Genomic DNA, 71,195 nt, shown 5'->3' on the forward strand with positions numbered 1-71,195 from the left:
AGGCTTAATTTCATTTTTTTCTTATGGTGTGTTCACACCAAAAGCGTTACGCTTGTCAAAAACGCATCTGACGCTTCAAGTTCGACGCGTGTGCCCTTTGAATGCAGATGCTTGACATTTTGCTGTACACCTAGCGTTTCGTGCATCGGGCGCATCTGGTTTACATTCAAAGTCTATGTGGAGGTGCGTCAGAAGTGTCAAAATCGCTCTCGCTCTTGTTTTCCATTGCTGGCCTATTTATCGAAGGTGTTGGATGTGCTTGCCTCGTCCAACGCTCCAAACGCTTCAGACTGCTCCATGCTAAACGCACGAAACATGCCACGACAAGCTCTTGACGCGCCTTCACGTAGACGATTGGCGTGAACACGCCATTAGGCTTTATTCCTTTCTTGTGTCCTACTCTTTGATGAACCAGACCTTGACATGCTGGCGGTTGTATCGAATCTCCTCCACTTGTAGACTATGTTCTGTACAGTGGAGTGGCTTACCTGAAGTTCCTTGAGACTTCTTTAAACCCATTATAACGGCACTGACAGCTCTTTCCTTTGGTGCGCAACAGTCAGCACCACACCAAACTAAATGTCTGAATTTGAAACAAGCCTTCCTCAAATGATGAGTGGGAATAAATGTAGGGATGTCCTTAAATTTTTCTCACCAGAAATCACTTTTCAAACTACATCTTCAGCTTTAGGTTTTGGATTACATTACTTAAATTTCTGAGTGTGTTTCATGCTGATCTTATGTCTCCATAAATGTCCAAAAACGCACAAATTGTTTACGCGATTGTCTATGGCACTGAGTAAATCCGTCATTCTGCTCCAGGACGAAGAAACGGAATCCGACAGGTTGATGGCTGAGAAGGAGATGAAGGAGGCGTTGGAGAAGGAGGCGGAAATACAGCGGCTGAAGGAGGAGTGTGAGGAGCTGAAGAAGAGGAAGCAGGAGATGCAGCTTCAGACCCTCAAATACATACCCTACAGGGAGTTCTTGGAGCGCGTGCTCAAACTAACAAAAGTACGGAAGTGACCCGACGTGTGGCGCAGTTTTCTTTTAATTCATTGGTAGAAATGACGAGAAAAAAAGGACACAAGTTCAGTTGAAACAGTCCAAATGAAGTTAAAAAGAAAAAAGACCTGACAAAGACATTACAGCATCCCGTAGGTTTTCACCAACATCTCCAAGATTGTCCCTTCATCTGGCAACTCTGTTGAATCCTCCACATATTCAGTACATCTTCCATATTTTCAAAATGTTAGCCCTAAAAGCTAGGACTGATCAGAAAAAGATAACAAACACATTTTAACCAAAAATGCAGAAGACAGAAACACACGCAAGCAATTTATGCTGAAGTCAGACATCGGGTTTTTGCGGTTCTGATGCTGTTTTCTGCATGTTAAACCTGCTGAGACATTTGAAGATCAAGTGACGGTTCAGTTAACACCACATGTCATCTCTACCATCCTCTAACAAGTATACTGTACGTTACGCAGTGTAAGGATTAGATTAATAAACTCTAACTTAGAAAAACTAATAGTTGAAAAAGTATTTCCTTTGCCTGAATTTCTTATTTTTGATTAATGCATTGGGTGGAAACCATCCTGGCATCACTGCAGGAGCTCTTCGATATCCGGAGATACAGCCAATAGCATGTCAAGCAGCACTTTCACATTTTAAAGATGTACACAAAAATCTGTGAAAAAGTGGGTTTTTTGCAAATAATTTAGAGTTACGTTCAACAGACAAATGTGTGAATAGGTGCATCTGTAGGTAACGAGTGTGGAGAGTCCACTGTAAGGATTTGCATCTTTTAATGTTAGTCTTTAAAATATCACAGTGTGTACATGAGTTTATGTTTGTCTGTCTTATCCCATCATTTTTTGTATTTGAGTAGCTTTGATTTCAAATAGCTTTTTACTTTTACTTGAGTAAAACCTTTGGGTTCTCTGCCCAACTCTGATTAAAACTTGAACTGTGGAAATTTCAAAAATCTAAAACCACGACTCGTTTTTTTACTTTATTTTTGTTTTAACTTTTCCATTTGGACATCTGAGAAAAAAAAACAACAACAACATGATAGTGGATCTATCCCATCTGTCCTTTTCCTACACACATAATGCCCTCCACTATAGTCCACTTCCTGCTTTAGGAGCGCTCTCCGGTCCGACATGCATTCAAACCGCGCCAGAGTTCACTTTAACCGAACTGAGACCAAGGCTTTCAGGCGGGCCGGAGTTTTGCTTTTTGGGTCGATTGCACACTCACACCTTCCGAAACAAACCGGACTTTCTGGGCAAACGAACTGGATTTCAATTAAAGCGGACTAAACAGGGCCGGTGCGAACGCACCCTTAAATTTGTTTTGAACTTCGCATTTATTTTTGCTCCCGTTTGTCACCAGGCGACCCTAACTCTGTGTCTCGCAGTTTACCAACGTGGACGAGCTCACGGGTTACTTAGAGAACCTCCTCTACATCAGGGATCAGCTGTACCAGAGGGAGACTCAGGTGCAGGAGCACATGGAGCAGCAGAAGAAAGCCTGCCAGAGCCTGAAGGACAACCACAACCTGCTGTTGCTGCAAAAGAACAACCACCTGTCACAGCTCCAGACCGAGCTGGAAAAGGCCCGCTCTGAAGCTCTGATATGGGTACGGGAACGCCTAATCACAGCCTCATTGTAGCCTGGAAGCTAAAGATGCTCCGAGAGAAGCTCAGTTGTCGCTTGTGTTTCTGCAGGAAAGGCAGTGGAACCAAATTCAGGAAACGGCTGCAAAGAAGACGCTGGAGCTGGGCCAGATTACGTACGCGACCCTTAACCTGTTCGAAATGGCCGGCGGGGTGACTGGAGTGGGCGGTTTGCACATCCACGACACGGAGAAACAACTGGAGGCGGTAAGTGACCTGGGGGAAGTAGCGTAAGGCAGCCGGGGTAAGAAAAGAAAGAACTGATGTGTGTGTGTGTGTGTGTGTGTGTGTGTGTGTGCGTGTTTCCTTCTCAGATCAAGAACTTCATGATGGACCACACAGACATTGTGAAACATTATCAGACACACATGCATCGAGAAGCCAGAGGAAGCAAATCAGAAAACAAAGGAAATATTAAGTAGCAAATTGTTTAACCTTGTCCCAGTTTTGTGATGTTACAGTGACTATGTCAAACAAAATAAAAGCACAAGTTACTTTTCTTCTCTTTGTTTGTGTTGGGGTTTTTTTTTACCCAAACTTAGAGACTGAACCCTATTTTTCATTCTTTGAACACTATTGGGTAGAAAAGTTGGATGGAAGTTGATCGTTGCAGTTTGTAGGATGTGTGAGTCTGGTGCAACACTTGCGCAAGATGTTTTACATTATATTTAATATTCTAAAAAAATTTTATAAAACCTCACAATATAAATTTAAAAAAAGTACTCCTGCAAAACAATTTGAAAAGTTGGATTTTCTGTGTCCGGCACTTACAGGGTTAAGGTCCGTTTTGATTTCCCAACTTATCTTATCCTTGTTTTATCTGTTCCTGTTGCAAAAACACATAAATCCTGATATAATTCCCCCAGGTTTTATGGTCAGCTCTCGGGATTAGGCTTTCACCCTCCCACCCCTGGACCCGCCTAAAACAGGTAAACGGAAAAACTAAGTACCCCCCATGATCCAGCAGCTGGAATACTCACCTTGTGCAGCGTTTTTTTTTTTTTTCTTCTCTTGGATATTCTGTTGTCTCCCTACGATGAAGAACAATGGCCACGCTAAGACAAAAAAACAAAAACAAAAAATCAATAATATTACGACAAAGTCACAAAATAATTAAAATAAACTCTTAATATTACAAGAATACATTTGTGTGAGAATAAAGTCTGAATATTATAAATATAAAGTCAGTGTTACAACTTGTAATAATATGACTTGATTCTCATATTATTACAACTTTATTCTTGTACAACTTTTTTCTTGGATTATTATGATATTAATCTTGTGTTTTTATTGAATTTGTTTCTTAACCCTTTCATTCTTAGTGGTCACTACAGTGGACAGCTATCTAAAAGCCATTTTCTTGTGCTTCTTGTGGATTTTTATGTTATAAATACACACAGACCACTGAAGTGAACATTAATGCATCATAAAATACACTATCAACTACTGGTCATCAGCTGCAAATGCAAGAAATGATTTTTGTTAAATCCAATATGGCTGACAAACTAAAAAGCACACCAGCCGACCTCCTTCTACTGTAGAAAAAATATTGTGACATCAGAGGTAACCCCTAAGGATACTGATGTATTTTTAAAATAACTTTGTATTTGGAGAAAATTACAATTGATCACCTAAAAAACAAAAATGTATATTTTTTTTTACAAAATTTTTTTCCTACCTTGTTTTTATGCCTTAAGAAAAAAAAGTGGAAAAAATCCTGACACAAAGGATCATAATTCATGCATGAAAGGGTTAACATGGCTCTAATACTCTGTCATAGTCTTTCACATTATTTATTTATCTTTTTTTATTGCTATTATTATTATTCTGCCTAAGTTTGCGTCTGATGCGAAAAGTGAAAGACAAAATGTGAAAACGCGGCGCTGACACCGAGCCCGACCCCGACAACCAGACCCTGGGTCAGGCGACGCGTGGGCAGACGGGCGATCAGCCGCGCCCCTCCCTCTCCCTCCCTCCCTCTCTGTCTGATAGAAGAAGAGTTTAACTGGAAACATGCCTCAGACGTTGAAGTGGATATCGGTCTGGCATGTCATCCTTTTCACCTATTATCCCTTCTAATCCCGGCCTCCTCGCGTCGAGCATCATTCCAGATGAGCTGTCTGGAAGAGTTGGCAGCTTATCTCCGGTGAGACAGGGCGCAGTTTAAGGGTCTTTCATGCCCTTGTCCCCACCTCCCCCTACCTCCATTGCAGTGTCCACTTATCCTCGTTTGCGCCATAATTGAACAATGATTATGCCAAACACACTCCCGAAAAGCAGGATAACTCAATGAGGTGAGAGTGGGACTTTTTAAGTCGACTTCGGAGGCTTTTTTTTTTTTTTTTTTTTTTCCCCAGGTGTGAACGCCTTGGCCCCCCGATAAAGCTAATTTATGGCATTGTTAGCTTCGACGACAGACACCGGACTCATTTTAGATGTATAACACACGATAAGATGGAAAGGCAACAGAAAGGTCACAAGGGGGGATGTAGAGCCGACTGAGAAATGGTCCAGCAGGAGGCGACGACGTCGAGCGAATTACCTGACTTGCTTTCTGAAACGGTTTGCGAAGATCTGCCTTTGCTCAATCCGATAAGGGTCACGAGGAGGAAAGAATGCGCATCATGCCTACAACTGTCCAAATCATATTTCTTAACAGATGATCCCATTTCTTTCTTCTTTTTTTTCCCCAACTGGAAGAAAATTGATACCAGGAAAGGGGAGTCTTTCTCATTCATAGCGGCAATAAAAAACAATTATGTTGCCAAGTTTCTGGTATCATCCTCCAATCTACAGTATTAGGCAACGAATGACCATATATTATATTTGTCTACCCTACAGTGTTTAGCAAGGCGCGTGTTATTTTTGCCTGCTAGCCCAGTTTTAGTCTGTTTATCAAACTCGTCGTGATGTGGGAAGGTACTGGAGTCAGATCTGCTTTTTTTCTATTTTAGGCCTTCGTGAACAAAAGGCAATCCCAGTCTTCATTTTTTGAATGTATGTCGTTGAGAATGAAGTTAGCAAGACCTTTTTATGGATTTGAAAATATCTGTATTGTTTTAGAGGCTTTCGTTGTCTTACTTTGCCATCTGAAATTATTATTATTATACACAAGGATCAAAACTGTTAACTCAAATTAAAGAACTGACCTTTTGATTGATTTTCTTTAACTTTCTAATGCTCAAAGCTTGTGCAATCAAGTTAAAACTAAGGGGTTTTGAAGGGTTTGAGCTGTCACCCGAGAAAGCATCGTGCCAAAAACACCAGAGATCGATTTGGACTGGCTGAAATAATTGATACTAATGAAAACAGGAGAAGGAGAAGGATAAACAAGGCTTGCCAAGTGTCAAGAACTGGCGCAAGAAGAAACATCAAGAAATTCAAAGTGGGCCACACACACACACACACACACACACACACACGTGAACAACCCTGGCAAAGATAGCGAGCAAAATACCACGGAACGAAAACTACCGAGGGACATCTCCACAGATCACTAGAGCTCTGCGCAGGGATGGATTGTAAGGTTACAGACAAAAAAAAAACAAAGCTTCAGCTTCTGTAGAAGAGACACCTTGAAGTCAGACTGAAGTGTGCTACCGACACGCTGGGAAATGATCACTCAAACCAGAACCATGTTGTTTAGTCAGACACCTGCTGAGACACTGCTTATGTTTGGAGAAGGAAATAAGCGACTTGCAACCCAAGAAGCACTGTCCTGGGGTTGAAACATGGCGGTGGCTTCGGCGAGTCTTGACATGGGACTCTTGCCTAGTAACGAAATATAAAGAAAGTTGTGGATTTTCCATCGATTCCTTCATTATCTAACTCGCTTACCTTTGAAAGGATGTGAGGGGTGCTGGTGCCCATCTCTATCAGTCATTGGGCGACAGGCGGGGTACACCCTGCACAGGTCGCCGGGCCGTCACAGAAGCTGTGGATATTTTCAAAGGAAGTCATGGTTTTCTCCTCTCACATTGCAGTAATCCAAACAATAAGTTGTGCTGCTCTTAAAGAACTTTACTGACTGATATACAGAAAACCCTGACTTGAACCCATCGTCACAGTGGTACATAGGGTTATATTACACAGTAGATGTAGGCATAACCCTGTTATGGGATTAGGTGTTTTCATTTTTTAAGTAAAAATGTTCCAATTTAGGTGAAAGTAATAAAAACAAATGCAAAACTGTCCTTCATTTGAGTCCTGACATAAAAATCCAAAGGGTATAAGTCAATAGCAGTGATACTAAGGGCTAACAGTGAGCTTGTTGTGATATTTTCACAGTGTTTAACAATAATTTGCACCTTGTCTGTCACAGTGACCATTCATTTGCTGAATCCCAAAAATGTTCCCGGACGTATTAGAAAACTTGTAGCGTCTTTTAGCATGCTGGTGTTAAACGTTAGCTTGTCCGATGACTTAATAAGCTAACTCTGTCAACAAAAAAGTAGCAACCAGTGAAAACTACTTCCTTTGTCACTTCAAAATAAGAGTTTCTGATCTAGACTCAAGCTTAAAGCGTTCATCTTCATGTTGTGGCCAACAATAACAGCTCAGCTCAACAGACAAAGTAACCTGCTGAAAGCAGTGGAATAACACTACGTGAGACTGATGTATAGGATAAGAAGTGTTGGGGCGTTAACATAACAACTGCAACGTTAACATTTAAAAGGCAATTTGTTTAAACTTAGAACCTTTTCAAAGTGAGAGCAGCAGTTCTTTTTTTAAGGGTCTCTGAAGCAGGGACAGTCCGTCTTTATGCACTCAGCAACTCATCCTGTCACTGCGCTCCCCTCATGAACTCAATACCTGATGTTTGACCTACACTGGTACTCTCACTTTCGTCTATGCTACAGTTTGTAATACCTGGTTATCTTTCTCACTGCCCGCTCTCCATGCTGCTCATCTCGGGAGCCTCCGGATTCCAGTTTGTTTTGGTTGTGTTTACCCAGAATGCCCTGCGCCAAAGTCCATTTACTGCTTCTGGAGAGGTTTCCGGTCCGCTTGGTGTTCACATACGCATTCAAACCGCACCAGAGTTCACTCCAACTGAACCGAGACCTAACTGAGACCTAGCTTTTTAGGTGGAACCAAAGTTCATTTTTTTGTTCCACATCAGAGTTTCAGGTTCATTCACACCAGCCCAAACTAACCGGACCATCCAGGCAAACAAATTAGAGTTTGATTGTAGAGGAAAGAGCAGGGATGGTGTGAATACAGCTTCAAATTTCACCACGTCCTGAATTCTCACCCTGCTTCAAAGCAACCATTTGTTAGACGACGCAAACGACGCAAACTTTAGAGGCCTTTTAAAAGCCTCTAAATATTACCTTTCATCCAGTCACACATCATCTCCTCTTCCAGACCCTGATAAATCTCCACTTTGCACATTCCTTGTAAATGATTGCGGAAAAAAAATCCAGTGTTTTTTTTGTTTTTTGTTTTTTATGGGTTAAAATGATTCCTCAGAAAATGAGATGCTCTCTCCAAATGTCTTGTTTGGGGGGTTTTATTGTTTGTTTGTTTTTCCCAGTTCCTCCTTTAGATCATGTTTGATTGTATTCGCCTATCTCCTGTCCTGTTAAAATATGCTGTCAAGAAAATCTAAAAATAGCCAACTTTCTGCTGTAAGGGATGTAAAATGTCTTACGGTTATCTACATGATGAGACCGAATTCCCCATTTATGCCCTAAAACCGTCTGAGAAGTCTAATTTATGATATCTCTGACGGCTCAGCATCTGCTGTTTCCCAGGCTTTGCACTTTCCCTGTTATTTGGACGTAATCCTTTTGTGAACTATTCCAACCTATATTGACTGTTTTGTTGAAAAGATGTAGCTTATGGCAATTACAAGTCAGAATAATGTTAATAAGTGTCTATGTTAACTAAATCCTAGAACAACAAAGATCCTTTCTCTTGTCAAAACTCCAGTTTGTTGAGTCTCCTAGGTACCGCTCTGTTGACCTCCTGGAAATGTGGTGATGTAAATCTTCACTTTATGAACTGAAGTTTAAACTGAAGACTTTGCTATCGGTGTGTTTGTGTGGGGTTTCAACTGTGTTTCGTGAGACTCAAACATTGTGGTTATTACTCTGCTGTGCAGTATTTATCGATTTCAGACGTGAAAATTGATAAACTGATGTCACTGGCATGAGCTACAAACCTCAACACTACTGAAAAAATACAATATGGACGATAGCAATAAAGGTGGTTCAGGTGTCCTATAAAATTCTTCTTTTTTAACTATCTCCAGTAGATTGTTCCACTACATCTGGTTTTCCTTTACCTGATCAAAAACTCCTGGCTCATTTATTTCTAATTGTGTTTTAATTGATATTTAAAGTATATTTATTGCAAATTTTCGAAGGGTTAGCATACCGATTCTTAACCTCATTCCCACCGCGTAACCTCCATCTTTTTCTGTAACTGGTAATTCTGTGAATGGATTAAATCAATATGTGAGGCATTTACATTTCACAAGCTGTAGGAGCAGCTGATGGGGGCGTGAGGCAGAAGAATGTGGAAGAAAAAAGTATCGCACTTAAATGCCTCTTGCGTTCTGAAACCCTCTCAGCCAATGGGATTTGCTGACATCCTGTGCCTTTTGGATTGCGGGGAGGAGAAGAGAAGTGTTGCGCAGTCACTAAAAATCTCACCTTCGCATCCAGCTGCCTCACTTCAGAAACGTATTCTGCTGTTGACCTTTCGTTCCGTTGCTCTTATAAATTCGTAATCACCACATGAAATTGCTCTAATAAACATTTCCTTTATAGGTAAGTAGTAATGACTCTCTGCCAAACTGATGATTACACGTTTTGTTCCAATAAAACGTTTATTGTACTCCTTCCAACTGAGCAAATGTGCCAACACTTTTTTTTTTTTCTTTACTTTTTCAAACAAAAACTGATGCAGGTTTTGGCCCGACTGCAGCACTTCTCTGCTGGGAACCTCAGATTCTTGCATTCCAGATGGATTTGCTTTTAGAAATTTCTTTCGTGCCAGTGTTGAGCCACCATATGCTACTCTGCATTTGGAGCAGCAAGTATGAATCCTTAAGCTGCCATAACTCAGCCACTTTCTACAGATTTTAATACTTCCACGTTGCAGTAATGGACCCTTTATTACAGAATCCCTATGATCTTGAACTATGCTGGAAATCAGCTATTACTGTGAGGTCTCTTGACGTATAGTGCACAGGAAGAAAGCTTTCTTTTCAGTGATAAGTCATCATCGGCTCAAACGGAGACCACATAGCGTTGTAGGATCCAAGCAGCAATCAGCGCAGGGAACACTTGATTATCTGACATGGGACATCTGTAGGTTGGAAATTTAACTTGTGGCTTAAACAAGAAAAACAATTATGTGGAAGGCAACATTTACAACTTCTAAAATGAAAAAGTTCAACAGTCTTAGCTTGATCCGAGAAGAAGCGATGAAAAACATGAGGGAAATTAAAAAGAGGTCATTGAAATAGCTTGCAATTTTCAGTATTTTGAATTTAATTTATTGTTGTTTGACACTGTACACATGTACAATGAGCTTAAGATTAGATCTCATTGCCCAGGTGATAAAGTTAATCAAATTTTGTCATGAGGGACAAAATTTCATTTTGTCCCTCATGACAAAATCATGAGGGACACACCTCTATCTCGTAGAGGTGTGTGATATTTAGTTTGGTATTATTTCAATACCAAATGATATATCATCAAACTTCTGACCTGAGGGCATTTTTGTGATTTTTTTCCTTTGAATTATTTTGTTAAAATCTTGGACAGAATTATTTAGCTAAAGTTTATAGATGTCTGCAAAATACTTTAATAACATATTTATATGACATACAGAAACAATAGAACAATCAAACACATTTGATTGTGTGCATTATTTTCTAAATAAAGTGCAAAATACTTATTATTTGCGAGTATATTAGTCGCAACAATCAATTAATCATCACATAAAATTCACTCCATCATTTCCAGCTGATTTTTTTTTTCTGAAAGATAATTTTCCATAAGGAGACTTTATAATCCATTTTATTTTGGGTTTTGGATATTTTTTATTTTGGATATTACTTATTTCAGTTCCAGTGTTAAATGTCCTTTACAAAATTAAAGTTTACTGGTCTTTCAGAGATATTCCTTGAAAATTGTCTCGCAAGGACAATATTATCATTTATTGTGATATTTACTGGGACAATTTATCGCCCAGTAATATTTATTACAGTGACAGGCCAAAGAGCAAAACAAAGCAACGTTTTATTTTTACAGTAGAATTGAGAAACTACGATACAATTTAAAGAGGGAATCTGAAACTAAAGTGTTCATCTGATACTGATAACGACTTGGGATCGATATTATCGATGGTTTAGATTGTCTACTATCTACTCTGAAAGTTTTCTCTGGAGTAATTATCCTGCTGCAGGTTAATGTCTATATTACTTGGACTAAAGATGAGGGTTTGTGGTGAGCTATCGTTTGTGCTAAAAATCTCCTCAGCAATGAAGTAATGTTCTTTTTACTCTGCCCCTCTGTGATTTTGGTCTAATTTTTTACCGAGCTGCGATCATTATTAGTGGTAAAAGCGGCATTGGATAAACACTGAGTGTACCCCCTAACATTTTTGGGGGAACATTTTCCCAGAAACAAGCTTTTTTTCAGTCAAATCCAAGGAAGGTAGAAACAGCGGTGAAGGGAATGAGCTGAACTAAAGAAAAATCAGAGAAAGGCAGGGTGTCCGTCTTATTAATCCGCACTTATTTTTGAGTGAAATGAAAGAGTTATATAATTAAGCCAGAAACGGCCTCCAAGTCAAACACACTATTACCTCGGTGAGTCTGAGAAAGCTGTTCCAGGGCCGGCTGCCAAACTAGCTCTGCTGCTAAGGAGGAAAAAGCATGTGGTTTGGTAATTTGGTAAACTCATTAAAAGAAATTCTTAAGCCTCTCCTCCCCCCCACCCAAAAAAAAAAATACAACCTTAAACAACAGAGCAGATCTTATTTTTATCCCATTACAAAATTAACCTCATGACAGTCTAAAGGAGAAGTCAAATGGCTGAGATAAATTTCTTCTTCTGCCCTGCCACTTCGCATCTTCACCCTTCAGTGACATGAAACGCCACACTTTTTCCAGAACAGTGGCCTCATCTGTGAGGCATAATCCTGAGCTGTTTGCTTTTCTCCGGGCTTCGCAACTGAACCTCCTAGAGATTAGACCGCTGCTCTGAAAGATAATTACATTGAAGTCATGAAACATAATGCGCGGAGGGAGGGAAGGAGAAAAAAAATAAAAGAGAGACATCATACGTGCGAGGCCTTTGTGAAGACAGACCAGCAGTGAAACGCGTGAGAGGAAATATCTGATGGGAATGCAGCTTGTCATGAACTCTGAATGTTTTTCTCTTGTTTCTTTCTTTTTTTTTATTCTTTTTTTTCCTTTACATTTTTTTATGAAATCAGACACTAATGCGTTTCATTAATGGCGGCCCATTGAGCGCATACTCTGTTGAATCGTGCGCTCGAGCTCTTTTTGTACGGCTCGCGCTCTCTTCGACCACGCGGTGTAAAAGCCTTTAACAAGTTGACTCTCAGTCGTCTAACGATCCGTAGCGGCTTGTTTTTCAGGGGCGAGAAGGAGGAGCCACCTTCTGTGTGGCTTTCAGCTGAAGTAAAGGGGGGAACAGACACGGCTGAGCAAGTGGAGAAAGGTGCGGGTTCAACCAATTTTATGGTAATGTTGCACATGGCCACTTTTTCGGGGGAAAAGAAAAATCTTTAATCGGTTAAAAGTGCACACAAGGAAAGAAAGAAAGAAAAAAGAATATTATTTGGGGTTTTCTTTGCTTTGTGTTTTTGGTCAGGATTTGGTTTAAGCAACCCAGACTGCTAGGAAATGAAATCACAAATCCTTTCTGAAGATGTTTAATGACCCGGTAGCTCTTAAATTTCTCAACTTGCCAACAAAATGGCAGCGAAAGAGAATTGGGAGTGCAAGGTTATTTCTGGGCTCGCTGTATCTATTTATTCCAGCTCAAATTTTTAAAGCTACCTGAAAAAAAGTAAAAAAAAAAAAAAAAGAACTCTTTTGGATCATTAGATTTTTACATTTAAATGACTAAACCATCTGCGACACGTATAAAAGCAATCCCGAAGACATCTGGATTGCTTCAGATCCAGATGTCCAGATCCAGATGTCTTGATAAACGCTTGACTTGATAAGCGTTTATCAAGTCAAAGCGTTTACTTTGACTTGATAAACGCTTACTAGTATATAGTAATGACAAAACCCATTTTATTTCATGACTCACACCGGCTCTCGGAGATTGTACCAGACTTGGAAACGCGAGCTGAACTTCTGGTTTTGCTTCTATGGACCACACAAGAACATCCCAGCTCAAAGCCTCCAGTGACGGCATCATTTGGAAATCAAGGTGTTTTTTGTCTCTGTGAATCACCAAGATATAAATACGTCTCACATATCAATTTATGTTACCTGGAAATATTTTTGTTCCACTGAAGGAAAAGAAAAAAAAGTGGGAATAATACAGAGCAGGGCAAACTGTGATTGAGACAAACAGAACTCGTTTGCAGTCAGTTAATTAGCTGTGGACATTTTTAAGTGCTCAATGATTGATTCCCAGATTAAACTCTTGATCCTTGTTGCTGATTTATGTTTTTATTATTATTATTATTTTACTTTTCCACCCGTAGTGTTAGATGAGTTGAGGGTGAGTGTTTTGCCCTGCCGTGAATATATAGAGCGACAAAGAGACGTATCAAGATGTCACAATGATGGCCAAAAACTGTGACTGCTGAAGTTTGTCCCTTCTAACACACAACGCTCACTCGGCGCTCACCTCGAGGGAAAATACTGCTAAAACCTCTTTTCCTTCTCTGAATACTTCAAATTTGCCCGTGGAAAGACACGGTGCGCTCGCTTCTAGTTCATCATGTGAAACACTGAATTGTTCTCTTCAAAATCCCTGAGTGGGCTCCAGATATGAATGTTTTTACCTAAATGTATTCATGCGCTCATAATGAAATTACTGAATCATAAAATGTCACCTTAGACATACCCAGATTAGCAGCAAACTACTCAGCAAGAAAACGCTGTCAGCGGGGGGCAGAACATGATGTTCCTGAAGAATCAAAGTGTTTGTGTCCAGTCAATCATACTTTTCAAGTTGTAACTTTAATTTAAAAATAATATATTTTTTGTTTTTTACATGTCTGTGAAAACTGTTGCCTTGTTGTGACAGTGTAACATGTGATTGATCATTTGAGTTCCTCTGCCTTCGTCCTCTGTTCCTGCTGGCAAAATACGCGACTCCGTCAGAAACAACCAATCAGAGCCAGGGGGAGGGTCTTAGTGCTCTCAATCACCCATGTGTTTCTCTCTGCTACATTCTGCTATGGTGGAGCCTGCCATGAATGCTAAGTGCTAGTTAGCATGGCCACTGATGATGGCGGATAAGCAGTTTTCCAAAAATTATCCGTTGTTTCTCCCCCATTACCACATTTAACAGCGTGTTCACTGGCATGATTGACAGCTTTAAGGCCTTCTTTCTGGCTCTGATTGGTTGGTTTTTGGGGAGGAGGTGTAGGAGATTGATATTTTCACAGATTATCTCATAACATACAAATGTTTAGAAATATATGTATTTTTTTCTTTTGTAAAAGCTACATACTGCGGCTTTAACTTGACAAAAAAATTACACAAATTTTCATATTTGAACAAAATGTCTTTCACTGCATAGGAACATAATGTTACACATTTGTTTACAACATCGGTAAGAGAGTAAAATAATTACTTATTGCTGTAGTACTGTAAAACTACTGAGAGTTTCACCATGGCGCTCATTTAATTTAATGCAGAATTGGACTGGGACATAATGTACTTTAATAGTTTTTGGTGTAGGAAAATTCCCGACATCATTGATGTACATCTTCATTTATATTTTGAGAATATAAATTAGGACAGAAATGTAATCACACCAGACCATCAAAATCAATGAATTCGTAACGGTTTTATTTGATACCGACACGTTCTACTACAAAATAAAAAATAAAAAAAAAGCAGAAACCAAATGCATTTATCTGCTTCTCTACCAGGCAAGTTGTTTTAACTCGTGCCACCGGGTATCTTCATCCTAAAATCTCCATGAGATTTTATTAATTTCCCACGTGTTAATTTGTTATTAATTTGTTTTTCTCCTTTTCCCATAAGCCCTGAAGCCAGAAGACACGCAAGAGGTCCAAACGGCCTCCAAAAAAAAAAAAAAAAGGGGAAAAAAGTAACAGAGCACAGTCTTTGCTGAGATTCCTCCTGCAAACTGGTCCCTGAATGCCCCACGCAACAGGTGGAACCAGTTGGTCGTGGTCAAACGTCCGTATGCTATGAGGACATTAGATGTGTTCATGTTTGTTCCTTGAAATCTGTCAGCGAGTCACGCTAAAGTTGTGTTTTGAAAATGCACACTTTGGACACTCAAGTATGTGCTTTTCTCCATCTTTGTGCCAATTCTTCTGTTCCTCACTCTTGTTTATAATTTTAAAGATAACATGTAACTGAAGAACGTGACATATATTTTGCGTTCCTTTTTCTCTTTCACCACTTCATCATCACTAGCATATTTTGTGCCAAAAAATAAAAATAAAAATCCTGGAACTCTGTAGCTGCAGCAGCCAAACGTTGGAAGCTTCTGTCCTTCTGTCTTGTTAGTGCAACTCAAAAAAAATAATAAAAATAAATCCCCAATAACAAGTGGGAAACCTCTGTCCTGTTTGTCTGTAATTTGTTTTCTCATGTTGACTCATTGGGCATTAATGGTTCCGTTGAGTAATTGCGTGCCTTTCTGCTGCTCCCTCCCACCTCTTTGATTCTCCGCTAATGCGACTTGGGCCGTTTACTGCGCTTTCCTGACTGCAAGCCAAGCTTCCCAGCCGTGTAAATGATGAGAAACAGGCAAATCCTTTCCAGATGCCCCAGCCGATAGCCCCTCATTTATCGACTGAGGAGTCATAAAGCGAAAAAAGAAAAAAAAACTAAAAGAAAGAAAATGGTGATTTCCTCTCCTGCTTAAGCAATGCGACTGTTCCCTGGTGTTCCCTGCTTACGGTGGAAACAGGCCATGCATGAGGCCTGGCCCCATGGCAGCCGGGTTGTCACGGTGTGTGAGGTTATTCACACGTTTAGTATTTTAGTATTTAGTATTTCAAAAACAGCAACAGGTTGTTCCGTTTCTAGGCTGTGTTGATTTGAAATCAGAACCTTAATCCCAAATAGTGTGATTCAAAATAAAACAGTAATTTTGTACACTGTTAAAAAATGTAAAAAGTGAATAATTTATGGTAAAATACAAGACAATATGATGCAATGTTTTGGCAGCCGCCACTTAAACCCTTCAGAACTGGAAACTGTCTATGGAAAATTGCTAATTAGTGTAAATCAGTGGGGAAGAATATGGCAGAGCTGTTTGATACATTATGGCATTTTATTGTAAAATGACTGAGTTTAATGTAGTAAATACATCCTTAGTGTAAAAGACATTATGGTATAATATTTTGGCAAACCGTCATTTCAACAGTTCACAACTGTAAAAATTACTTGAAATTTATGTTTCTTGAATTATGGCGACTCTATGGTAATGTAATGTTAAGGATTTGATTGTCTGTAAAATCTTTTTCTTTTTCACTATAAATTTTATAGATTTTTTTTTTCCATTTTTACTCCTTAAATAATGGAGAAAAAAAAACCTCTGTTTGTGTTCTGTGAAGTGAATGATTCCAGAATAAGTTAATGTCATTTACAATTCTGCAAACTCCACACATTTAGGAAAAAAACAAAACAACTGTCTAACTTTTCTTGAAACATTTCTTCTTGCCTCCCTGACACGCGTTGGTGCATGAAGACTTCTTCCCGCCACGAGCCACCGGTTCCCTCTCACGTCGGCGGCAGGCTCATGTGACACCACAGCCGTAAATTACAGAGAATTCGTCTGGTTATTCTGACTGTTTTGTTTCACATAATGCCACATGGAGGAACTGATGTGACTCCTACTTGTGCATTCATCTGCTCATATTTTATGACCTGTTGCGCATATAAATCATTTATAAGTACTGATGCGTACCAGATGTGTGCAGGCGACAAACAAAGAAAAGGAGCTGGTGCTCAATCGGGTTAGACAGAGGGCATCTGCAAACTTCCACTTCCAAGTTTTGCTGCAGATAATCGATTTGGGCAAAAAGTATCAAAAAGTATCATTTTGGTCATTCTTCTTTGGTCAACCTTCTTCTTCCGTGTGTCTGACGTCTTTCCCTGCGGGCTCAACTTGAGTCGTTTGTCAACAGATCTTTCACACCTGAGCTGTGGATCTCGGCGGCCCCTCCAGAGTCGCCATGTCCGTCTTGTCTGTTTCTGATGATTTCCCTCTCTCGCCTCCCACCGGACCGCCAGAGCAGCAGGTGCTGCTCTTCGGACGGGCTTAGCGGACTGGTTGTGAACTAGCTGGACCAGCCACAACAGCAGACGTTTGGCAGCTTAGTGGCATCACGGTGCCAAGAACGATATGGATCCGAAATACTGTTTTAATCCATTTAGGACGGTTATAAGACCATCTCTGAACAACTTAGTATAAAGACGATTTGTTAGTGGGAGGAGTGGGGGGTGACAAGACAAGACTTTTTCTTTTTGCAACAGAAGTTGATATCCGAGTCAGTTCATTTTGTGCAGTATTAAAATGGCTACATCTCTACAAGGCTTAGATTTATGAGGCATTCAGGAAGATACTTAAAAGCAAAGCGTGTTCAACTAAAAAAAAAAAAAAGAAGAAATTCTTCATTCTTTTGAAAGCACATATAGCGTCACTGCTAATGTTTCCACAAGACCAGAGTCTTGCGACGGATTGAAGAGAAGGTTTTATTTATTCCGAAGCATTCTGCATTTAAGAGTGAGGAAACCAAATCGGTTTATGTTACAAAAAACTCAACAAGTTAACATAAAAAGTTGAATCTATGATTTTAAAAAGGTTGGCAGACCAAATCAGTTCTGTCCCGTCTTATAACGCAAAGTGAACAGTTCCTCTAGCAACTTCCTCTCTGCACGCTCCAGCCATACACCGCCCCCTTAATAAAATCATAATTCATTCAGAGTTATCTAACGTGCAGCAAAAAGGTCATATTGCCATGCTAACTGTCGTCATTTATTTTGCACAAACAGACATATTTTCCACCACACCCCCACTGAAGTGCATCACAACAACTCCGCCGTATCACCTTCTCAAAACGCTTCTCTGCAAGAATTTTGCTCTTTTTTTTTCTGACAGACTGCCTCGGCTCTGATCTGACCGTCAAATTTAAGATCTGGTAGCTGCTGAAACGAATCTGAACGGGAGCTGAGGAGCGACGCATGTCTGCTGCTGCTGTTGCTGTGAGCGCTGTCTCTTTAAAAATGTCCCTCACAGCTCCCATAAATAAGCTGACAGCTGTGATTCAATTTGTATGCTAATGAGGGATGACTTGTGCAGAGCTGTGTAACTTGGGGGATAATTCAATTATGTGGCTGTTTGTTTGGAAAGAGAAACTTCAGATCAAGTCGTTTGGGGTAACTGTGGAAACAAATGACGCAGTGGGATTGAAATCTGAAAACAGCAGCCTGTGAGGTGAACTGAATTTAGTATGTTTATTCTTACGTGTTTAACTTAAGACTAAGCTGCAGTTTTGTGGCAAATTGAAAAATAAACACAAATCCACTGGCACACAGAAGGTTTTCCGTGAGCTCTGCTCCACGCATGATTCACATTATTCAGGCAAACAATTGAAGGTGTCGGTCAGGGCCGTGCACAGATATTTTGATATTTTGAGGGGTGGGAGCTCAAGTGCCAAAAAAAAAAAAAAAAGGACATCTTGAATGACACGTGGAGTTGCCAGTGGATTTTTAATTTCCACACACTCACAAGAAAATAAATACCCTTAGAGTATTTATAACTTTAAAAGTTATCCATTGTTTAAAGAAAAAAAAACAGATGGTCCAAAGAAAACAGACGAAAACAATTTGATGAATTTGAAACAGAAAACCTATTCATGCCTGTATTTGCAAAGTATAGGTCTTGGCTTCAGCCTATTCCTTTTTTGATAAATGATTGTTGTAAAAAAAAATTTTTATTTTATCAATTATTATCTCAATATTATCATTATTTTTGTAATTTTGTAAATTTACCAAAATAAAGCTAATCTGAATCTACATGTATTAGTGAACACAACTACAAAAACCAATCCTGTAAGGCGCAATGACACGAGCGCCTGGACACATTTTTATTTTATTTTATTACATAATTCTTAGACTTAATAAAATGACTAAATTATTATGGATTGATGAAAAGGTAAAACTGTTACGAAAAGAACATGGAGCACTGGTAATATAAACCCAGAAATGCTGCCATGGGCATCATGCAATACATTGTTAAAAAAAAAATTCAAAAGGGCACTTTTTCTATTCTCCAGAGAAAAAAAGAGCAGGTGCTCCAGCACCACCTAGTGTCCGTAGTATCCGGTGCCTTATATTTGATCTTGATTGACAGAACTGCAGTATAACTTGGAAAAAAATGAGATGTTTTCTAACACAGAGCTCAGAAGGTACAAAAAGCAATTCAACACTGTGTGCGACAGAAATCCCAGTCAGAGCAGAAATCGGACTGGGATTTCTGCTCGGACTTAACATCTGCTCATGACGATCCAGAGCAGAGCTGCCTGGAAGAGGGTCAAGCTAGACGAACCAGTGACCTGGTTTCTTTCACATAACGCTTCATACCGCGCGGCTGCTACTGGTTCCCATCATCTCTACAACGACCGTCTGAAGCTCATCAAGAGATATCTTAGCAACACGTCACGTAGACGTTGTCGTTCATCACCGCATGACAACAACTCAGCTCGGCACGTCCTTTATTTCAACCTCAGCCTTTCAGCACCGTCACTGCAGAATCTGCAGACTGAACTCTCTGACCCCGAGTGTCTCATGATTTCCAGTTTCACTGTCAAAAGTCTGGAGACATCTGTGAAGATAATTTTGTTGCGTTTATTCGTGTCTCTTCGCCACACGGTTTCTCCTTCCCTGAAAACTGGGACGGCAGGTGATCGGGAAGATTAGTCAGCTTTTTGCAGATTGTTGGTGTTTTAAAAAAAAAAAACAGCGGTTGTCATTGATCTCATCAGTAAGGATGTCCAAAAATAACTGTGGAAAAAGCTGATTGGCAACTAAAGGAAGAGTTTGATTCCTGTAATTTAAATAAATGTATTCCTTAACATTTCTTTTGAAGGATTAAAGCCAGACTTCACTCTCGGAGGACGCCTCAGACCAACTTAAAAATATTCTCCCTTTCTCACAAGAGATTTAATTCCTATTTGATTACCTTAACGTCTGTTTGACATTCTTAAAATGTAAAATGTATTATTATTATTATTATTATTATTGTTATTATTATTATTATTATTATTATTATTATTATTATTATTATTATTAGCCTTTGTCATTTTGTCAAAAAATAAGTTTTCTGGTTTGCATGAAATTAAGTTAAATTAAATTACATTGTCAAGTGGTATCATTAATTCTGAGCTTAATGGAATATTTCACGTTAACTCACATCTGCATCTATAACTGGATGTCATAAATGTCAATCAGTTAAATTGGACATTAAATGACTTCATGATAATGAGGATGAGGATTCCCCCCCCCTCCCCCAACTGTGTTTTAAGGAATATTATTAACAAAGAGAAGAAATCCTTACACATTATGCATCCCTCAATTGGTGTAAAACAAACATTTTGTCACCAGATTTTCCATTTCACATTTGCTTTGTTCATAATTAATGAAAATGAAAAGATAAGCAGCAGCAGCAGGTTTCAAATACTGCAGTGAGCTTTCAAAATGTGATAATCCAACTTCAAAGGAAGTTCAGATTTCAGGTCGCCACAGAAAATTATATTGTTATTAAAAAAAAAAAAAAAAAAAGCAACTTAAAATTTCATTCTCTTTTGGTTTCACCTCCCAGATGATGAAATCCAGTCGAGGTGTTTTGAACTATCTCACACTTGTTCCTTGCTGTAGTTGTAGTCGTTTCCCTTTCCTCAAACTCCATTCCCAATCTATCTTAAATAGTTTGTTTGATTAGGAAAAAATAAAAAAAAAAACTCAGTTTGTTTTGCGGTGATGAGTTTTCCAGGACTTAATAGGACTTATCACTGCAGCGCTGTATCGGTGTTATTTCCTGGGACACGTTTGAATTTGAAATGTGCAAATTAAAAATCCTCAACCCTGCACACCTTCACACCGATGTATCCTGAATATGTACCAGACTGGGGAAGCTTGAGTTCAACAGAGCACAGAAGAATCCCTTTTGTAAGTTTCTTGTTTATTTGAAAGAAAATGAATTAAAATGCATCTCGTCATTTGCAAAAGCTCCTCAATTAGAAACAAGGTCAACAGCAGGTACATGGATGTTTGACAGTCTGTGTCGTCTTTCAGTCTTTCCTTTGCAAAAAAAAAAAAACGATTCCGTCGGGAAAAGTCAAACTTAAGCCTCACATAGGGACCAAAATGAAAAGGTCAACTGGTGACTAAAATATTTGCAGCAGCTGTCGTGTTTGTAGCAGGTCAAGCATTGACAAAAGCTGAGGTGTGTGTTTCCAGAGCCAGCGTTCCCTCTACTAAAAAAAAGAGAGAAAGCCTGTTTTAGTGCTGCTGGTAATGTGTCAAAAAGATAAAATGACAAAAACTTGAACTTTCTTAGCTTTGATTTGAATAAGCCAATGTTTGCTTCTCAACTTATGAATGACCACAGATCTGGTTTTTAAGTTATTAGCCTTCTGTGTCTCACAGACACATCAGCCAAATTTTGTACTTACACCCCAAAGGAGTAGGTGGAAATGGTGTAAGTGGAGAACAAATATTTATACAATAAACCTGCATCAATATTGCATCTTTACCTTATATTGTAATGATATATGTAAATACTGCTCCTCTGTAGCTAAGCCAGGTAACCACAGCCTTTGATGTGAGTTCTAAAACTTAGAGATATTATGTATGCCCTACATACGGACCAATGATTTAAAAAAAAGTACAAATACAACAAAAATTGTTCACCAATTAGCCAGTATTTCTTATTTTCTCCTCAGGGTGCACTATGCAGATGCTCAGTCTGCGCTGACGAAGGTTCACTAACCTCGACATGCTGAAGGCTTAATGTCGGAGAGTTAAACCTGTCTTGTACTTAGTTCGGTTGATGACTATCTGACAGCTTGAGGTTACTCGCAGTCAAGCGATCGTAGGGAAAAAGTTCAAAACTGACACAAGAAATTAAGTTTCTTATTCTGTCCTTGTTGGTGGCCATTGAATGATGCTATTTTTGGCAGATGGGAAGTTTTTACCATTCAGTCTAACAATTTTCAATGGAGGTCCCTGGGGAGGGGGGGGATGCTTGAGACTGTGTAGGGATCAGAATATGGACCCCAACTGGGACCAAATGGGGCTTTGCTCTTGAACTACATTTGCAACTAAACCAGTTTCTCCTGACAAACATAGACTCGAGTTAAATGTATTTTTTACTTCTTTCTTTAAAATTATTTTTATATCCTCAGACAGTTTAACTCCTCTGTTTAGTCTTCCATGAAAAATGAATGAATCTTTTATGTCACGCTGTCAAAGTTCGCACTGTCATGGTGTTCTTGTAACTACATAGACGTTCCCTTTTCACTCTCTCTTTGCTATTCTTTAATTATCATCGCTCCTTGTGTTATCATGCAGAGGGATAAATTCATCACACACCATTTAAAGTGACACGTATGCCTCGAAGACCATATCTGGAAGAGAGCGTTTCTGTATTTGTTTCCTCAAAAAATTAAGTCAACTAAACTTCACAGATTGTTTTTTTATTTTTTCCTAATTAACCTCCAGACATCCACCTATAAAATAGAGCTGAAGCATGTGTTTATGTGAATAAGTGTTTGTTTGGTTCACTGAGCTGCAGTAAGAGAATATCCATGCCAACTATTATTGTGCATGTCCTAAATGCAGTGTTTTTAGTTTCCTACGCGTTTTCTGTGTTCCTACAGTCTCTCTGATGTTAGAGCTTCGATTTTACACCCTGAGCTCTTTCAGCCAGGAGGAATCATTTCACAGCTGTTACATTTCAGAGCAACAGCATTAACATGCAAATGCAAAATATTCAATCAGCTGCAGAGTTCATTACCAAACTGACGACGAGGCTGTGAAGAATTATCCCTCATATGACCATTAAACAACTTTTAACTAATTACCATAAAGCTCCTGCGAAAGAAGGTTTGACGTACACAACATTATTAATCTGTGAAACATTCCCCTGGTTAGAATCTGAATACCATTAGATTGAAACTGTTCTCTGAGCATACGATAAAAAGAAAATATTGAACATATTTGCATAAACAGCTACACAAAATAAGCAATAAAAATTGTACTTTTTAATATGTTACAAAAAAAAAATACAACAGAGAAACACCTGGAAGGTTTTACATTTATTGTGCCGCCTCGGAGTGCACAACAACCTCTCAGCAAATTACTGGAAAGGTTACTGTTTATGAGACCACGGCCATAACCCGTGCCCAGGCCCGGGACCTCAGCCTCATTACCACTATCACCTTTTGCAGCCGCTGCAGAGGAAGCATTTCCGAAATGTCAGCCGATTTGATGAGGTGTTTTACCGTGTTCTCGTGGGAAAAAAACAACAAAAAAACTACCCTTCATGAACAATTTGTGAGTCTTGCACCCTCACAAATGTATCGGGGATGTATTAGTTTAGGAAGTTATTTGGTTGGAATTAAATATGTTGACAGTCTGGCGACTAGAACACTGCAAGACTTACACTCAAAAGTGAACAGATAACCTATTCGCTGAGGTTGGAAAACCAATTTTTAGGCTTATTGCATGGCTAAATTTGGTCACCCTTCAATTCTAGTAAGTAAAGTAGATGTGTTAAACAAACAAAAACAAAAGATGTTAATAGGAAAGGATCACCTGATGGGGGCAGACTGATACCGCATATCACTACTTAGCTTTATAGCTTTCTACCATTCCAACGATGTGCTTTCCATCAGTCTCAAAGTTATGATTTCTTTCTACTGCAGTTTTAATTTGTCCTGTATTATTCTGTATTTATTAGTTATTACAGCCAGAAACTAGTAATCAGGCCTGAAATTTGGATGAAGCGATGGACTCAGATCTGAACCTTCAGAGACACATAAAGGTAATTACAAAGTCGGCCTTCCGTCGCCTGAAGAACATTTCCAGGATTAAAGGACTGACGTCCAGAACGCTGCTGCTGGCATTCTCACTAAAACCAGGGAGAGAGAGCACATCACCCCACTACTAAAGTCCCTACACTGACTCCTTGAAGCTCAGATAATAGACTTTAAAATACTTCTGTTAGTCACTGAATGACTCAGCAGCAAAATATGTAAAAACTTGTTGTTGTTGTTGTTGTTATTGTATCCTCAGAACCAGAACCAAACATTGGGAAGCAGCAATCAGTTTTTATGCAGCACAAATCTGGAACAAACTTCCAGGAAAATGCAAAACAGCTGAAATACTGAGTTCCTTTAAATCAGGGCAAAAAAAAAAAAAAAAAAAAACGCACCTGTTCAGAATCGACTTTCATTCAGAATACCTGGAATATCGATCAACATGTTGGATGTGTATTTGCTCCATGTTTTTGACGATGGCATTTGATAAAATGTAAAGCTCCAGGACGTCACCTTCGGTGAATGAACAGTGAGATATTTTCTGCAAATTTATTTTGCGTTTCCAAACTGAGGAAAATTTCTGATTGACAAACAAACTGTGTTTGAGTCTGAAGCCTGAAAACTTGGATCTGGGAAAGTCTTGTCGGCATTTTGATCATTGAATCACTGTGACATACAGCAAGGATATTTTTGTAGAATTTACCAGTGGCACAGCTAAACCTACCAGAGGGGGAAAAAAATGATCTTTTTTTTTTTTTTCAATCTCATAATATTCATTAGACGTAGTTGAAAAGCTGATGAGAAACATATTTTCATTGGGCTGACTCTGTGAACCTGGTTGGTCACATACCGTACATGTCCTAGGTAAAACTCTCCAGTTTTATGGTTCAAACTAAAACCAAAACGACAGGTAATGTCTTTCACTCTTTATTTTATGAAAGCACAAACACATGGTTTCTGATTGTTGTTCATATTCCACTGATACCTGAACTTCTGAGGCTCCAGCAGAAACAGGAGCTCACCTCTGAGGTGATGCTTGATGACAAACTCACTTACTGAGACACGGAAAGACTCGTTAAACTTTAAAACCAATCGCAGCAAAGATAAACCTTATTTTACTCTCTGCCTGCCTGACCTGCTGTGGGAGTTTGACATGCAGGGCTCTGCTGATGCTGACACCAGACCTCTTCTCGAGGTTGCAACCTCATTTTGTAATAGTTATAGTACATCGGAGAGCACTTAATTATTTCCCCCCGCTCTAAACAGCGTGTGCTCACCCCATTTATCATGTCTCACTTCATGTTTCAGGTTTGGGAGGCAGCTACTACCAGAATGAGCGTTAGGGATGCTGAGCTGGAAGCCAAAACTCCTCCAAACTCTCCAAAGTCTAGTTCAGTCTGCGTTCAACTACGTTTCGTTTACAGTGCCTTGGAAAAATTCTCAAACACGTTGAATTTTCTCGCAGTTTGAAGCTTTTGTTGGGATTTTTTTGTGAGAAATAAATATAAAGTAAAGCATATTTGTGAAGTGCAAGGAAAATGTTTTTTATTTTTTAGATTTTTTTGTCCTTCATTTGCATTCGACCCTCTTTTCTTTGATACTGCAAAATAAGCTCAAGCGCAACCAATTAGAAACTTTTTTAAAAAATCCATGTAGGTATTAGAAAAGGGTTGTTTTGTGTGAAATGTTAAATGTTATCAGGGAGCCAGACGCATATAAAATCTGTAGGTGTCTGCAAAAATACTTTAACAACATGTTTTTAAGATGAACTGAAACAATAGAACATTAAATCAAACTTATGTGCATTGTTTTCTAAGTAAGCATACTGCAATAGTAAAAAGATTTTTATGGTAGCGCTGAGAAACTACTACACAAACATAAAGCTACATTTCAAGAGGGAATCTGAAACTAAAGTATCGATCTTATCAAACTAGTTCAGATCTGATACTGATATCGACTTGGTATCGATAGTTTTGGATCGATACCGACGTAAAGATTTCTCCTGAATGGAGAAAGCAGTGACATTATGCATTCCAGTCCTCAGTTCTTTTAAAAATATTTTCAATAAGATATAATCACCTCTTAAGTCAAGGACACTGATACTTTATTGGGATTAAGCTAATTGGACGAGTGAAGAAAAAATCTCAGATGAACATGGATTACGACAGTAATGTGACCATATGATGTAGTATCATATTTCTCCTTTTTGACAGGGATTATTATGGATCTTTCTTTGTTAAATTGGAATGACTTTCAAATAAATTAATTGAGCCAGAATTTCACTTAGATTTCATAACTCGTCTTTATAACGAATCAATTTCCCCACGTTTTTAAGAAAGTTCTGGAGGTTCTGACGCCTGCTAACACGAACAGATCGCTTTGTTTTGGTAGCTCAAAGTGTGTTCATTAACAAGGAACTACTTGACTTTGGTTTTCCAGCAAACAAAAACTGAAAGCATTGGCTGCACCAAATGATAAGAACAAAGATTGTTGGGCTCCTACAGTGTGGAAAGATTTGTAGTTGATGTGGATCAATGAACACCTCTGATGAGAAGTGATAGAAAAAGGGAATTGTAAGTAAGGCAGAGATATGTCAAGAGTAATAAAAACTTGTGCAAAAAGCAGCAGAAATCAGCAGTATGACTTTCACGTCTCCTGGATTTCTTGTGCACCTGCAGAGCTGCGAGAAAGATAATTGGTTCCAGCAGACAAAGAGACGAGCGGAACCCGAGTGACTTGTTCGCACAATGACTTATCTTCAGCTTCTTAACCTGTTTATCTCTTTTTCTTTTCACTTACTTTTCAAAAAGAATTTTCGGAGACAAAAAGAGATCAAACCGGGACAAAACTTCTCACCTCCAACGACCCAGATCAAGTTTTTGGATTAGCCAACATGTATCTTCAGCGTTGTTCATTTTATGAGAATCACATTTTTAGAGCGGGGTCTTTCATAGTTTTCTTTCAAGGTGAATAAATATTTAATGCTGACCTCAGAGCAATGCAACGTGATTTAAGGGTGGATTTCAGGGGAATTTACTGTTGCGTTCATCTTCTTCTCTGTGACATCAGACGCAGCTCGTTTTTGGCATGTGATCTGAATAGTATTACTGGAAAGAATCTCAAAGATTTCAGTGTTTCTTTGTGTGTTGCATAGTTTGGTATAACGTACAGTGATAAAAGTCTGTAGCCTACTTCTTCAGAGCTTTAAGGCTGAGAATGGGTTTTTACCGCTTAGTCAAATGTCTAATGCCATGGCATCACATTGATGTAATCCATGCACTCTTGCACTATGTACGAAGGTCAGATTAATGTGACTCATTTTATTTTATTTATTTTTGTTTTTAGAAAAATACAAGTTCTCTGATAGGGGAAGCCATTCTGTTGTTCTAAAAAGAAAAACAGGACAGGTCTGTTTAGACTTTAATAATGTTCTCAGATGGAATTCGATTAAATATTTTCTCACGCAAGAATAAAAGACATAATATTTATTTATTTCAGCTGTCAATACATTTACTGAACTTAACACCGTGATTTGTTGATATGCCAATAGAAGTCAATCTTTGAAAGAATGGCACCACCTTGTGGTAAACGTCTGTTATTACACAGCAAAGTCTTCAATGGGTTGTAAACCAACCTTTCTAAATTAAATTGAAGTCTCCTATTGGTTAATCGGAATAGTAACGCCCCTTACTTATCTCTGATTGGTTCCTTGAAACTACCAGTGGAAGCATGTTTATGTGAGCATACTTTCGTTAGCTCGATGATAGTAACTGAAATTCGACAATCAACAGGTTAGTAACTTTGGTCTAATGTTGTTATTACAATTAACACTTCGTAAACTATTGGAATTGTTTGCATTTAAGGCGTATAAAAGTATTAATATATAATATTGTAAACAGTTTTAGTGACTTCTAGTTAGCATTTAGTTAGCAATGTTTCGGGTTTGGTACTTATATTCTCTTTAGAATACTTTTCTACCGAATGAGCAAAAAGATGCCGTTCCCTAGTGCTGCAGTTCCCCAGTCGTCGTCAAATCTCTTCTGTTCTGCGCCTCACCGCAAACTCGTTTTAAATGTGGCGGTTTGCATCATTAGTGAAGTGACGACGTGGGAGGCGCAACATTAATCCTCAATATGATGTTAAGCAGGACTCCATAAACAACAATGGTGAATAATGTTTATTTTTAAGCTGACTTTAGATGAGAATTCGAATATTTTTTGTACTCTAGCTAGTTCGCTATGAGCGCCTCATACCAATATTTTTATACAGTATGTTGCCATGGTAACAACCACGAAGCCATAACGATAACTGCGGTCAGCGCTGACATTAGCTAACGTGATAACCGGCTGTTTTCATTTTAAACGCTTCGGAATACAAACACTAACGGAATATTAACGTTTTAATTTTTTTAATTAAACTCATTTGTTGTCGTTACGGACTGTTAGAAGACACCGTGTCGGGAGATGAACTGCAGTTAGCACCTCTGAAACCTGTCGTTAGCATTGCTGGTATGTTTTTTTTTTTTCTGTCACCCAACACCGTCTTCCAGTAATGAGACACTACACCTAACGGGCATCGTGGCCTCTTTACATGGGAGTCGATTACCAGGCTGTAAAGGCACAGAAGCTACTTCGCCTTAAATTCGCGCGTGGGGACCAGCATTAGCTTTATCATCAAGGCAAACCAAAAAAAAAAAAAAAACGGCTCGCGGCACTTCTAATCGGCTTTTCTGCGTCTTATTTTTAGGGATGGGAAAGACGCCTGTGGTGACCCCTCAGCAGCTAACGAGAGGAAGGTAGTGACGGTTAAGGAGCGAGGTTGAACTGCCGTATGCAATGAAGAAGTTATTGAGCTTTACTAAGAAAAAGAAGAACTGTGGCACCTCAGACAATGTCAGTGCACTTTCTGATGGCTACGACCTGAAAGACAAGGATCTGGGGAAGATTCACAAGGCTGTCTCCCAGGGTGATTTGACCAAGCTGAAGCCGCTGGCTAAGAAGAACGATATCAATCAACTTGACAAGGAGAACAGGTAATCCTCACAAGTTTCCTGTAAAGTATAACCCTGCTTGAGCTGTCTGGTAGATTAAAGTAAAGCTAAATTCGTTGTACCTTTTGCCAGTCTGTACTGTCCTTATCCAACCTGACCAGTATGCTTTTTATATAAATCTTGCAGCACTAAGTAAATTATGCATGTATCCCAAGATTTTATGTGGAAAACAACTGTTAGAATGGCCTGTTAATGTAATACAGAGCAAATTACATTTTTTTATTTTATTTAGATCTTTAAAAAAAATGAATCAGGTGCAAAGGTTCCCTGACCTCTACTTAATTCCCACTTCCCATTTAATTTCTAAGCTTCAAGAGCATCGGAAAATTTAAAAATAATAAGATTATCTTAATTTATGCGTCAATGCATAGTTTTAATTGAACTAAAAGGAGCATTTTAATTTATTTATTTATTTTTAAGTTTTGATGAGTAAGAGGATGAAATCATCCAATTCAGATCCCTGGTTGATTAATTAACTTGTCTCTATTTATGACTTTCTAAAGATTCTTAAAAGGGTTTGTACAAATGTTCGATGTTTGGTGTTTGCATGATTCTGAACTCTTCTTCCCTTTAACAGAACTCCACTTCACATTGCGTGCGCTACCGGTCATGATGAAGTGGTTCAGTTCCTCGTTGATAGCAAAGCCAAACTTAACCTGCGTGACAATCAAAACAGATCCGCCCTAATGAAGGTAATCCTGCATGATGACACTCCGAGAGACCGGGAATCCTTTTCTTTTTGGTGTTGAATAATTGGATTTATTTATTGCACCCCTGCTGAACATGCGTAAAAAGCCTTAAAGTAAAATAATCTTTTGCATAATCTGACACTCTTTTTTTTAATTGTTTTTAGAACAGTTTTTGTGTCTCTTATGCTTTAACTTCAGTAACATGCACTCAAATTAAAGGTTGGGTTTCTCAGTACAAGATTACGCTACTGCACTACAGGTTTACTTCATAATTAAGGCTTTCTATACCTTGTCAGTTGAAGCATTATGACATTTTGCCATCTCCTGTGTCATTACTGGCTATTGTTCCAGCCCTCAATTCTTAATATATGTTCATTTTTATTTATTTTTTTGTTTGGTTAACAGGCAGTAGAGGGCCAGCATGAACGCTGCGTGGCCATATTGCTGGAAAATCACGCCGATCCAAATCTTGCAGACGCCAACGGCAATACTGCCCTCCATCTAGCAGCGAACATCCCCTCCATTCCCACAGCGACACGTCTGTTGCAGCACGGGGCAGAAATTAACGCGCAAAACAAGGTGATTGCCGTATGAGTTTATGCTTTCTGTCAAAAACGAGTATTTTTATTTTTTTTTCAGAAAAGTGTGTTTTAGTCACAGTTTCTTGAGATTTTGTTCACATTCACGGCAAAGTGTTATTTCCATTTCATCAATGTTGTTTGATCTGTGATCCAGGAGGGGTTCGCCCCATTGACTGTTGCGATCCGTGAAGACCGTATTGAAATGGCCGAGTTTCTCCTAAAAGAGTCAGCTGATGTGAATTCTCTTGACCACGAACAAAGGCCAGTACCGAACAAGAAACCATTTGTCAGTCGCGGTTGATGACGGTAGTACGTGTCGAACTGTTGAAAGCTCTTCTGCTGACACTGATTTCACTTTCAGGTCCCCTTTAATGCTAGCTGCCAGCAGCGGTCAACACAGTATGGTAAAGCTTCTCTTGCAGTTCGATCCAGACATCACTATTAAGGACAAAAGAGGGTGGACAGCTGATGACTGCGCACAAAAAAATGGCCATCATAGGTAAGGTCAACTCAAAAATGAATACACATTCATGGCAACAACAAAAAGCTGTTTCTGTAATTTAGGGCTGCAACAAACAATTATTTTTAGTTATCTGTTAATCTGTCGATTATTCTGACGATTAATCGGTTAATGTGGTGAAAAAATGTGCACATTGTACAGATTTTTCATTTAATCACTGAATCCTTTGCAATATACAGTATTGGTTCTGTTTTGGGGACTGGTCTGGAACATCTGGAGATGATTGCTCTGACTGATTGATCTGACTGATCTGTTTTAAACAACAGATCAGATGTTCCGATCTGTTTTACAGATCAGAACATCTACAACAACTCTGTAAAGAAAACTGAATAACATTAAATATAAAAAGTGATGAATTAAAGTATTTTTTTTTTACATTGAACTGAATTATAAAAAACACATAAGGAAAGAAAGTCAGTCAGCAAAGAACATGCTGGGAACTTTTACTAAGTGACTTTGGGCCAAATGTCCACAACAATGTAAAAGACTATCTGCAAATATAATTTTTATGCTGTTTTTAAGTTTAGTGTGCAGCTACTTTTCCACTTTGTTCCAGGTTCTTTTCCCTTCATGAAAGAAATTACATTTTAAAATGGACTTGCATTTTCTCACATTATCCCAAAGTGCAACAAAAAAAAAGTAAAAACAGGAGAAACCTGTGGGTACAGATACACTTTCACAGCACTGAATGTGGTTTTAAAATCTCTTTGAGCAACACCAAAACTAACAGTAATCTATATTTTCATGCTTGATATGAGCACCGTGGCATTTTGAGTTTCTATTTTTTTTCCTCACTTCCTTTTCAGTTGTTCCCTCCTAATCACAGAGTATGGGACCAAGAGGACACACAGGGCCTCAGTATCATATCCAGGTTCATACAAGAAGAAAAAACCACCGAGCATTCCCTTCCATGATCCAGAACCAGGCTTTTCTTTGGGAGGACCAGCCACTGATAAAGGTGGTACACACTTATTTTGGTTAGATAGTGAATAAGTAAGTTTGACTGACTCCCCTGTATGACTGACTGATCATTTTATTTATTCCTCACGCATAACCTCTTGACTGGATCTAGAGCTTGGGACAAATGAAGCTGGGGGAGGTACTATGCTTAGATGAACTTTGTTAGCAGAATTAGTTTGCTTTCCATTGTAACGGCCAGATTTGAGTTACTATTAAGATCGGGCTCCGTCACACATGGTGCTAAATACAGAGCTAAACACATTGGCTCACTTTCAGTCTCTAGATGTGAGTCAATGAGTAATGTGTCAAGGAGGCCGATTCTATTTGGGGGAAAAAACACTTCTGACATTTGTATTTGCAAAAAAAAAAAGTCTAGTAGATTCCTTTCATTTCACTTTTATTATGTAGTTCTGTGTGTTGGTCTGTGTATTATTTTAACTTTAAAATCACAGTTAAAGTTGAGAAAATGTGAAAACATTTCAAGGTATACGAATTTCTATAGGGCGCCTTAAATGCTTTGAATCTTTTTCACGTCGGAGGAATGTCTTGGTAAATTTTCTTTAGACAAAACATTAATAAAAACGTATTTCTCCCTTGTGGCAGATTTAGAAGACAATTCGTTGTCAGAGTCAGTCAGTCGGTAAGCAGAGTTTTCTTGTTGCATTCGATAATTCCATTTTGCGACTTGATTTTCCTGACTGTAATCGTTCTTCCTTCCTTAGAGCTTCTAAAAGTGCTAATGACGAATGGCCCTCAACAGAAGATGATGATGACTCCTCTGCGGGAAAGGTTGGTGAGGCTTATATTTGACGCACAACAGCCTTATTTATTTATTTTGTTCAAATGTAACTTCCATGTCATGTTTTTGAACTTTAGAAACCACTTAAAGTGAATCTAAGACGATTTTTGGGATCTAAAATGGGAGAAGGTACCAAGAATCTTTTAGTCATTTGTTACTAATTATAGTAGTTTGTGATTGTAATCTGTTATCCCCGTTTGCCCCGTAGCTCCTGTTCTACCCGACACTTCCCTAAGTGACACAGAATCAGAGCCGCTACGTAAAACTAGTGTCCCAGTAGATTCCTCTACAGTTCCCACCCTTTCCAAATCACCTCTTCATATCTCCAGAAAGGTAAAAATGTAGTAGTAAAGCTTTACTGTGTGCTTTTGTAACGGCTTTCTGTTCTTTTGTTTGTTTTTTTCCAAATGCCAAAAAACAAGGAGACAATTCAGCTGAAAGGGGGAAAGGAAAACACTCAGAGCAAAATTTAAGTGCTAATAATTCTCAGGAGGAAGGTTCTGATGGAGAGGACTCTGGAGAAGAAGTAGAGGAAGAAGATGAGGAGGAGGAAGAAGATGAAGATGATGAGGAGGAAGAAGGTGAAGAGGATGATAGTGAACAAAGCGATGAAGAAGAAGAAGATGGATCTGAGGAGGAGGAAAATCACAGTCAGAACTGCTCTGCAACTGATATCAGAGCTGATACTCAAAACTCTCCCCACAGTAAATCCTCTCTGAACGCTGAGACTCCTGTTACCGTCAGACACGAGGTCGACAAAGCGGAGATGGAAAACGCAGACGTCAACAATCCTGACGGTGCAAAAACCTCTGCAATGCCAGCAACATTAGACGTAGCAGGTGATTGCATTGTGTCTGCCATTAGGGTGGAATCAAAGCTGTCCGATGAAGAAGAGAGCGTTGCTAAGGAATGTATGAGGTCATCAGACCAAGCATTACATTCAAATCAAATAACACAAGTCCCATTCCCCCCCGAAGCAGCTCAGTCACCCGGTAAAGTTAAAGAAGCGGAGTCAGACAGAGAGACGGAAAATGATGACAAGGATTCCATGAGCGACGGGACAAATGGTGTCGACAAAGTTTGGAATGACAGTGATGATGAGGAAGGAAATGAAGCAGAGGGAATTGGTGGGAGCACTTTGATCACTTGTCCTGGGAAGCTGTTAGCCGACGTCGGAAAGAATGTCAAGTCTGACGCGGAAGACGATGCTTCGTCAAGCAGGGAACCTGTTGAGGCAGGTAGACATAAATCCTCATGGGGCTCTTCAATAGAAGGAAGTGATGTTGACATACCCAAAGAGAGCGAGGCAAACATTGAGGTTCTTCAACAGGAAAACGATTTCCAACCTCCAGATATGCAGCTGGAAGCAAAGGAGGAGCAGCCTGATACTTCATGGGATTCTTCAACACAATTCGTCTTAGCAGAGCCAGATATTGATGACCCGGGTTTACCAAGTTCTCCTCAGGCCAAAACCAAACCAATTGTAGCAACTGCAGTTGAATCCGATTGGGATTCCTCTGAAGTCGATAACCAAAATGACACTGGTGCTCAATGTGAAGTAGCATCACTAGGTTTAAACGAAGCAGACAATGAGACGAAAGAAACGCACAAGCGCTCCTTGCAAGAAGAGGAAACAGACAGTATTGAGAAAGAATCCAATGACCCCTCCCCTGTGGTGTCGGTAGCGCTTGAGTGTGAAGACACAAAAGGCCCAGTACTCTGTGATGATGGCGAGCCAGCAGGATCTTCTTCAATAAAGGAAGAAAAGTCAGATTCCGAAAATGAGGAAGGGAACAGTAGCAGTTGGGATGATGATCATGAAGAGGAGAGTGACGAGTCAGACAAGAAAGAAGCAGAAAAAGCAAAAACAGATAACATTCAAACTGAAGACGATACCGAAGAGATTCCATATTCCTACATCGACGGAAATTATGAAGCTGAAGACGAAGCCAAAGCTCAGGGAGAAACGCTGGTCGTCGATGAAAATCAGAGTAAAGACGTTGAGTCGAGTGAGGATTCTGATAGCAGGCATCAAAAACTCCAGTATGACTTTGCCAGTGCTACAGCCAAACTGCTTGATGTTGGAGGTGATTCTGCTGGCTTATGTGAAAAGTCAGTTGATGAAGGTGAAGCTAGACTAACATCATATGCTCCGCTTGAAACTGAAACCGCAAGCGTTGCCAGAACAAGAGAGTCTTATGACGAAGATCAGAGAGGGAAAGTGGTCTTTTCCAATTCACCCATCCAGGATGATGATACCGGTGGACAACATCAACTTTCAGAGGTCTCTGATGAAGCGTTACCCCAGACTGACATTGATGATGTGGACCTAAGCTCATCCGATCGATCTGAGAACACAAGCCTGAGATGGCACGAGCTAAAAAGCACCGACAAGCCTGGTATTCAGGTAAAACAGGGATGTTTGGTTACTGGGTGTCAAATAAGATGGTTTGCATTCACATTACTTCTGCCAAGACCTTCAACAGTTGGCTAAGTTTGCAAAGCCTAATTCTTGGTTTGTGCCTATTTGTTTTATAGTTGTGAACTCAAATGTCAGTGAAATGTGGTTTTAAATACATGATCTTTTTTTCTCTTAGAAACAAAATTTTACTGAAGATGAAAAAGACAATGACAGAAACGGAAAAGATGAAAAAGACTCATCAAATGCTAACAATAAATCTCAAGACAGTGGGGACGTCCATGATGGAGTTCCGACTGTCCCCAAAGTAGAAGTTGGTAAAGATAAAAAAAGAGGTATGAATACTAACATGGAACTACTTGGAAAATTCCTAACAGTCGATGTAACCAAAAAGTTCAACTCGGATGTCAAACTTGATTCAACTGAAAGTCCAAGTAAATTAGTTCTTTAGAATTTATCTGGAAAAATGTATTTGGAGGATGCTAAGTTCGCTAAATGTTTGCTTATCATGAATATATTTCTTTTTGCTTAAGAAGAGTCATGATTTATTTTTATACCACAGATTTTCAGTGATCATGTTTCGCAAACTGACAGTATTGTTGCAATTGTTACAGCGCTCTAGCGTTCGAGCATCAGTACATATCATATTTGAAATGTGTTCTTGATGTATTAAAAATAAAAACTCTATACTAATTAATTAAAATTTCTATGTAGACTTCCGGTTAGAACTGGGTCTGAAGAAAGGGGAAGGAGACGAGAGTTCATGGGACTCTGAGGTATAAACAAATATGTTACTGAACTCCTGATCAGATGACTGCTCTTGTTTTTGTCGGTCTTAAGTATTCAAATTTATTTGTAAATTTCAGTCAAACTCTGAACTTTCCAATGTACCGCATAAGGAAGAGCCAAGGCTGCACAGCCCAAATAAAGAGGGAGCAGCTCCTGTGGAAGATTCACTCAAAGAAGGTAAATGTATACTTTTATTATTTTTCACTTTTCTTTTTGAAGGTTTCAGTGTTTTTTTTTTTTTTTTTTGCTTCTAGATGCAATCAAGTCATTCCAGGCAACATTCCATGCAGCACAAATCGTGTGACTTTATCTATTTATTGTTACAGAAACTTGCACTTTAATGAACGGCATTTATCCTTCTTTTATGTTTGTCTAGTAAAAGTTATAAATGCAGAATGTAAAGTGTGTCCCTTTGAACAAAACCGTCCCAACAGTTTGTTACTTTTCTTTTTGTAGACGTGTTTTACATTCCTTCTTTTTTAAGAGGGGAAGGAGGGAGTAGGATGGCAGAGATAGAGCCTCGCAAGAATGTAGGCATGCCACAAGGCAGCCAGGGAGAGGGTACGCCTGTCTTCAATCCCTGCTAATCAGAAAACTCACCATCACATCATTGTCGCATAAGGGGATGCATGCAGCATTCACTGTACCTGCTTGATCCTGTCAACTCGCTATAAAGTGCAGAGCACTCTAAGTATTTTCAGAACTTAGAGTGCCTTGCAGAAGAAACGCAAAGCACAAAAGTTCAGAACTTGGGGAAGTCTTGAACTTTTTTGCCTTTTGTTACAGTACAAGAACAACCTTTGTTGGATTTTATTGGGATTTTACATGACAGACCAGCACAAAATGTATTGTTTTTCATTTTTTTACAGCACGATTTTTAAACCTACAACCACAAAATTTGAGTCTGGGGAAGAGGGTCACCTTCCAATAGAGCAACAAGCCAGAACTACAGTAGAAGGGTTTATTTCAAAGCATGTTCATGTGTTACAAAGGCCCGGTCAAAATCTAGACTTAAAACCAACAGAGAATCTGATCCAGAACTTGAAAATTCAGAGACACTATAAACCACTATGACTACCCTTAAAAATTACAATCTTAGGAGAAGGCATAGACACATACTAAAAGATGTTTAATGTTGTTTTATTTAAGCCAGACATAGATAGTTACTTCCACTCTTGTCTTCAATCACTGTCTGCGTTGACGGCCCCATTAGTGACCTCTATTAATCTGATTGTTCGTGCTGAAACTTATTAGCCTCATACTTTCAAGCCATGTTTAGAACTGAAGAAGCTGACTGGATGAGAAATGAAACATTTTTATGAAAACTTAGAAGACGTCCCACCACAGCTACAGAATTCCCAATAAAATACACTGAAGTTTGTGGCTATTAAGGTTAAAAAAAAAATAAACGAAATATGAGGTAACTGAAGATAGCTGTAGGTGGCTTGTTTTAAAGGAATGTTGTGATTTAAACTCTACTAATCTCAACCATCGCTGAACTTGTGTTCCATTCAAATAAATCAGTTTGCATGGCGATGCAGAAACATGCTAACCTCCAGCTCATTTGCATGGAAATGCTTCTAACAGTCTCCTAACTGCCTGCATCATCTGGATTTTCTGGATGCTTCCCGGAGAACTCTGTAGTTGCCAATTAAAATCACATCCCGTCTTTTTTCAGATGGAAGTGACAGTAGGGACAATCAAAGGGAGCTTCCAAAGGAAGACAATCCTGTACAGAAAAAGGTACATTTAACAGGTTGAGACACAGAACTTAACTGATATGTGCTACAATTACAGTGCTGTGTCTTTTATTTAAAACAGAAAGAAAGTTCTAAAGCGCTCAGTGTTTTGAGCAGCCACAAAGGAAATGTCAACATAATGGACGAGCTTGGTGTCGGGGATGTAGATGATCTTGAAGGTAATGTTTTTTTTGTTGTTGTTTTTTTTCTCCAACAAAAGACTTTTACTCTATTTTTTGACTGATTTCCATCAAACAAGCTACAACCTGTAATGGTTTTAGCATAAGAGTGAGACAATTACTCATCAAATCTATAATCTGAGAGGTACTTTTGAAAGATGATTGCACAAAGTTCACTCTATAAACCTCTGCTTCAAAGCATGATAGTGTTGTTTGTTTAGGATTTGTTTCAGGTTTATGTTCTCCTTACCATGAATCTACAACATTCACCTGAGTCATTGTTGAAGTTCTTTTTGCTTTAGTGTGAATTATTGTTGACTTCAACCAAAGTTTTAACATAAAAGAAAACAACTGCTGATGAGCAACCGATTAAAAAGCCTGTGTTCTTTACATGCGGCACTGACTTTTGCATTGATTTTTCTTTCTGTCCTGACCCGTTTTGAAGCAAAAGATGCAGCTCAGTAACAGTAATGAGTTCAGATGTAATCACTAAAAGCTGTATTTGCATATTTTGCTTTAGACTGTAGCTTAGAAGAGTAGAAGAGAAGAGGGGTGTAATGTTTAACTTGACATAAAATGTATTATCCGTGGCTCCACAAACTAATCTTTTTTTTTTATTACTTGACTTAAAGTATCTTATGTTCGTGGTGCAGATGGATCAGACTGGGATTCTACCAGCAGTATCAGTAAAAGAACACCACCTGGGTTGAAGTTTCCCTCCTCTGGCCAAGAGGAGTTTCAGAAAGACGGTATTTCTTCTGGTGGTGGACAGAAAGAAGATCGTGGTCTTCCCAGAACCTCAACACCTAAGAGGAGCAGCAGCTTTGGGAAGAGTCTACCCAGCACGCCCTCCGTCTCTGCTCCGCTGCCCCAACCTCATACTACTAAGATAAGTTTTCAGACGACAGGCGACGAAGAAGGTAAGTTGGTGACTTTTTTTTCTATCTTGTGTGTCCCCAGTACAACATATGCAACATGCGAGAGTTTTTATCTGTTTCTTTGTCCTGCAACCAGATTCAGATAGTGAGATAGAAAAGACTAGAGGCTCTCGAGAAAATTCTCCAACTGGCAATCGGCGACGGTCGACGCATGAACATGGTACAATTTAGTTGTCCTTTTTAAGATTACCTTTATTCGTGCACATGCCCAGTGTTCTGGGTACTGACTCCCATCTTCTCTCCAGGTGCTGCTGACCATTCTCAGGGGACAGAAAACACTCAAGACAGTTCAGATTTTGAAGAACACCAGGAGAGGGTGAGAAATGTTGATACAGTTGTCTCTGCCTCCTGAATTCAATTTTCCTTTTCAGCAACATCGTCTCCAGCTTAAGCGTCTTTCTCTTTCTAAAAATACATGAGCAAGTCATATTGGAGAGAAATGTTATCACATTCTTTGGATGCAAGACCTTGATGACTTCTAATTTGGAATAACTTGGAACATTTTTAGCAAAAGCAGAATGTCTTTTTTACAAGGTATAACTAGCTACCTAAATGTACTAAAGTGTTGCTGGCAAGAAGCAACAAATGTACAATATATTTGTTAAAGTATTTTGAACTTTCTCACTCTGTCAAAAATTTGTAATGTGAACCAAGAGAGTGTATTGCCTAAATTATTCATTGTACGGAAAATGATTGCAGGTTTTTGAGTTATGTCTACCAGTTTTGCAATTTTAGAGATGGAAAGTTTTACCCAGTTTTCATTACAAAATAGACAGTTTGAACTAGGGGTGCACCGATAAATCGGCCCCAATTTCCTTAATTTTGGGTGACTGGTCAATACTTAACCGAGAAACCTGATCACATCTCCACATGGGCGTAAACAATAATCACCGTTATATTTAGTGACTTTTCAGACTAAAAACAACGGTATCAGCAAAAATCGGAATCGGTTCACCCCTAGTTTGAACATCTCAAGTGGATTCTATGTCTGCCTTGTGTTCTGGATATTATATCAAAACCTTTGTTTTTGCATTTCTGTCTTTTTTTTGTTGTTTGTTTTTGTTTGTTTGTTTGTTTGTTCTTCCTTGTCAAATCACATCATCAAAGGAGAAAGATGATGCAGTAGATGGATGTGAGTTCAGTTTGAACAACTTAGGCCATGCAGGCTCTGACACGGAGGAAAAGGTAGGTGGAGATGCGCCGTGGGAGAAGCGTTACGAGAAACTCTGGGTAGAGGTGGAGAAAAGGGAGGTAAAATCCACCTTTAAGAGTGTCACTGGGGAATTAAAGGAGAAGTTTGGTGAACTTTTTGAATCAAGCCGTTCTGTGAAAACCCCCACGGAAGACGCTTCTCCTGCGTCCAGCTCTGCGGGTGAAGATTCAAGTGACGAGGAAGAAGAGGACATCGTTCGCCCCACAGCCAGAGCAAGAAGTACTGTTCTTCTCACCATCCCTGAGCAGAGAGAGTCAGGACAGGAGGAGTCTATGGTAGAGTCACCAGGCAGCTCCTTGTGTGAAGAAACGCTACCGGACTGTGATCAGGATGTTAACAATAGCTTTATCCATCAAAAGTCAGCTTTACTCACAGCTGATGTCGAGGCCAATGCTTCATCGCAGCTGAACGCCGCACAGGAAGAAAGCGAAGACGATACCGATCGCTACAGCAAACCTGCTGCTTCAAAGGTTAACGGCAAAGCTCTGCTCGCTACTGACTCTGCTGGCCGTCTACATGAAGCTGGCTGGTCCAACGCGGGCTCAGAAGAGAGTCTGACGTCTGAGCCAGCCTTGCAACACAGACGTCCAGATGTCTCTAATGGAGAAGGGCCTGAAGAAGAGGACATGATGAGGTTTAACCCTGAGGTAGGAATGCTGGGAGTTGTATTCAAAGCAAAGGCCCAGCCCAAGAAAGCGACATAGGATTGCTGCTTCTGACACAGTTGCTTCTGGACTTCATCTTTCTCTCTCTTCCTCAGTTTATTCAATACCTGAATACGTTTCTCTTCCTCCTTTCAGTTAAGGCTCATAACATTATGACCTTATTGTTGCAGTTACATGTTTATTTCTTGTCCTGTGCTTCATTTCATGTAGATCTGCTTGGTTCACTTATACCCATCTTGACTCCTTGCCATTCTAACCAACCAGCTGTGGACCCTCAAGTGTTTTCTGAACAGCTGTGTGTAGACAACGTCATTTGTAAAAGTCAAAAACTGCAATTCTTTTGATTAGATTTATGCAGGGTGTCCACACAGCCTTAAAAAAATCTTAAATTTGTGAGTTTAAAACTAAGGCCTGAAAATGTCATCAATTCATTAAAAAAGGTTAAGTTGGCCTTTAATAAGTTAATCACAGATTTTTCAAAATACCAAATCAGTTACATACATATAATGTACTGTGAAATATCTGCAAGTGGTACAAATTTTCAGACAAAATATGCTAGTGACTGGCCAGCTAATCTAAGACTATCTGTGGTCCACATTTGTGTGCTTTTTTTTGTAGTCTTGTGTCATACGTGTGCTTTGCATGTGTGGTTTACACTGAAAATGTTTGTGTCAAATATGTGTGAAGATTGCATGAACAATAGTTCTCTTTAATGCATGGAATGAGTTTTATTTTCAGTTTTGGTTTCCCATATTATGCATGCTGTGTGTTCGTTTTTACAGTTATTCTCATAAAGAGTTTTTATTATCCAAGTTTTTTGGTGTATCGATTTTATAAGGACAGAATAAGAAAAGGACAGGCAATAATCTACTATTTATATGGTCATTTTATTGTTTGCAAAGAAAATGACAACCAGCAATAACACGTAAATGTGTGTTGGCTTCAGTAAATTAATAGAAAAATTGGGTTAAAATTGAGCAATAGCAGAGTGGATATTGTAGCTCAAATTCTTAATTTCAATTATTCAAGAGTATTCAAACTTCTTGGGTTAGTTTTATATTCTTAAGAAATAAGGACTTATTCACATCCCTTGAGCTCTTTTGCATTTTGTTGTAAACCAACCACAAACCTCAGTGTATTTTATACGATGAAGAAAACGTGGGGCAACAATTTAATAATAATCCTTAAAATGAAAAACCAAAAACTCGCATCAGTGAATTTTTTGGTCTTAAAATGAATGAAAAACTTTTCATCTGCATCGACGGCCTCAAATTTGCACCATTCTCTAATTGTGAGCTTCTTACAAAATCATTGTATAAATTATTTTTTCTTTCCATTTCTAAATTACTCACTGGTTTATTTTGGTCTATCACTTAAAATCACAATAAAATGCATCAAAGTTTCTGGTTGTGATGTGAAAAGGCTAAAAGGGGTATAGTTACTTTTCCTAGGTACTGCAGTTCCAATAGACTCTTAAGTAGAAGGTATTATTAAGGAAGTAAGTCTGGTATTAACTGCATTACCTATTTTTCCCAGGTATTTTTCCTAAGTTATTAACTCCGTTACCTATTTTTCCTAGGTAATGCAGTTCCAATAGCCTCTTAAGTAGAAACAGCTTTAAGGTATTAGGTCTCCAGTGGGCGGGGCGACGCTGAATTATGTATGATAAAGAGCACGAACACGGATCCGAATTGCATGTTAAAGTGCAAGCCTCGGCCTTCCTCAGCTGGACCATTCTCTCCTGCCAAGTTCATAAATCTTGTATGTTTTTTTTTTTTTTTTTTTTTTTTTTAGATGGCCGGCAAAGCAACAGGAGCTATGGCGCCGCATCGAAAGTCACGCATTTCCCACGATGGCAGTGAAGCAGATGGTTCGGAGAAACCTGGGACCAGTGTATGTTTAAGTTTGGTTCAAGCTGGAAGATCTCATCAGGAATATCAGCTTGATACCAGACAAAGGTATGCATGTCGCTGCTTCCCAGCGAAAATACTAATTTGAAATAGCCATTAGGAATTGGTCTTATATTGAGACTTTATGTACAATCTGTCTGGTTGTTTTTTGTTTGTTTTTTTCATTCTGTGTGATTTAACATTAGTTTTTAGGCAGTTTTTCAGTGAAATGTGGGAGGAGCTGCCACATTTCTTTGCACCCATGGTAAAGATGTGTAAGAAAAAGCCTAAAAATAAATGTGTCATTTGACTCCCAACACTCGCACTGAGCAACTAATTGCATCTTGGTTTCGCCCAGTTTCCATAACAACCACTGAGTCGAGATAAAGTTGGGAAAGAACTATTCTGTGTCCTACTATCACAAAAATAAACACGTTGAATTAAAAAAAGAAATCTACTGGAGCTTTGGTTAGATGATAGGATGAAGCTTCATTTTTTCAGGCTTTCTACACAAGGTTTGCCAAGAGTGCAAATAATTCTGCCTGGCCCTTTAAGGGGGTTTTGTTTTGTTTTGGTGTGTTGGTTTCACTGTGTCCTTTCTTTTTCATTTCAACCAAAGGCCTCAGTCAGTCACAGTTCAATGATTATCAGGTTTATTGCTCTCCATAACACCAACAGAGCTCCAGTCGTGCAGAGCTGCAGTGGCATAAAGCAAGGTGCAGAAGGAAAATTACAGCTGGAGCTGATGGTCCATTGGGCCCGGCAAAGTGGAGGCCCGCAGGCCAACATACAAGTTAATCGAGCACCCTCACCTGAGGTTGAGGAAAACACTATAAGTGACATATCGGACGATGAAGGAGACAGGTATACATGCAGGACGCCACTTTCCCACATCTCTCTGCGCCACTAATCTATTTGGTGTTATTAATCTGAACGCTAGTTACTGGAAACAAATCTCCCTCTCCAAAACTTGTGGTTGATAGGTGAACAGACTGCATAAAACTGTTAACTAGGGCTGCAACAGACAATTATTTTAGCAATTGAATTTCAATTGGGTGAATCTAAAAATATGTTACTTGAGGGTAGGCCTGTCATGATAACACATTTTGCTGAGCGATTAATTGTCTAAAAAATTATTGCGATAAACGATAATATTGACTAAGAATGCATGTGATTTCCTGCCATAGATAGAAACACTATATTTTCAAAAGAACACATAATACTGGAACTGATAAAGTAAATAAACAAAACAATCAAAAACAAAAATAAAATTGATTCTCAGTCTCCATTAACAAAAACATTACTTAAATAAAAACTAAACAACATAAAGCCAAAGTGGAAATAAATACTGCATTCAACCAAAAGAGTGCAGATTATAAAGTTTGTATACTGTATTGGCCTTTCAGTAATCACTAGATTTAAATAGAGACGACGGGCACATCCAACCACCTAATGCAGTAGTTCACACTACACGATTTTTTGCCCCCATTTTGCCCTTATGACAATCTTAGATCGTTGGCCGATCTAAGATTCTCGCTGGTGATTTCGTAACCAGTCATCCTGCAGTGTGTGGTGCCAAATCAGGGGTTTTCCCCGACTGGGAGCTTAACGCTGAATGTGACAGGTAGCCAATCAGAAAGCACGGATTCTCCTCGTGCTTTCTGAGGGGAAATTACGGAGGGGAATCCCAAACAGCTGACACGGCAACTAATTTATCGATTAGATAAATTAGTTGCCGATTATTTCAATTGTCGATTAATCAAGAGTCGATTAATCGTTTCAGCCCTATTGTTAGCATAGTGTGTGGTAAAAGTATTTGCTGCCTTAAGCTTTTCTTCTGTTTTTGCTTTGCTTGTTTGTTTGTTTTCAGGTCACCACCGAACTTTTATTATTAAAGACAACCTGAGTAAATACAAAATTCACTTTTCATTTAGTTAAAGTGTACCTAAAGTTCTCTGAATAGCTAAGAAAAACAAAGCTTCCAAAATGCTTTTACAAGTTGTTGCTACTAAGGATGACACAATCAGTTTCAGAGGCAATCGTCAACGTAGGAACCAGGAGGGTTCAGATAACATTTTTCCCTTAAAGTGATTATTTGAAAACTGCATTTTGCATTTACTCAGGTTATCTTTCTTTAAGTTGTGAGGGTCTGAAACATTTACTTTTGATAAAAGCATACAGGGGGCTTCTTTCAACTTTGCACATCTAAGTTTTATTACACTGCAGAAAATAGACAAATATTCACAATATACAACAAAAGTACTTCCAAAATATATCTAAATCTGTGTTTTTTTATTGCTTTTATAAGACATTAAAATGTCAAATTTGCTTTTATCAACCAAGTCAGAAATATCTTGCGTTACAGCAAAAGCTTGCAATTGCTTTCTCAACAATATTCTGCATTATATCATTACACCTTCAGTATTTTCACTATGTTCGTGCAAATCTTTAGAATTACTGTTTTTTCCTCTTGTTTTTGTTTTTGTGTTTGTGCGGCTCAGGTCTGCGACTACAGGTCAACAGAAAAGCAAGGTACAAACAACCAGATCGACTACACAAACGAGAGTTGGATTTGAAACAGATACGGGAATAATTTTATCGTCATTTGTTTCTTTCCAGGTCCAGAGTCTCGAAGACTTAAGCGTGCCTGACGATCTGGAAGAACTCACACAGTCGTCCGACACAGACGACGCGGACTCACAGACTTCAGGCTACTGTAATGCAGCCTCCTTCAAGCAGAAGCTGGAGTCATTCGCTTTGGGTAATAAGCTTGCGCAATACATGAGGAGTTATTTACTTTTCTTACTTTTTGTTGCTAAATAAAAATAGATAATCTAGTTTTACAGACAGACACAGACAGATGGATTTGTTGGCACCCGTGGTGAAGCTGTGTCTTAAAATAATTGCATTCTTTTATCGGAGCAGAATTGAACTGAACAGTGTAGATATTAAATTTTAACACTTTTAATACCTTTAATGACATACTGTTTTACCCATTTCACAGGTGGCACAAATTCTAACCGTCATTTTAATGGATGTATCTGAAGCCTTTTTAATTATATTTGAGCTTTTTAAAATCAACTCTTTTGTTTAGCCGTTCACTGTGGGCGGTGGATCAGTTTGGTGGCCTGCATCCAAAAAATGGAAACAGTTCATCTCTTGGTCCAAAACACACGGCCAAATCAACGACGGGTTCACCAGATGCTGAGTTGACCTTCTTCCATGACCATCTCACTGTATTTCATCCCCCAGATCCCACAACTACGGCAAAGATACAGAACATTTTCCACGAGTATGAGCGCTCCATTCAAAAACTGCGAAGTCGCCATGGGTATCTGTCGGAGAAGGTGAACCAGCTGGAAGCGGAAAGAACGTCGCTGAAGGGCTTACTGGAGGAAGTCAGAGACGCTAGGGCTCTTCTGGAGCGCAACCAGCTGGAAATACAGACTGAACTCACAAACATCAAGTGAGATTTTTTGTTGTTGTTGTTGTTGTTGATTTTTGGGCTAACTTTGAAATGGTTTCCTCTGGACTTTTTATTAATTTTTTTTAAATATATATATTTATTTACTTGCTCTCTTTGTGTTGCACATGGTGTGAAGATTCCAACTGAAACAAGAGCAGGAGAATCGCCAGAATGCCTCCATGATGTACGACACCACCAAAGACAAGCTGAAGCGGGTGGAGGAGCAGCATCAGTTTGAGGTCCAGGACAAGCTGAAGGTGGAGCTATCACTGAGGAACATGGAGCTGGAGATGAGAACGCTCGCCAGCAACATGAAACAGGCACTTTGTTTTTATCTGCCCAACTGTTTAAGTTTTTTATTTTCTGCTAGAAATGGAGATGTGTGTTATTGATTAATGAGTTAATCTAAAGTTGATCGATCGACTATCGATTAATTGGTAAGCAGCCATTTTCTTTTTTCTTGTATCAAAAGAGATGACCATCTATATTCTTTATGCTGAATATGGAAAAGTACATCTTTATATTTTTGTAACTTTTTGTGTCAGATGTGTTAAATACTGACTGAAAAATCAGCGGAAATTGCAGATTTTTTTTATCTGATTAATTGTCAGCATAATCAATACAATAACTGATGACTAAAATAATTGTTAGTTGCAACGCTGTTGCATCCCTTGTTAAAAACATGTTGCCTGTTGTTAATTACTGACTGAAAATCAATAGAAATTGCCAGGTTTTTTATTCGATTAATCAATTAATCATCACCATATTTGATTACTAAAATAATCCCTGGCTGCATCCCTATTTGCATCCCTCATTAGATATATTATGTCGGTATTTATGTTGCCACGCTCTTTGCTTGCATGTGTGTATGTGATTCTAACGCCTGTGTGTGATATGTTTAATGCTCAGCTTGAAGAAGAGCAACATGAGACTCAGAAGTTGCTGGTTCAGGAACGCACCTCCCGGGCCCTGCAGGAAAATCTGCTCAACAATCACCTCCGAAAGCAGAGGGAGATGGAGGCGGAGCACAGGAAAAGCATGAGCAGAAGCAACGAGGTGATCCTCTAACTTTCAATCCGATCATCTCAGGATTGTTTTTTTTTTCCCCCACCCAATACTGTTATTTGTTGCGCTTTTTTAAAACACAAAATCCAGACGGACTTACGGTGATGTTTTTGTTGTGATGCGTGGTAGGCTCTGTCTCAGCTCACCGAGGCCGGCGACAGGGAAAGAGAGCTGCTTCGTCAGATCAGTTCGCTGCAGGAGCAGCTGACCACGATAAAGTCAGACTTAGAACATTCCCAGGCAGACAGCAGTCTCAAAGAGAGCACTCTTGTGGAGGAGAACGAGGCCCTCAAGGAACAGCTTGAAGACATTCGTCAAGACCTCAAGCACAGCAACGAAACTGTGACCCAGACCATGTTCGCTTGCAACAACCAGATATCGGCCCTGAAGACCGAGTTGGTGAAAACGACGAGCCAGCTGGAACAAGAACGACAGACTCGCGAGACGCTGGAGGCCGAGGCCGAGTCGACTCGGTCTCGCTTGGCCGCGGCCGTGAAGGAGATCGAACTTCGCCTGGCGTCTCACGCAGAGACAGAGAAAGCTCTGCTGAGAGAGAAGGAAGAGCACCAGAGACAGAAAGATCGACTCACAAGTGAGTAGAGAAGTCCTCTGGTCTGCACATACAATTTTGCAGAGCTGCAGCTAACAGTTATTTTAGTCATCAATTACTCTGATGATTAATCGATTAATTGGATAAAATGGAATTGGCACTTTCTGGGAACAACATATTTACAGCCAAAGAAAGACCTTTTTTTATCTTAAATGCAAATTGTATCTATTTTTTGTACAGTTTTGGCCTAATTACTGCTGTGAATATGTTGTTCTTTCAGCAAATAACCTTTTTGAGTCTGTAATCTCCAGTTCCAGTTAACGATTAATCGTTAACTGGAACACCTGAGACTTTTTTCTGGAGGAAAAATTAGTTGACATATTTTTCACTTAATTGATTAATCATAATTATTAAATTGCTAAATTAGTTGATCATTTTATTATTAATTAAACAATTGACTCCTAAACTAAGATTTTTTTCAATTAATCAATTAATCACAAGTAATCGTTTGTTTCAGCCCCACAATTTGTACTCTAAGCATGTAATATTGCTTTTTGCTTACTTGCCTGCAGTGAGCATTTTACAATTATTGTTTAACCTGTTTCTCCTCCTAATGTAAACCACATCTCTTCTCTCTGTTTGTAAACATTGATGCATTTTATTGCTTTTTTTTTAATTTTTTTAGATGAAATAACCGCTCAGCGCGAGGCAGTCAGCAACCTGAAACAGAAGCTGACCAAGGCTGACGCCAACACAAACAGCATGGAGAACGAGATCCATCGGGTCACTGCGCAGCTGACGGAGAAGAATCTGCTGCTGGATGCCCTGCTGAAAGAGAAGGACTATGGGATGGCGCGTGCCAAGGAACTCGAAACTGCCCTGCAAGCAGAGAAGGAGCTGTCTAGTCGCAGCATAGCGCGCCAAGAAGCAGCGGAAGAACGCCTCGCCCATGCCCAAAGCGAGACCATGTTGCTTCGGCAGCATCTGGAAGAGGCCCAGAACCAAGCCGCCGCGAAGGAGCGCGCCATGACTGAAGCCCAGCAGCGCTTCAGCGACATGCTGACCAAGCTGCGCGCCGACTGTGAAGAACGAGTTCATCTGGTTGAGGAGAGAAACAGGGAGCTCGCCAGCAAGGCTGCTGAACTTCGTGATCTGAACCTCAAGTTAGAGGAAGAGAAGAATCAACGAGAGGCGAGACTGAGGCTGCGTAGCCTGACTAGAAGTTCTTCAAAACATCTTATATTCCCCCTGTAGGATTGCTAAGATACTTCTTTATATCTGATCTTGTTTCTTTCTGCACAGAACACCTTGAGGCAGCTGCAGCAGGAGTTGGCCGACTCTCTCAAGAAGTTATCGATGTGTGAAGCTTCCCTGGAGGTCCTCACACGCTATCGCAACGACCTGGAGGAAGAGAAAGCTCGGCTTCTCAAAGACATCGAGAGACTCAGAGAAAAGGTGACTGCAGGACGCAGCTCTCTTCTCTGAAACGTGATTTATTACGAGACAATCGGTCAATAAATCTTCTGCTGGAATATGAGAAATTGTAATCACTAAGTTGAAGTTTATTATGTGATCAGGGCCTGACAAACATTAAAGCTGGTTGAATCTTTTTTTTTTTTTTACATCTTATGGCAGTGCCATTAAAACACGGTTTTTAAATTTTGTTTAAAAAAAAAAACACATCATTTAAGAGTAACAAACATTTCTATTCAGTCCACCTGAGTCAAGAGATCAGAGAAAAACGTTTTACTGAAACTATAGTCAATTACAGTAAAATTGAAATTATAGTCAGTTTCTGGCCTGTCCTGCTACCTATTGTGAAGTGAACCTCCAAGCTAGTTTTAGGACTTTTTTATCTTGTAGCTGGTGTTTTTTTTTTCCAGTCTTGCCCTGTATTTATCTCCAGACAAAATTTTCCTCAGCATGATACCACTGTCACCATGCTTCACCATAGGAATGGTGTATTTCATGGGGCCATTTTGGGTTTTTGAAAGCACATTTCAACTTTGGTCTTTATTTCCTCCCACCCAACATATTTGTAAAATATTTTGGAAACCAAATCCAATGTTTTTTTTTCTACTGAAGAATTAATTACTTCCATTTGGTGAGTTCTCACAACAACAATAATAGTTTTATATTAGGGTGTAACAAAAAACTTCAAGACTAATCAAGAGGATTAATAGCTGCTTTTTCTATATATATAAATGAACCATGAAGTACACTTTTTATCTTTGCTCTTGAGTGTTTTGTTTTGTCTGTATTACTTAGCTTGAGGAAACCGAAGAGAAGTACTTTGAGGCTGAGCGACTTATGAGCAGTATGAAAGTCAAATTGGACGAAACGGAAAAGGAACTTAAAACTACCAGTCATAAACTCCAGGAGGCGGTGGCGACCATCGTGGCCACTGAAATCACCACCAAACAGCTGGAGGAAGCGATGCAACGGTACGTGCAAACACACGGCTTCAACACAAGCGCTGATTCATAGCGGTCCTTTGTATTTATTCTTAGAGAACTGCGTATTTGAAGTTTTGAAGTAAAGTCTACAAACCATGTGATTAGATACTATGTGCAGATTTTTTTCTGTAATGTTAAAGGCTGCAACTAACGCCTATTTTAGCAATTGATTAATCTATTGATTATTCTGATGATTAATCGATTAATTTTTTTTTATTATTTTTTTTAAAAGCACATTCTATAGGTTTTTCATTTAACCACTTAAGCCTTTTTTATACATTAAAATAATTAATTTCCTTTTTCAAATAAAAAAATAAATGTTTTACTGCCTAAAATGCAGTAACATAGCATTCCTGCAGTAAATCTGAACCTGTTGAAGCTAAAATTGAGCTACTTTAAGAGTTTCGGCTAAAACATATTTAAAAGGAAGGGCATTTTTATCTGAAATGCAAACTGCATATATTTTTTGTAGTTTTGGCTTTATTACTGCTGAATATGTTGGTTTTTCACTAAATGGCTGTTTTGTTTTTTTTTTGTTTTTTTTTTGAGGCAGCAATTAATCAATTGCTAAATTAGTTGACGATTATTTCAGTAATCAATTAATCACGATTAATATATATATATATATATATATATATATATATATATATATATATATATAATCCATACAGTCGCAGGTATTTGGGCCTGATTAATAGAGAATGTTAATGTCGCCCAGGATGGAGATCAAGAACGCCAAACTGGAAGGTACTACGAAGCAACAGGCCGATAAAATTGAGGCTCTTCAGAAAAGCGCTCAGGAAGCCGTCGTGGTGAGTAACCCATTCACCTGCTCACACATGGTCTCAATGCTCCACGTCTCTTTTGAGCTAAAAGGTGTCATGCAATTCTGTTAAATCAACTATCTGAGTTTATGTGTTTAAGTCAGTTTTAAACTTAAAGGACATACAATCTTTTTTCAGCGAGCTGACTGCTCACCTGGAGGAGGGGTCAGTATTGTGACTGTAGGCGTAGTTTCTCTGTGTGAGGTTCTTCCTCTTTGTACGCTGATTCATTTAATCTTTTTTTTATTTTGAACTAGAGATAAAATAATCCTCTTAATGAAGTGAAATAAAACATGTTTTTAGTGTCAGAACTCCAAGCTCATGTGGGAATAAGTATCCTGGTGATGGAGAAATGTCTTTCCTCTCCCTGTCTTTTTTTTTTTTTAAATCTTTGTCTGTGGTGTCTTTCTTTCAGTTGTGAATGTATTCCTGATTAATGCATGTCACTTCCTTTAGTTTGCTTTCAGCTTTCTAAAATCCTAACTTGATTTTTTTTTTCAGCAGTAGCAGAAACACAAAGACTATTTAATTTTTTGTTTTGTTTTGCTTTTAAATCATGTTTTTTCTTTAGGTTCGTGCACATTTGGAGGAGCTGGTATCGAACCTCCAAGGCAGCAAGATTTCTTTGGAAGAGCAGCTGAATAAAGAGGTGAGTGGCTTCTATTGTTAGTTCATCATATGTTTCATCAGTTTATTTGTTTTTATATACGATAAAAACTAAAACGTAAGTTTAGGACCAATAAAATGCCAAAAAATACATCCATCCATCCATTTTCTGAACACCCTTGTCCCTCAGTGGGGTCGGGAGGGGTGCTGGTGCCTATCTCCAGCTCCAAAAAATACATTCTCATCCTAATTCCTTAGTTGAAGTCATAGGTTTACATACACTCAATTATAGGGATTGACTTTAATCTTTTGACTTTTAATGAATTATCTGAACAACCTACTATAAAGCAATAACCTTTAATTGATTTTATTAACAGGAAGTGAGTGCTCAGATTTGAGTTTGTGGTGGATTTTCTCAAAGGTTTTAATAGGATTGGGGTCGCTGCCATTCCAAAACCTTAAAGCTGCAGTATGTAGCTTTAAAAAAAATTTTTTTTTTTTTTTTTTTTTTTTTTAACGTAATCGTTAAAACCATCACCACGTCCTGAAAGTATGAGACAGATAACAGATAATGTATGAAAAATTTGAGCACATTTGTCTTCTCCATCTGCAGAAATGCGCCACTTCCAGTCAGAAACAACCAATCAAAGGCAGGAGTAGTTTCTTAGCGCTGTCAATCATGCTCGTGCACGTACAATTCAATGTGGCCATTCTAAGTAGCTTTAGCATTCACGGCAGACTCCAACGTAGGGAACTAGCTCTAGCATAGCAGGGAGCGATTGCGGGGGTGTGAGCAACCGCGTGCACGAGGTTTAAAGGTTTCTGGTTTATTTTCAAAATGATTTAAAATGAGTGACATCCATGCATACAGTATAAACAGAACCGTACTTTGAGCTTGTGTGTTTTTCTTCTACAGTTGCACAAACAGAGCATGCTGTCTAACACCATGCAGGACTCTCAGGCCCTGTGGGAGGAAGAGACGAAGAACCGCTCAAAGTTAGGACTGCGCCTGACAGAACTTGAAAGAGAAAAAGGAGAGCTCACAAACCAGGTGTTCACACTGTGATAGTAATCTGAGTGATATGATGGTTAAGCGTCACTCAGTTGAGGTTTGAAGAGTCACTGAGTTGTTCGTTCTGGTCTAGATGGAGCTTGAAAAGAAGAAAGTCAAGAAAATTGCAGAGCAAAAGAAAGCGGTTGACACTCGCCTCGATCAAGAGATGAAGAGAAACATGGAGCTTCAAAAAGAAATGCACAGGTGACTTTTGGACTCTTTGGACTCTGTCACTGGGCAGTGGGTGATCCTGCTGCTTAGAACCAGCTAGAAACCACTAGAACCAACTTCTTGGCTTTATGGTCCACCAGTGTCTGTATCCTTTTTAAGTCCCCACTCAGTTATTTTGTACATTCAATCAGCCTAATGTTAGCAAGTTTAGGTTATTTTACTTGATGCTTTAGATATTCACTCTGTGCGTTTATATTTAAGGCAACGAACTTTATTAAAAAGTGCAAAGAAGAAGCTGCAGGGCCAAGAGTCTGGAGGAGCGAAATACTCCTCTATGAAGAGCCCTCACCGGAGACAGAGTCAGGCTGACAGCTGGATGAACGACAAGGTTTGTGGTGCTGATGCTGGCTTCAACACGAATTAATGTGCTACTTGTACATTATATTTTGGTTTTTGGAGTCAAAAAATCAAACAAGACCATTTCACAGTTTTTGTTTGACTCAGTTTACGACAGGGTTCTGAACCTGGGTTCTAAGGTATTTAACAAATTATCTAACATTAAAATGCTTAACACAAAAACATTAGCTCTGCTTTCCTAAACCGCTAAACATAAAGGATTAGTGGAAGCTAACACTGAACTTCTAAGCACAAAAAATAGTGGAAGCTAACGCTAAACCGCTAAATACAAACCAAATTAGCAGAAGCTAATGCTAAACTGTTAAGCACAAAAAAAAATAGTGGGAGCTATTTTCAACACGAGACTCGCAAACAGCCGCGTCCTCTGTTTCTTATTTTACTACATATCATTATTTTAAAGTTGCAAAAAGAGGATGACCAAAGTCAAAAATGTAAGATGTGTAACATTTTATGGCAGTAATTGGCTTGAAAGGCTCAAAAACAGCCATCATCCTGAAGTGTCTAATGGGATATAGGACAAACGTACGACCTGAGGGTTGAGCGTCTTAATTATTATGCTTGTATCCACAGTCGAAAGATTTTTAGCAGCATGTTGCTGCCCCAAAGGCAAGTTGTTTGTACCAAACTTTAAATGAACACCCGTGCAGTGCATCACCTACAATCTCCCCTTGCTTCTTGGCCTTCAAATGTCTCCTCCGTCTTCAGGTGGAGGATCTGCAGGCAGAGCTGGAGAAGGAAACATCTCGTCGCTACCAGCTGGAGCAGATCAACGAGGAGCTCCAGGACCAGTTGGCCTCCATGAAAGGTGTGGGCCGTAACCACGGCGAGCTGGAGAGAAGCAAGAAGCACCTGGAGAGCGAGGTGGTGGAGCTGAGACGCCAGTTGGAGAACAACCAGCCCGACCAGAGTGTGCTGGATCAGTACCGACGTGAAGCGGAGGAAAAAGCCCACCAGGAGGTGCAGCAGAAACTAGAGCAGGTCAACCTCTTCCTACAGGTAAAGAGCTGAGACAAACCCCAACAGAGAGGAAATCAATTCACAGCAGCGGTGCTGATGTCGCTCTTTGACATCGCCCGCCAGTGGGATTAACAACGATTTGTACGTCTCTCAGTCCCAGGCGGCGTCTCAGGAAGCACTAGATGAGATCAAAGCCGCCAACGAGGCCAACCTGCGCTCCCAGCTGGAAAAGAAGATCCGGGAGCTGGAAGGGGAGCTGAACCGAGCCCGCACCATCCAGCAGGAAACGTTCAGCCAAAAAGAGTCCACACGCTCCGAGCTGGAGCGCTACCGACACCTCTACAACGAAGAGATGCGCCTGCGGATGTCCCTAGCTGCCAAACTGGAGAGGTTAAAATGCTTTTTGAAGAAATCTGTTTCACTTTGTAAAAAAAAAAAAAAAATTATAATAGGTTTGGTAAACTGGTAAACGCTTGTAACAAATCCCGAGCTGCTATAAAGATGGCAGTGATTAGCGTTTTCTTGTTTCCCATAAACAGGGCCAACAGCCGCCTCTCCGAAGCCAACTCCAAGTTGCTGAGCGAGCGCAGCAGGAGTCTTATGATGGGAAACGTCACAAGCGGGAGCCTGATGGGGCCTTCTCTGGACATGAGCGCCTTGGCTACACCAGCGAACCCCGGGACCTCAGTGGGGGCCCTCAACAGGAACATGAGCGTGGGATATTCCCTGCCCAGTACTGAGTCAGACGGACAGAACCAAAGGGTGGAGGACTACCTGGCTAAGGTCTGCCCAGTCCTTCAACTCTCACTCACTTATAGAGATTAAAGAGGAAATCTGTGTTCTTGTATATTCCTGATTTCATTTTTTAAAGAACAAGTTCATGTAACTGCAGAGATGTTAGTTATAAACAGTGACATCTCTGTAGTTTCACCTCATAGTCAGGGACGTGTGTTTGACGAGTTACATCAGGTCACCCAACAGACACTTTAGGCTTTGCAGACTTTTTTGTTTGTTTTTCTTCCTCCTGTTTATTATTTCTGTCTTTTCACCATTACCTCTAACTTGTCTTGTATTTCTCACTCTTTTAGCTTCTAGCTCAAAAGTCTTTTTCTCACTTCTCCTCTCTTCAGCCAGACTCATAACCAGGTGTGTTGCTGTTTTCAGCTGAGTGTCTGACTGGTTGCTGTTTCATTGCGTTGCTCGTGGCTTCAGTGGAGAAAAAGCTGCCAGACAAAGCAACAAAAACTTTGCATATTTTGCACTTTTTTTGAAATATAGCATAAACAGCTTGAATTTTCTTACATTTTGCAATGTTGCAGCCTCAAACTTTTTTTTGTGATTGGAGTTTATTTTATAGACAAAGTTGCACATTATAGTGAAATGGAAAAACCTCTGCTGTGCCTGCACAGCTAAAACAACACTAGGTGGCGCTCCTGTGTTGGCTTTGAAAGCCAGCTGGAGGCCACTGTTTCTCTTTTTCTCTTCTTTTACTTTCTGCCCCTTTCTTTCAGCAACTTTAGCGTTAAAACTTTTTCACTGAAGAATCAGTTTAGTTTGGTTCTATCTCAGGCCTGAACAGTTTGTCATTCAGTATAAAGTTAATCTGAGCTTTCCAAAGTAGTATTTAAAGCTCCACAGCTCTTCTTTTATCTGCAATGAATTCACCTTGAATATTGAGATCGTAACTGGTGCAGTCGTTGGTCACAGAATCGGGTACAGAACAGTTTTTATCTTCTGTTTTGCTGTCAAAGGTTTAAACGAGCGCTGAAGTTTTCAAGTGTCAGTGTATCTTCAAGAGAGAAGTTATTATTAAGCAACTTAATGCAAAAAATTTATAAAATATACTCAGAATTATCAGAAAAAGAAAAAAATTAATACATTTACCAAACATAAAATGCTTGTATACTCATGCCGGCCAGTAGGTGGTGATAATGTTCATATTGTCACATTGTAAACATCAAGGGAATACAAAGAAAGATTAATCTGAGCCTAGATGGTAGATCCTCCTAAACAGATATTTTGATCATTTCCTCTCAATAACAAACTCTTTCAGCAACTTAAAAAAGAAGCATGTTTATTTAAAAGATAAAATCTGTCAAAACCATATAGTGACAGGTATTTCCAAAGTAGGTTGTGGTGTTATATATTAATCACAATCTCTGTTTGTGTGTATTAATTTTAATGACCATATAATAAAACTATTAATTAATTTGCTAGGGATACGACAGCTTTACATAACACTTCTACTGTTACATTGTCACTGTTACATTTATATTTTAGTTATTTATTTTTAATGAAAGCGCATACAGTTAACCAGCAATACGGCAACTGGGTATTGCCATATTGCTGATTTATTTTGGTTATTTCGAGTGTGTGTGTGTGTGTGTGTTTGGGTGCGTCTTCATTCATCTTGGTATTCTTGCTGCGAAAAGGTAAATACATAATAATAATCTCTTTCAATGGATGGCAGTTAGTACTCAGTTTTAAGGAACTAAAACATGATGGGTCGTAGTGGGGTATGTTTTTGTAAATACTCACCTCTGCCATTTTCCATCCTGACAGCAGGTGTGCGCAGACAAAACATTCCCCCAGAGGGTTTGTGCACGACTCATTAGCTCTGAGGCTGCACCATAAAAAAAGGAAGTGTATCTAAATGCAGTGTTCGTCCATTGTTCATGTTGTTGGTTTGTGGTTCGGTAACAGTGTAGATCTACAGTCTTCCACCGACAGCATTCTGAAGCTTGTTTAATGCTACCGTTTGACCAAGCAGCAGTCCAGCTTTTTCTCCTTAGTTCAGGTAAGACGCTTCTAAAGTTGTCATTGGTCCGCAGCTGCAGAACAGGAACTCGCACTTGACGCTATGTAATAGATACGACTGGCTCATGAGCATATATTCATGCAATTTGACATTTCGGAAATAAATTAGCATAATAAAACGTCAATTTCTGGAGGGAAAAAGACTGTCAATTTTTTTTCTTTTAACAGTTTTGGCGCTATGATGAGGTGGGCCTTTTTATGAGCCGTATCGAAATTAGTGTATTCGGCGAAAATGCAGTGAAAACAGTTTTTCCGCATTACCTGAGTCACATGATCATCAACCGGATGTCTCCATTGGCGCAAACCACGAAGAAGAATTCAACAGGAAGTAGTTGGAGGATCGTGGTGCTACATGCTTTTTAACGTCTCACCGCGCGAGCAAACTTATTTTCGTGTGATTTTAATTGCGTTTCTTATTTAACAGAAACGCCGCAATTTCCGTAATTGTGTTTTTCCGACATTAACGGAATATTTATTAAGTTTTGCGTATGTTTGCGATGGAAACACAAACGTACGTTACTTTAAAAGTCCCTCCTTTTAAAGTAACATTTTTATACACTCGGGGATTGTTTTGCTGGAGAACCATACAGTCAGCAGCCGTCCAAGTGGACACAGATTAACAATATGGCATTAAAACTGTACATGCATTTTAAATTGCTATGTAATGTTCTATTGTCTGGAAGGAGTTTTTGTTAGCTGCAAGCCATTAAATAAATAGAAATAAATGATTGAATTCTACCAGTCAGTTGAATAAATCTACAAATATGTATCGAGATTCACTTTTTGAACTGAAACACTGAAATAAATGAGCGTTTTGATATTAGTGTTTCCTTAGCAAACATAAACGGCACTAACATGAAAGCCCTGTTTTATAAGTTTGAATAAAGCAGTGGTAAAGTGGGACAGGTGTAAATTAAATCCTTATCTAGATCATTTTTATAATAAAAACATATCAAACTGGACAAGCTAGAAATTGAATTTATGCGCTCCACTTCTATCCCCACACAGAGCAAGGCGTATTAGTTTGTACTGGTCTGAGGAAGGGAGGTTAATTTATTCAGATTTTACTTAAAAATGATTTCTGCAAATTTGTTTTTCAGCCATTGAGAAGCTCTTTGTATACCACAGCTTTCAGATCTGTGAAGAGCTTGAAAATTTTGCATGACCTTCTGTGTTTCACGTCAAAAAAACAGCTTTTTCCCCCCTCTGGTGTGTTTTCTACAGTGATGTTTCTCAGTAGCTCTTCTCCTCGCCCATATTTCACACCCGCGTTTTGTTTTTGTTCACCTGAGACGCTGCTGTGTTTTCCCCAGATGCAGAGAGAGCTGGACAAAAACATTTCGAAAGAACTGAGATACGGTAAGCGCAGCTCCTCCTCCTCCTTCTTCACCATCTTTAGGAAGGAGCCTCAGCAGGTGTTAACCTTGGCCCTCTCTCAGCCACAGCGGAGCTGGACGCCGCCTCGGCCCGTCTGTCCCCGGTGGGCTCCGCCTCCAGAGTGGAGCTGGACCCCCTCAGCTGGGCCACGCAGCAGTATTTGGAGGTGCTGAAGAAGAACCGTAGGATCTGACCGCACGTTTCCGCTCGTCACCGGAAAACTAAAGCCAAGACCGAGATGCTGATGTTATTTTCTTTTTCTTTAATCCTGTTGTCATGAAAGAAATAAACTTGACTGCACTTTGCACTTACCCTCCCCCCCCTCATGGAGTGAGGAACGGACGAGACTCTGAACTAAAGACGACCTCAGAAGTATTTGTTTTGCCGGTTGAAACTCTAGTTTTGATTTGTGAATTTTGGTGTTTTGGAATTGCCGCTTTTAAGTATTTGTATTTATAATCATTTTTGCCAATTTATGACATTTGGTACATGCCATCCAATGGTGCAATATCTGTGTTAGTACTAATATAGAGTTGTGTCGTTCTGGGTTTATTTTTTCTTTTATGTAATGAACTCTATATACTTGAACATGACGAGCTGGAATGCTCTCCAGCTATAAAAACAGGGTGACCACGGTTTTACATTTCAGCTTGTTGTTGGTTTGATGAAAGGGACAGCCAGTTTATGTTTTGTTCCATTATTTTTTGTGGTTTTTTATTATCTTAAAATACTGTAAAAAAAAATATATATACATATATGTATAAATACACAGAAAGATTTTTAATGCAATGTTTCATTCGCTGCAACAACAGTGGAATCAAAAGTTTGTATTCTGAATATATTAGTATGTAAAATTGAATAAATGAAAAGCTATATGGAGCATACATGAAGGATTTGTTTTCAGCATTTTTTTTTACCTAAATACAAAGTTTGTTTTAATGTAATCTATTGCAATATGGGTTTCGCTGGGTTTATGTTTACAGTGAAGGAGAATATAAGATGGACAGCAAATCCATCTGAAAAATGATCCAAGCTGCTCAGATCTTACAGCAAAGCATTCCCAAAACGTGACAGAGTGTCTGTGCATCCTTAAAACATCTTAAATCCATTATTCTTTAAAAAATAATAATAATCAAGGCCTTAAAATATCTTAAATTCACTAAAAATATGTACGTTGGCCTTAAATACATCTTACTTCTGGCAGGACTTTTCTGTCAAGTAAAAGTTTCTTCATTATGTTCCTCGATAGCTAGCTGCTCATATACTCTTGCTAGTTAGCTTTTTTTCCCTTGTGTAGTTTTATTTGTCTTAAATTTAATTCAACGTGGCATTAAAAAGTCTTAAATCTGACTTGCTAAAACCTGCACTTATACACTGTAACACTTCCAGCTCTCTGCTTTTGTTTTAGTTGGGATTAGTTTTGTTTTTTTGTTTTTTTTGTCTTTTCTTTTCTTGGAATACAGCCTTTGGTTTGTACCAAACATGCACTCTGTAATGTCGTCCAAACAGCTGTTTTGGACACGAGAATATTATTCCAGAATTCCTGAACTTTATTTGTCCTCATTGGCAAACGATTTGTCTGAATGTTTTCGTCGTTATAGTCACTGTTCACAGATAAAAATCACATAGTTCTACACAAACATCACACATATTTAAAAAATTAATAAAAAAAAGATCAAATGCTAAAGATCACTTAAAAAGAAAATATAATATTTAAAGAGATATTTGGGAAAAGCATAAGATTGTCTTCAACTGCTTTTTAAATGAATCCGGACTTTTTAGACAACATAAAAACACACAGGACATCGTAATATTTGATATATTTTTTTATGCTTGGCGTACATGTAATTCTGTACTAATATTGATGTGGATACTTATGACATATTCAATGAAAATACAAGTTCAAATAATCAACAAGCAAGAGCAAATCCTCGGTTTTTTAATTTGTTTTCTTAATTTCTGAGAACTCGCCCTGATCCTGCAGCGGCTGTGTGCAAAACCCGCTGAAAAGTCCCAGGTTGGTGTCGTTAAAATGAAAGACGCCGCTCGCCATCGAGCCTTGATGCTCAACCATCTTCAACCCCAACTCTCATTAGCTGTGTTTTGATGTTCTTTAAACCCACCCGCCCCTCTTCTCTTCTCCTCCCACGCTCGCAAACATGCGAAGCCTGATGGTATGCGCCGCTTTGGAAACAATTTTCCTCTCCTATTAAGACGAGACGGCGTGTTTATGATTGCCCCCCTCTGGTGCGTCTCTCCAGGCTTTGATCCGTCAGATATTCAAATCTCGTTACGTTTATTTTTGTTTCCTTTATAGCAGATGGGCACATCTGACAGACTGACTATTAGGTGTTTTTATTTCCCCGCCACCCGTTTTTTTTTTCTTTTTCTCTTTTTTTTTTATGCAGACGCCACTTCGTACCGCACCTTGTTTTGATTGAAGAGGTTACTGCCGTTGTCACGCAGCTTTGGAGGCAGGCGAGAATACAAATAGGCAGAAACTGAATAAAGGGGAGCATGTTTTATTTTATTTATTTATTTATTTTTGAGAAAGGTTGAAAGCAATCTGCTCTTCGTTAGGTCGTCTTCTGTCTCGTCTCAGACTTCCTGTCCAACAATCTCTGTTTGAAACCTCAATAATGTATGATGAGATTGTCATTATGGCAGCATAATTTATTGTTAGATTATATCCATCATTTTTTAAATTTTGCTTACAAAATACAGTTATTTTACCCTTGTTTTGGCGCCCCTTCCAGCGTGGCGCCCCTATGCGTCCCATGCAGTCCATTTCCACTTTTTACACCACTGGTCTGAATTTTGGTGTTTCCATTTGAACTGAACCACAAATGGTTCAGATGTGCATAAAGTTTCATTTACTGACCTCAAGCAGAAGGTCTATTACTTTAAATCAAAGGCATTACACTTCCAGTGTTGGAAGATTACAGGTTTGACTTCTTTCCTGCGCACCCCTTTTTTTTCTTTCTTTTTTTAACAGCTAAAGAACAGGACAAACACAAAACTTGTCATCTCTCGCTTTAATCCCTTTTCACGTGTGTCAAATAAGGCACTTTTAAACATAAAGAAGATGCTTATTGTCTCCAGATCTCTGAAGGATCTGAGCGAGCTTCATTAGAAAGCTTTTGAAGCGAGACGACAGCAAAGACGCGGAGTAAACAGCCAAAAATAAACCCTAAGTGCCGATAAAGACGACGCTGTCAAGACTGTGCGGTGGAGCAAAGAGGCTCGTTTAAATCACGTTAGAGCAAGTGAATCAGATTTAGGCGTCTCTGTGGCCCACAATGCATTTGGGTTCCGCCGAGGGCCGACAACAGATATCTAATTTAGAGCATGGCGGACGGGCGGCGTGAAATAAGCGCTCAGGTTTGTTCCACTTGTCAGCCTGGATTTGTTGTGACCTTTCTGCCCACAGCAGCACAGCTACTGTACCGCAACAGATGCAGCAGAAAACACGTGACCACGAGTCTGCAGTACGTTTCCTCTCAAAAGAACTTTAATTATTTCTGATTTTTCTGTTTCATGTTTCAACCACAAGCTTCCGGGCATTATCTTGAGATTTTAAGTGACGGCACAACGCACATATGTCCAAATATAGACATAACCTGTGTAATCTTTAGGGCTGCAACAAACAATTTTTATTAATAATCTAGTATTCTATTGATTGTTTGGACGATTAATCGATTAATCAAATAACAGTTGATGTCCTATTAACCACTTAAGCCTTTTTATTTACACAATATTTGAAATACATTAAAAGATACAACAAATAAAAATAATTTAATTGCTTTTAAAAACTTTTTACTGCTAAAAATGCAACAACATGGCATTCAAAGCAGCCAAAAAACAAAACTGCTAATAACATGAGAAAGCTCAGTCCTTTCTGCTTAACATCTACACAGCGCAGAACTCATTTATTGGCTAGTTTTTGGATTAACAGATCAATAATTAGAAAGTTAAAAGTGCTTAATAGGAGATATTTTTCTTTGCTTTAGAGAATTTGATCCGAGTGACGCTAAAATTTTGCCACTTCAGTAATTCTGAGTAGAATGGAAGTCGTTTTTTGTTTGTATTTTTTTGTACAGTTTTGCCCAGTTACTCTCTCAAACATGTTGTTCTTTTGCAGATGACCATTTTTTGAATTTGATTAGTCAACATAGCGATTAATCAGCAGTTAAATTAGCTCACGATTATTTCAACAAATGATTTAATCACGATTAATCGTCTCAGCTCCAGTAGTTCTCACCATTTTCAGTTCTTGATCAGGCAAAAAGACTTTCCGCTCATCGGTGGGTCAGTTCAGACACGTCTGCCGTCCCCCGAGGCTCAGCCACGGTGGCAGATCTCGCAGCAGTCAAGGCAGAACTCCAGGAACTCAATGGGCTCGCAGCAGGACTCGAACAGCACCGAGTGGCAGTGGGCGGGGCACCCCAGCTCCTCGCCGGGCGCGTCTCTGACAGCCGTGCAGCAGCTGGCGCAGGAGGCGCAGCAGCAGGAGGAGCAGAGGCCCTGGAGGCAGCAGGAGGAGCAGGAGGAGCAGGCCTCCAGCAGGCCCAGCAGCACCACCGAGAACTGGCACCACAGACACGCCAGCAGCAGCCCCAAGCACGAGTCTGCAGGCGACACGAGGATGAAGACGACTTGAGTCTGATGTTCCATAAAAGGCTTTTTTTGTTATTTTTTTTTAACATGTGTGTACGTGCGTGTGCGCTAAACAAGGGATTAGCGACTCTATTAACCCAAATTAATCTCTCGCATTTGTTTGTTTGCGGTGTCAAGCGAAACTTCAAAGAGGAAAATCTTGTGTTTACTTAATCACAGCTTTGTTCAGTCCTCCAGGGAAAAATGAAAAAAAGAAAAGAAAAACCCACAGAGGCTTTCAGGGATAAAAAAAAAAAAAACAATCAGGAGGAAGCTGTCACATGATAATTGCTCTGCTGCCCAAATTAGGCGCAGACCAAATTGCATACGTTGACCTCGTCTGTGTGCTGCGGTGCGTGTCTTGGGTTCCTCCTGTATTTGTTTATTTTATTTATTTATTTTCATCTGTGCGAGGACCAGAAGAGAGCGAGCCGGTGCAAATCCAGCTGTTTTATCCTGTTTACTGAAGGAAGCCAAAATAAAAAAAGAAAGGGAGGTGGCAGAATTCCCTGCGGAGTAGGGCTCAGCATCTTCCTGCTTATTCCACTGATTTATACACATCCCACATATAACTCATGCTAATGGACGTGTGTGGATGAAAGGGAGGCGTTGTGTGTCGCTCTAGAGTTGATTTGATGTAGAGCTTCACAGAGACGACGGCGTGAACCCACCGGTAGACAAGCAGGAGACAGAAGGGAAGCAAATGGACTTCATGTACTGGAAAACTTTCTGTCCGGAAAGTTTGCCGTTTGGTTGGAATACGACTGAACGAACAAGACAGGCCGACTCTGAAGATTTGACCGCAGGGTTCAAAGAACAAACCAGTTATTTTGTTTTACGTTTTTGGCAGCTGGGAACATTTGGTGTTTTCATCAGGATTTTTACGTGACAGGCCAACAGGAAGTAGAAGAGTGGAACGTGTCATCCATCCTTTATCAGACCCCTTTGTTAAACTCAGGTGGATTAAGGTTGCTACTTTGACTAGGCCATTCGAGATTAGACGAGTCTGTCCATATCTTCTCCAATTCCATTCAACTCCTACATTGTTATTGAGAATTTAACTTCTATTGTATGTAGATCTGTTGAAACAGGTCATGCGGTTTACCTGCAGATCCAGGAGCGGGTCGGTCGGGTCTGGGCCCACTTCTCTTGCTCCGGCTCCTGTAGCCGCGTACCAACGCCGCTGAGCCCTGCGGCCGGCTCCGGGGCTGCGAGGCCTGTTCGGGTCTGCTCTCCGGGACGGGGAGGCCGCATCGGGGACACGTCGGCCTCTGAAGGTCACGCTGAGGCGTCTTCAACGCACCGCGGTCCCCTGAGGGCCCCGTCAGGGGGGCAGGAGCCGGCAGAGGCTGGGCTGAGGCACACAGACACACACGGGTGATGTGGCAACAAGAGGAGATTAAAATGCTCTTCGTTTATCAGTTTGACTTGACGAAAACCAAACTTCTTCTTCTTCTTCTGTGATACTAAAAACACATTTTGTGAAAGTGTTGGGTCTACCATCACAAGAACACAAAACAAGAAGCACATCAAGGGTTGCGAATACGTCTTTAGCAATGTAATTAATTCGTTTTCAGAAAGTAACCTTGTATTTCCTGTAATTTATTTTGTAATCTGCTGTTTCCTAAGAACAACAACTCAAAGTGGGTAAATGTTCAACCAGGCCGTGGCGTCTATCAGGATAATCAGTGTCATCTGTCCAAACGCAAATGCAGCATTTTCATCTAAAAAAACATGCCTGCTATTTCATTTGTTATCCAAAAGAAAAACAACAAACATCTTACGTCTTCTTGTCAGCAGATGTACAACTTTAACAAACCAGAACGAGCAGCGTGGCGTTGTGAACCGTTGTCACTGCAGCGCCTCGGTTTCCATGTGTGCCGCTGCCCATGAGCTCAGCGCTGAAGGTATTTCCTCCGCTAATGGAGTCGCTCGCTCAAAGGAAATCCTCGGCTGAAAGCTCAGCCAGCTGAGAGGTTGGATCCTATTTGCACTCATGTTGGAGATGAAGCTCGGCCAAAACGGGAGCATGTTTGCCACAAAAACCTTAAAACATCGTCCTCCCGCTCACTTTTGAAAATGTCTCTGCTCTCCTTCAACTGGAGAGATTCACAAAAAGCTAGGCTGAATTTCATGTTTGTATTTTATAGATTTTCACAAAAAAAAGATAATAGATTTTTTGTTTTTCTTTTTGGGGGAAGGGGGAGTTCATCGCTTTGTTTTCTAAAATGAGTAGTGTTTCTCCAAAGCTTTTAATCAATCAATAATGAAAGTCAGAAACAATTTTCAAGTCTAACACATGGGGGAGGGGGAAAGTACATTGTACTGCTTTGCACTTGATATTTGCTGTATAAAAAGCTAGTTTTACATGAGTTATTAAGTCTATTAGGTCTAATGTGTTTGATAAAATAATGACAGAATTAACTGATTCACGCAGAATCTAACCAATTTTTACTTAATTAATGGCAGATTTCAACGATTTCATGAGTTATTTTTTTATTTATTGAAATTTGGCACTCTTTACCCTCCATACCGGATCAGTGAGTTGTTTAGAAATTAAGTCGTGGAAGGCTCAGAACAGCATAAAGCTATTTAATAAGATTTTTTTTTTTTTTACAACTGTATCTAGTTTTGTACATAAGGAACGTTAAATGCTAATCCAAAGAAGCCTGAAAATGTTTGCCGTTAATGAGAATACACACTCAAAACATGACATATACGGAACAACTGGATTCTTAACAACTTTATGTGTAGTCTGTTAAAAAGTCTGTTATTATAGTAAATTATTACATTATCATACATGATTCGTTAAAGGTACAAATTATGTTATAAACCCCACCATAACAAAGGATGAACTCAAACTCAGAGATTAAAAATGAACAAAATGAACCATGACAAAAAAATATGACAAACAAAAGAGGAAACAAAAGGAAGAACTAGTAAATACATAAAAATAGTAAGAAAGTTACATGATAAATAAATAAAAGTGAGAGAAATGCAACAGAAACCAGATAAACCCTAAATAAAAACAATTCTCATAACAATGACTCACTTAAAAGATGTTTTCAGTCTATATTTAATTTTTTTTTAAAGAGATGGAGAGCAATTTGCTGAAAGTATTTCAGAGTTGGACCCTTTAATATGATTTAAAAAATTGACTATTTTTATTTTAACAATAGGGATGGTGGAGTTTATACATTACTGTCATAAATTGGGTTTTAAAAGGCCCAAGAGATAAGACGAGACGGGGGTAAATTTTATATATCAAAACACAAGTTAAATATCTATTGTATAAAAAAATTGTTAGAATCCTATTAACTAAATAAAGGTGCTGATAGATCAAAACTACAGTTAGATGTCTCCAATATAGCAGCCTAAGATTAGATGATAAAATTAACATTTTTACTAAGTCAACACCCAAACCGATAAAATCACAGCTGGCACAAAATCTAAACTCTGACTCAGATTCAGCTTAAAACTTTTATTCTGGAAAAAAAAAGTCACGTTTTTGTTTTTGTTTTTTTTAAATAGTCTTTTTTTTTAATGGCTTGCCTAACGTGATGCACAAACTGTTCAGATTAAAACAAAACTTTAATTACAAGCAAACAAGTGTGCCATTTATGAACGCGGTTTTCCTTCAGAACAAACATGTTTTTGTACCTATACAGAAAACCGATTACACGGCCCGTTGTGTCCGGTCAGACCACCAGCACTTGCCTTCAGTCGGCCTCGTTTCCGCGGACGCCTTTTCTCCCGGCGGCATGTTGGATTCTCATGTTTGTCGCCCGCTGCTGCAGGACCTTCTCCAGCCTTTTGCTCTCCAGCCTTTTGTCTGAAGAGCAAAAGGCAGGGTGTTGCTGTGGGGTCAGGAAGCCCCCACAGCAACACCCAGCACGCTGACATGAGTCACCGGCTGTGTGAGAGGCTCTGTGTGTCGGTTTGTTTTGTTTTTGTTCGGCGCCTTAACAACACTCCCCTTCCCTGCAGACCCGGTGTGAGCGGCCGCTTGTTAGCCGGGCTGATCAGAGGTCGTCTCCTCATTTCTGCTTTCAGTCGCCTAACACGGCGGAGGCGCATGCCGCACAAATGTGGTAATTAACAACAAACACTAATAGCAACTAGGGATGCGGTAATAGCACAAATATTATAAAAGAAAGTGGGGAAGAGGGGGCGGGGGGACATCTTAACTAGCCAACATAATGTGGCCTAGATTTTCTTCGTTTCGGGAAATCAGCGAATGACCGATAATTATGTGAAACCAGTCTAAACTACTACTAACCTTAACATGCTAGCTAACTATAGCTCATACAATAATGTTTGTATGCTAAATAGATTTAAGTCAGTCACTCCACATGCTTAAGTTAAGCTAACCTGAGCATTTTAGCACATTTTTTACATTAAGGTTAAACTTTGGCGACTTTAGAGAGTGAAAGCTAGCTAACCTTTATAACTTACTACAACTTATTACCACCTGGTCATATATGCACATGCGCGATTAACAACAGTCACCCCCACTGTTGTCAACTTAGTGGCTTTGTTGCCATAATTAGCGAGTGTTTCCGACAAAAATCGTAATCGCCAGGTCAAGCTTTTAAAGAAAACTGCAATCGGTGCGCCCCTAAGTCTCACTGTTATCCACACACTTTGGGGGCCTTAGGAAGAGTACCCATTGGGATCCAAATAAACAAACAACCATGCCAACTTTATAGGCCTACATACCGTATTATTGAATCACTGTTTTTATTTTTTTGGGAAGTGTGGGGGGTATTTTATGAGGTGAGCCAACAAAACGTAGCGCATCACTGTGAAGTGAAAGGACATTTTACTCCATCGCCTCTAACAGGTTTTCTTCCGGGACTTTCTTCCACTCCTGACCTGCTCCCCTGTCCCTCATCCCCACAGCATGACTCACCCACCAATTTCCACAGTGGAGACAGAGTGTTCAGCACGGGCCACTTCTTCTCCAAATTACTTTAACATTATAGGCCCGCAGTCCACCATTTTATTCCTGTGGATGACGAGTCCTTGTTGAGACGACTGGTCCCGTGAAGGACGGCATTGTTATTGTTCTATATGTCGATGAGCGAATGAACAAACGACCAGCCTTTTTGGATTGGCTGTTGGGGGAAGGGGGGGGAACGTGCTGTCAAAAGTGCTGTATTTGACAACGTGTTGGTTACGCACATCAAAGCAACACACAAATGAAGCTGCTGAAGTTGTCGAGCACAATGCTAACTCTCAGTCAGAGGAGGATGTCAGGCGGTGAGGCTGACGGCGAATCAAAGGCAGCCCTGAGAGGCAAACAGCAAACCAAAAGCAAACATGTTATCGGCAAAGACAATTACTGACATCAGTCGAGACAGGGAGCCAGGAAGTCCTTTGTTCCACAGCGAACAGATGCAACTTCACCCCGTCTCAGCAAGACAGTGTGATGCACTTTGGACTGTCTGTTCATCATTTTTATTTTTTATTTATCTGTTTTGCAGAGGCGTCAGCCAAAATCGGAGCTAAATGAAGCATCTTGAGAGACAAACAGAGATACACACACACACACACACAGCGACTGAAGCTGTGATCTGAGTAAAATTGCTTATTTGCTAACTTTACTCTAAGCTGTTTATATAAAACAGCTTTTTTAGTTTTTTCACGTAGAACCGGATTTTAAAAGGTTTTCTGAAGCGATTTATTGTGTTTCATTACAAACACAAAGCACAAAAGGTCAGGACATTTGTCTGGTCAGGGTTTTTTTTTTCTTGGCAGTGGTGCAACTTATGAAAGAAAACTAAATGAGTTGAGCAGCAGAATGCTCAGGAGCTGCCAAATTTAAAACTAATAAGAACTTGTTTTTATTTTATTTACCATCAATATTGACTGGATATTTATGACTACATATCTACTGTGTTCAGTTGTTCACTGTTATATTTGGACTTATTGTGAGATCCAGCTGTTTTGGTGACATTAGGACGACAGGATGGAACCAAAGATTTGACGGGATTTTCCAAAATAAAAGGTGCCCAAGGTGCCTAACCAAAGATTTAGCCAAATAACCAAGACGACCAACAGTCTGCTTTATCTTTGCAGTTATTTTTATTTTTCTGGTGGAAGGACGATTACTTCAGTTTTTTCCTTCATTCAGCTCAAGAAAACCTTCAGCCATCCAACTTCTGGTTGAATCCAGACATTTTAGTAAAATGCGAAGTTTCAAAACTTAATTTGGAAGATAAGAGGTAAACAACAGGATGTCATCAGCGTGAAAATGTTAGGAAACATCCTCAAAAAGACGACAGAATCGGAGGGAGTAGAGCAGAAACAACAATGGTCCCCAAAGCAGAGCCCTGTGGAACACCAACATGGACAGGACAAGAACGGGACACGAGGGGAAATGACTTGAACTGAATTTTTATACAGTGGCAAATATTTAGTGGGTGTGAATAACTTTTGTGGGACACCAGGAGATATAGGGTGCGCCAAAAGCAATAATAATAATTAAAAAGACACTATGCAGCGTATTAAAATGTACAATAAGTTGACATGTTTTATTCAGTGACACACATCTGACTCACACCTGCAGACAAAAACGTCCATTACATTTCCATTACAAGTTACCGTAGAGAAAATAAATGTCGGGGTTACCTGAACGCCCCGCCGAAAATAAATAAACAAAGACGACGACGTCTCTATGTACAAATCCAGTCCGACAGAACTCACCACAGGAAACATGACCTCGGTACACAGAGGTCACGTTTTTGTTGACTGGAGAAAGACTCAGGAAAACTCCTGAGTGCGTTTCCAGCTGTTGCATGTTACCGTCTCGCTCACTTTTTAATTACACAAGAACACAGACGACAAACAGTCCAATAAATCCGGATTTAACTTGCAACTTCTTAACAGACAGGTGAGAGTTTGACCTATCTGTATTTATTTCTGCCATTTTGACATGTTTTGTTTTTCCTTTCAGTTATGTGCTTTGTTGATGCATCTGTCCCAGTAAGTTTTTACAAAGAAAAGGAAAAACAATCACTTGATTCGAAAATGAAAAGTTGCATTTATAAAGGCTGACAAAGTTGCTTTAAAACCCACAGTGACAATAACGAGAAAAAAAAAAAAACAAAGAAAAAACCCCCCACCTAATTTAATTTAAAATTCAACATTGTTTCCAGTCGTTAAACACAGGTTTGCTTTTTGTCCACATCTGGAACTGGATGAGGAATGCAGATTTTTACAGGTAGGGAGAAATGTTTGCGTAATGCCAAAATGGATAAATAAATAGGACATAAAATATGTAACTGAGTATGTTTGAGCTATCGATATGATAATATCTCATAATCACAGCCTCTTCCTGCAGAGATCCTCTGACAAAGTGATGTGGTTAAATGTTTGTAACAAACTGACGTTTTGACACACAAAGATTAAATTATTGCATTATCCATACAATTATATATAAAACAGCTTCCAAAAGAGTAACTTTATTTGATCCAGTACTTTTACACAGCCTTACAAAAGTATCTACGAACTCTGAACTTCATATTTTATCAAGATACAAACACAAAGTTTAATGTTTCATTGGGATTTTCTGTGAGAGAGTAACTGTGGTAGAGCTGTGCAAGTGAAGAGAATCTGACTGGTGAAAGAAAGTGTTGTCTTATAGTTGACACAGCAGCAGAATCTAAAGACTAAACTTCACACCTGATGAAATCCTCCCCATCCACTGTGAAGCACGGTGGCAGCAACGTCATGCTGTGGGGCGTTGTTTTTCATCAGCAGGAGAACATGGAGGCTGATCAGAGTTGAGAGGAAGGCGGCTGGACTTAAGACTAACGATTATTTTAGAAATCAATTTTTCTATCAACTATTCTGACGATTAATCGGTTGAAATAAATCGTCATATTCAGCAGATTTTTCCTTTAACCACGTAAGCCTTTTTCTATCCAATATTAGAGATACAATACAAAACTCAAATAATACATAATTAAATTTTTTTTTTTACAGAATTAGAAGTAGGTGAAGCTAAAACTAACTTGAGGACAAAGACTTTTTTTTCTTTGCATCTAAATGCAATTTTTTATTTTTATTTATTTATTTATTTATTTTACCAGTTTTGTCTTAATTACTGCTCTGAATATGTTGTTTTCAGTAAATTACCCTTTTTCTGAGTCTGTACACTCCAGTTAATGATTAATCAGTTACTAAATTAGTTGACAATTATTCCAATAATTGATTCATCACGATTCATTTGATTAATCGTTTGTAATTTTGAATTTTGCAAGAAATCCCATTGTGGCTGCAAACAGTGGAGAAGATCAAAGGTCACAGACACTTTAGCAAAGTGTCTGCATTTCATTTCAAATGCTCTTCAAATCAAACACCTCAGTAAAGTTGCAGTAGTACCATGCTACTCCAAACATCT

At 39.3% G+C, this 71,195-nt stretch overlaps 4 protein-coding genes across 8 annotated transcripts in view; 2 read left to right on the plus strand and 2 right to left on the minus strand.

Moving 5' to 3' along the window:
- The window catches only part of LOC106958700 (coiled-coil domain-containing protein 42 homolog), a 6,050-nt gene extending 2,864 nt beyond the window's left edge, over window positions 1-3,186 (plus strand). The window contains exons 4-7 of the mRNA XM_015050740.1: window positions 823-1,014; window positions 2,423-2,644; window positions 2,733-2,888; window positions 2,996-3,186. Of these exons, the coding sequence (XP_014906226.1) occupies window positions 823-1,014; window positions 2,423-2,644; window positions 2,733-2,888; window positions 2,996-3,103 (678 nt within the window). The 3' untranslated portion in view covers window positions 3,104-3,186. The remainder of the gene's footprint in view (window positions 1-822; window positions 1,015-2,422; window positions 2,645-2,732; window positions 2,889-2,995) is intronic.
- Window positions 3,187-27,651: 24,465 nt separating this feature from the next.
- ankrd26 (ankyrin repeat domain containing 26) lies at window positions 27,652-59,022 on the plus strand. Of its 5 annotated transcripts, none has more exons than XM_015050744.1 (43): window positions 27,652-27,733; window positions 28,689-28,974; window positions 29,570-29,684; window positions 30,087-30,260; window positions 30,417-30,523; window positions 30,624-30,761; window positions 31,589-31,740; window positions 31,855-31,881; window positions 32,346-32,382; window positions 32,465-32,531; window positions 32,619-32,670; window positions 32,750-32,874; window positions 35,139-35,295; window positions 35,675-35,736; window positions 35,827-35,926; window positions 36,206-36,310; window positions 37,428-37,492; window positions 37,571-37,667; window positions 38,300-38,587; window positions 38,682-38,765; window positions 38,851-38,921; window positions 39,713-39,790; window positions 42,278-42,441; window positions 43,051-43,236; window positions 44,874-44,904; window positions 44,992-45,133; window positions 45,625-45,838; window positions 45,975-46,158; window positions 46,748-46,894; window positions 47,033-47,495; window positions 48,139-48,644; window positions 48,756-48,908; window positions 49,722-49,897; window positions 50,628-50,721; window positions 51,305-51,382; window positions 52,256-52,390; window positions 52,485-52,597; window positions 52,826-52,952; window positions 53,687-53,977; window positions 54,093-54,328; window positions 54,478-54,721; window positions 58,069-58,114; window positions 58,195-59,022. In XM_015050744.1, the coding sequence occupies exons 2-43, from the start codon at window positions 28,778-28,780 to the stop codon at window positions 58,323-58,325; spliced, it is 6,159 nt and encodes a 2,052-aa protein (XP_014906230.1). In that variant the 5' UTR covers window positions 27,652-27,733; window positions 28,689-28,777; the 3' UTR covers window positions 58,326-59,022. The 5 variants fall into 5 exon arrangements, with proteins under 5 accessions (XP_014906230.1, XP_014906232.1, XP_014906233.1 ...); XM_015050746.1 differs by having other exon boundaries at window positions 38,321-38,587; XM_015050745.1 differs by lacking the exon at window positions 27,652-27,733 and adding an exon at window positions 28,249-28,450.
- Window positions 59,023-61,963: 2,941 nt separating this feature from the next.
- Window positions 61,964-66,765, minus strand: LOC106958699 (myoD family inhibitor domain-containing protein). The gene is made up of 3 exons (XM_015050739.1): window positions 66,506-66,765; window positions 63,894-64,142; window positions 61,964-62,760 (listed from the first exon to the last, which is right to left on the minus strand). The coding sequence occupies exons 1-3, from the start codon at window positions 66,549-66,551 to the stop codon at window positions 62,474-62,476; spliced, it is 582 nt and encodes a 193-aa protein (XP_014906225.1). The 5' UTR covers window positions 66,552-66,765; the 3' UTR covers window positions 61,964-62,473.
- Window positions 66,766-71,023: 4,258 nt separating this feature from the next.
- LOC106958701 (forkhead box protein P2) overlaps window positions 71,024-71,195 on the minus strand; it is a 25,868-nt gene continuing 25,696 nt past the window's right edge. The window contains exon 14 of the mRNA XM_015050742.1: window positions 71,024-71,195. This exon is cut by the window's right edge and continues 171 nt beyond it. The gene's annotated coding sequence lies outside the window, so the exon portion shown is untranslated.

The sequence above is a fragment of the Poecilia latipinna genome, unplaced genomic scaffold (genome assembly GCF_001443285.1).
Source record: "Poecilia latipinna isolate Pla-1442-1.1 unplaced genomic scaffold, P_latipinna-1.0 Scaffold1008, whole genome shotgun sequence".
NCBI lineage: Eukaryota > Metazoa > Chordata > Actinopteri > Cyprinodontiformes > Poeciliidae > Poecilia > Poecilia latipinna.

Bases quoted from the DNA above. Each gene is read 5' to 3' on its own strand.
- ankrd26 (XM_015050743.1), top strand. From the start codon at position 33,308: ATGGAAAACGCAGACGTCAACAATCCTGACGGTGCAAAAACCTCTGCA. The intron at 35,296-35,674 runs GTATGAATACTA...ATTTCTATGTAG, and splicing joins TGGTAAAGATAAAAAAAGAG to ACTTCCGGTTAGAACTGGGT. The intron at 43,237-44,873 runs GTATACATGCAG...TGTGCGGCTCAG, and splicing joins TCGGACGATGAAGGAGACAG to GTCTGCGACTACAGGTCAAC.
- LOC106958699 (XM_015050739.1), bottom strand. From the start codon at position 66,551: ATGCCGCCGGGAGAAAAGGCGTCCGCGGAAACGAGGCCGACTGAAG. The intron at 64,143-66,505 runs GCAAGTGCTGGT...TGTGTGCCTCAG, and splicing joins GGAAACGAGGCCGACTGAAG to CCCAGCCTCTGCCGGCTCCT. The intron at 62,761-63,893 runs GTAAACCGCATG...TGTCGCCTGCAG, and splicing joins ACCCGCTCCTGGATCTGCAG to ACTCGTGCTTGGGGCTGCTG.